Below are 72,089 nucleotides of genomic sequence, written 5' to 3' on the forward strand. Positions count from 1 at the left end.
ACTTTTTGCCCTTTTCAGAAGCATGCTCTCAATCATGAAGTGCAGAATAAAACCTAGACTGATATTTTTGTAAAATTATATATTGTAATTAAATCTGATCTGATTTCCAAGTCACTATTTTACCTTATGTATGCCAATAAAATTCTAGTAGCATCGAGAATTTTGTTATTGTATTCCCTAAAAGAGCATTTTATAAATGCACTAGAAAATGCTAAGTTAAAACTCTAAAATTACTGTTTTTCCATATTTGGAGCTTTGGAATTTTTGTTGGGTAAGACCAATTTAATCATATAATTAGATTTTATATTGTGAACAAAATAATAGCACTCATACTTTTATTTCTAAATGGGAAAATGGATAAAGGCAAATTGAAGTCTTTTAGAAACATTGAGATACAGGGAGAGGATTCATCCTGAGGATGAGAGTAAGACCATCAGTGATAACTCTCACATTTTAAAATGTTAAGCAAAGCATCAAAGTATAGTTCAGAGAGAGTAACTAAACTACCTTTGCATGCAATATTGTGAAGGATGTAGAAGTTCTGGAATAGTTAGTCTTAGAAAACAAAATTAAAATTAAGCCAAACATTGTTCTGATTTATCCAGCTAATCTTATTTCACAAAATTCTAGACAATTTCTTTAAATGTATTATTTTGAATGGTGTATCTCTCTTTAATTGCATTTTATTTTACATAATTACATAAATTCTCAGTGGGATGGGAGACTTTGAGGAATAGAAGTTGGCTAAAAAATGGCATTATTTTCACGACTTCCTTGTAAATTTTTATTGTACAATCTGGTACTTTCTTCTTTGATGGAGTTACTGAAGCTTAGGATACATTAAGAGAAATATGAATTTTAAGCCTTTTTCTAGAAAACTAAGATTTATTATAGCTCATATTTGATAATTTTCAGTGATGCAGTTTATTTTTTGTCACATAGATATATGTTTGTGTAAGCATATATGCATGCATATGAAAAAAATGAAGTGGTTACTTAAGATTTTAAAAATAAATTCAGTATGAAAATTGATCAGAATAGTAAAATTTGTGATTATAGAGTATTTTTTATTAATTATTTTTTAGATATATATGACAGCAGAGTGCATTTTGATTCATCGTACACAATTGCAGCACAACTTTTCATTTTTCTGGTTGTACACGATGTAGCGTCAAACAGTATGTGCAGTCATACACATACCTAGGGTAATGATGTCCATCTCATTAAACCATCTTTCCTTCCTCCATGCCCATTCCCGACTCCTCCTTCCCTTTAGCCCCATCAAAGTTCCTCCATTTTTTCCATGCCCCCCTGCTGAAAGAAAGCAAAATAGTATATATATATATATATATATATATATATATATATTTGTATTTGCTAAAACTTGCTTTGTGAATAATATATGGTCTATTCTGGAGAAGGACCCATTTGCTGCTGAGAAGAAAGTATGTTCGCTTGTTGATGGATGGAATATTCTTTATATATATGCCTGTTAAGTCCAAAATTTTGATTGCATTATTGAGTTGTATATTTTCTTTGTTTAGTTTTTATTTGGAAGTTGTATCCAGTGGTGAGAGAGGTATATTAAAGTCACCCAGTATTATTGTGTTGTGGTCTATTTGGTCCTTGTATTTAGAAGAGTTTGTTTGACATACATACATGCTCCATGGTTTGGGGCATAGATATTTATAATTGTTACGTCTTGTTGCTGAATGAATCCCTTAAGCAATATGAAATGTCCTTCTTCATCCCTGTTTACTAGCTTTGGTTTGAAGTCCACTTTATCTGATATGAGGATGGAAACCCCTTCTTGTTTGCATGGTCCATGTGACTGATATGGTTTTTCCCACTCTTTTACCTTCAGTTTGTGGATGTCTTTTCCTGTGAGATGAGTCTCTGAAAAGCAACATATTGTTGGGTCTTTTTTTTTAATCCAATCTGTCAGTCTATGTGTTTTAATTGATGAGTTTAGGTCATTCACATGCAGGTTTATTATTGAAATATGATTTGTATTCCTGGACATTTTGGTTGATTTTTGTTTTTTAACTTGACTTTGTTTCTCCTTTGATTGGCATTTCCTTAAGTGGAGTTCCTCTCTTTGCTGATTTTCATTGTTGTTCTTCATTTCCTCCTCCTGGAACATTTTGCTGAGAATGCTCTGTAGTACAGGCTTCCTTGCTGTAAATTCTTTTAACTTTTGTATATCATGAAAGGTTTTAATTTTGTTATCAAATCTGAAGGTTAATTTTGGTGGATTAAAATTCTTGGTTGGCATCCATTTTCTTTTAGAGCTTGCTATATGTTGTTCCAGGATTTTCTGAGGGTCTGGGTTGAAAAATCTGCTGAGGTATGAATTGGTTTCCCCCTCTATGTGATCTGATTCCTCTCTCTTGTAGCCTTTAAGATTCTATCCTTATTCTGTATGCTAGGCATTTTTATTATAATGTGCCTTGGTGTAGATCTGTTGTAATTTTGTACATTTGGTGTCCTGTAAGCCTCTTGTATTTGAGTTTCCTATTCATTCTTCATGTTTGGGAAATTTTCTGATATTATTTCATTGAAGAGATTGTGCATTCCTTTTGTTTGAATCTCTATGCCTTTCTCTATCCCAATAATTCTTAGATTTGATCTTTTGATGTTATCCTGTAATTCTTGGATGTTCTGCTCATGATGTCTTACCATCTTCACTGTGTGGTCAACTTTATTTTCAAGATTGTATACTTTGTTTTCATTATTTGACATTCTGTCCTCCACATGATCTAGTTTGTTGGTAATGCTTTCTATTAAGTTTTTATTTCATTTGTTGTTTCCTTCATTTCAAGGATTTCTGATTTTTTTCCCCAGACTCTCTCTTTCTTGAAGCAATCTTTTGATACCTGTATTTGCTCCCGTATCTCTTTGTTGGTGTAATCAATGTTTGCCTCTATTTTCTCTCTTATTTCATTGTTGGAGTGATCAATTTTTGCCTGTATTTTGCTCATTTAGGTCTTTTATTTACAAGTAATTTTAGTTATGTATTTTCTGAACTCTCTTCTCTGACATTTCATCAACTGTGCTGCCTGTGGATACTATTATTGTAGTATCCTGGTTTGTTTGAGGCACTTTCTTCCCTTGTTTTTTCATGTTGTCTGAATGCCTTCCTTTCTGGCAGTGCAGATTTGAGGTATTACAGTTTCTACCCTATAATCTTATAGTGTCCATGCAGATTATCTATACCTCACCTTGGTGTTGGACTTCCAGATTCTTTTGGTGTCTTGCAATGGATACTACTGCAACTGAAGTTGGTGGTGACAATAGCAGAGGTAACTTGAGAGAGCAATGGGGGTGTCCCAAGTTGGATGCAACCACTTTGAGTGATGGGGCAAAAAGGGTGAGCTTTACAATGGCTTTGGGCTGCCTGTTCTGAGATGCCGCTGCTTTTAGGCCCTGTCTATTGTTGCAAGGTGGAGGCTACTCTGTGTGAAGGCCTATGGTGATAGCTGCAGTGTTCCATGATGGAGGTGGCCTAGGCCTGGGCTCACATGTGGGCCTAGGGGGTGGTGGTGCAGGGCCTAACCTGGGCCTGGGCTCCCTCACAGGTGTTGGAGGTGGTCCCAGATCTGGCTCTGGGCTCCAGAGTGGGTCTGCTGGTCAGCAGAGGTGGTCCTGGGCCGGGCCTGAGCTCCAGTGTGATTATATAGTATTTATTGCTAAAAAACAGATAAATGTATTTAACCTTCCATTTAATTATAGAAAAAGGTTAATGTCACCAAAATTCCCATTAAAATATGAATCTAAAGCTAAGTTAGATAGTTGTATACCAAAGGAGAATGCAAAGTATGAAATAAATTTTCACTCATTTACTAAATCAACTATATTTTATCATCTATATACCACTATAGATTTCTAAATGTAGCTGACTTATGGGTCTACCAAAAATAATATTTCTTAAGCCATAAAACATCTAAGTTGCCTTTTTTTTTTTTTGACCACTTGCTAAAAAAAAAAGAAGGCATTTTTAAAAATTTTATTTCCATCCCTTCCCGAGGTGATGTTATTCAGTTTAATCTCTTAAACTACAGTGAATATGATGACAATTTTAAAATGGACGTCTCAACCTAGTACTTCTTCTATCTTCAGACTCACATTTCCAGCTAATTACTTGATATTTCCTTGTACCTACCAAGCAGGTATCTTCAACTCGATCTACCCAAGAGTGCACTGTATCTTTTCCCAAGACCGCTTCAGTCACAATCCTGTCTATGTTGGCTAATGGCAACTCTAATATTTTAATCAATTTGATTTTTTAGTTCAATGTATCATTAAGCACGTGTACAATAATCATCAAGACATGTCTCTTTCTCTTCATTTAATTGAGGGTTCACCCTTGAATGTATCACAGCTATGCAGAATATGCAAAACTTTCTCACATTCTTTCATATTCGACATCAAGTCCCATAATCAATCCTTTCACATCTACTTGCAGCACCTGTCTCCAAATCTTCATCCAACTGTTCCTTACTACCTCCATTTTAACGTTATTTTCCCAAACTACAGATGTCTAATAAAGCATTGCAAAGGCTTTTAATGGTCACCTCATTTCTGATCTTCCTATACCATACCCTTTTAGACTACTTTAAAAAAAATATATAAACACTGAAAGTTATAAACTTCCCTCTAAACATTATTCATATGACCTCCCATAAAATTTGATATGTTGAATTTTTATCATTAAAAATTTTAAATTATTTTTGTGACATTTTATCATCAATTACAGGTATATTGTTAATTTCATCTGTTTTCTAGGTATGTACTGTGACTGATTTATAATTTATTGATTGAGACCAGATAATGCTGTATACTTTTTAATTGAAAATTAGTTTTTTTTTGGTCCTGAGGATTGAACCCAACAGGTAGCTTAATCACTGAGCCATATGCCTAGCCCCACCTCCCCACTATTTTGTATTTTTTATTAGAGACAGGGTCTTTCTGAATTGCAAAGTGCCTCCCTAAGTTGCTGAGACTGGCTTTGAAGTTGCCATTCTCCTGCCTCAGCCTCCCAAGCCACTGGGATCACAGGTGTGTGCCACCACACCCAGCCAGATCACTTAAATTTATTAACACTTGTTTTATGGCACATAATATTATCTATCTTGATAAGTCATTTTCATTTGAGAAAAAGAACACATGGTTATTGGATTTATTTTTCCACAAAGAACAATCAAAATAAGAGGGTGGTACAGTTCAGAAAATCTGTGTCTTCACTGATTTTATATATATATATATATATATATATATATATATATATATATATATATATATATATATATATTACTTTTTGTTTCTAGAATATTTGCTTGGTTCCATTTCTCCACACCGATTTAATCTTTCTTATTTATAGAAACATACATTTTCATTAAGCATAGTTTAAATAGCTGTTTAAAAGTCTTACATATAAATTCCAACATCTGAGGTTTTTTTCTTGATTTCAGGACACACCTTCTTGGTTCTTTATATGTTGAATGATTTTGGATTGTATCTTAGACATTGTGAATTTTTATTATAGAATCCTTGGATTCTATTCAGTTCTTCAAATAGAGTTCATATTTTAACTTTAGTAAGAAGTTAATCTGAACAAATTTAAACTGCAAACACTTGTCAGTTTGAGTGGGCACTTTGCCATCTTCCCTACATTTGTATAGTTCCAAAGATTGGCATGAATTTGGGCATAGTTTATGTACAGAATTTAGGGTTGCCTGTTGCTGGATCTCTCCCTTTGGAAAGTATCTCATATTTTCATTGGTCATCTTTGCCCTGAACTCTATCCTAAGGTTATTTTGTCTAGGAATAATACACATGGATTTTTTTTCTTGTAGTTTTTAGCTGAAGGCCACAAAAAGAGGTAATCGCACTCTTCAGTACCATCTGCCAAGTTATTACACTTCTTCAAAATCAGCCTGTGGGCTGTTTTTTTTTTTTTTTTTTTCCCCTACATTCCCAAACTTTCAAGTTTTTGTGTTTGCTTCGCTTTATTTTGTCTCAAATATAGGCTTGTTAATTGCGTGAGGGTCGGGCTGTCCATGCTGTCACATCATAAATGGAATCTCTAAATCTAGTCTATATACATATAAAGTTAGCCTGCCAAAATAAAGTCAAATATATAACTTGTTTTGTCAAAATCTTTCAATGCTTCCCAACTCATCTAGAATAAAATCCACATTCTTCATAACTAGGGGGTTCTTAACTACCTAGGTACCTCCTTGACTGCATTTCTCATTACTCTTCCCAGACACAGAAGTTTGAACATGGTTCTCTTTCTGTTACTTGTATATGAAGAAATTAGGCCTAGTCATCTCTTACAACTTTGTTGCTTTGTTGTTCCTTCTTCTTGGAATACTCCTCCCACCAAATGCAGATAGCTTTTTTTTTTTTTAAGACTGTCAGGCCTTTATTTAGTGTCACTATTTTATAATAAAGTTTGTTTTCTTAAGGACAGTTTTAAAGTTGGAGAAAATTTGACTAGATACTCCCGAGAGTTCTCATGTACTGTGCAGTTTCCTGATTACTATCTTCTTAAATTAGTGTGGTGCATTTGTTATAATCAGTGAACCAGTACTGATACATTATTCCTAAAGCTCATTGGTCAGTTATGTTTCTTCAGTTCCCATCTAGTAGTATCCTTTTTCTGTCCCAGAACAGAAGTACATTTAATTAAAATGTTTCCTTAGGCTTTTCTTGACTGACAGTTCTTTAAATTTTCTTGGTTTTGATATGCTCCACATTTCTAAGTATTGATTAAATACTGTGTTGTATGCTCTTCAGTTATAATTTGTTTGATGTTTTTCTCAAGTTAGACTATGAGTATGTTTTCAGGAGGAAGAATGCAATGTTAAGTATGATTTTCTTGACATCATATCAGCATTATCACTGCTGATGTAGAACTTGATCACCTGGCAGAGATAGTATTTATCAGATTTTTCAACTATAAAGTTATTCTTATTTCCCCCTCTTCCATACTGTGGCCTTGAGCAAGGAAATTGCTATGTGTAGATCATAAGTTTTTTTTTTTTTTTTTCATTTTTCTCCTCTACTGGGGATTGAACACAGGGTCACTCTACCACTGAGCTGTATTCCCCAGCCTTTAATTATTTTTTTTTATATTGTGATAGGGTCTTGCTTAATTGCTGAGGCTGGCCTTGAACTTGTGATCCTCTTGCCCCTGCCTCCTGAGGTGCTGGGATTACAGGCATGCACTACCACACCCGGTAGATTATTTCATCTTTTTGATGGAAGAATATCTATGTAAATTATTTGGTATTCTTCTGCATGAGAGACTGGTGACTATTCCCCATTTATCATTTTGAGAGTTCTTTGCATATTTAAGGTAACCAGTTTTGAAATCTATGGCACTTAGGACTTATTCATTGTAATGACAGTATAATTTCAAATTTTAAGTAGTTGTAAACATGTCATGTGTACTCTTTCTTTCTATTGAAAAAGAATGATTATACATGACATGTATTATTCTTAATAGAAAGAAAGAATATATGTGTGTATTCGTATGTGTGTTTATCTAAGAATGTGCTCACATGCTTGTTCAAAATCAACTAACTCATTGACCTTTCTCTTTTGGATATTCAATAAAAATCAAAAAAGCTATATATCAACATTAAAATCCAATACAACAGATCCTGCATTGCATAAATATGGGATATAAACACTAACAATGAAACGGTGATTTCAACTGCCTCATAACCCAGTATGAAAACCTTTGTAGATTAGTGTTGAGATTCTGCTAGCACTGAAGTTTCTGTCTGGAAAGTATTATTGTGTGGGCATCAATTTCAATTATGGTAGAAGAAGAATTCTAATTACGTTAAGTGATAGTACTTTGAGAGTTTTCTAAGTAAGAAAAAAAAATGAGTCCGAGATGCTTTGTATTTCATCATTTTTCATTAATGTTTATTGAAAGAGCGCATTTGAGGTAGTTCTGATTGTGAATTCCACATCAACTAGCAAACTTTAGTTGCTAAATTATGAAGAATAGAAATAGAAAAGAATGCTTAACTAAGTACAGTACATACTGACTAATCATTGTTGAAAACCATTGCAGAGAGAAATGTATGTGGAATGATTTTGGTGGTCTGAGAAAGTGATTCTTAATAGGGTAATGCAGATATATATATATATATATATATATATATATATATATATATATACACATATATCCATATATATATATATATGGATATATATGTATTTACCATTGTATGACATTTCCAATAGTTTCTGCATAATAGTTTAATGATTACTGTTGCCTAGAATTGTGAGAAAAATAAGAAGCTACTGAACACAGAAAGCTGCCTTCTCAAAAGAGTGATTGGTTCCTCATAAAACACATATTTCACATTAAGAATTTAGACTGGTTTTCCTTTTGGAAGTAGAACAATAATGAGTAAATGGAAGGTTGAGTATTTTCCATAACTTATTTCTGTTTTCTAAAGCACATGTAGAACTCTGAGAATAAATTGGAAATGCAGATATTGCACGATGGAACATAAAAGACATGTTTGGATTTTGCAGAATTTCTTTAGACAAAAGGATGATTACCATAACTTTGGATTTCTAGAATGATTATTTTAATAATTATAATTCTGCATTTGATAAGCTAGAGACTTTGTAATTTTCTAAGCAAAGGATAATTATAGCTTTTATTATTATAAGCCCAAGAAACTCTTACGTAGATTGAATATTTTAGATCCTTAGATCAGAAGGGTTCATCTTCTGAATATTTAAATCATTTAACTAATATTTACAACCTCACATGAATGGAAACTGCAATATAGTAAGATAGCTCTCATTGTGAGGAAACAAAATAGTTAGAGCTGCATTGAGCAGAGAATAAATAAGATACTTAGAAAGGGGACTCTAACAACCCTCTTCTGATAGAATCTTCATTAATATTGGGAATTAATTAATTGAATTAATTCTGTTCTTACCAGGTTCTAAAACAATCAAATAATATAGCCCGATTTTTCTGTTTAGTTTATGGTTTGAGGTGTCTTGCCACTATGTTCTTCCCTAGAAAATGCTATTATTGGGGTTTTCTGAGACTTGTGATCAGAACCCTTTGTTGTCATTCAAGATGTGATCTTGAACTTAAAGTATGCTTTCTGAGTTTCAGTTTTTCTATATGTGAAAAAGTTTTCTTATGTAAAACTTTATTATTTGGAATTGTGTAAATTAGCTGAGATGATTTCAGATAAGACATTAATATGTTGATCAGAAAATAGGGAAAAAAAACCCTATATTAATTGTTACTAGTGCTAGTATGACCTAGAGATTATATGTGACATATACATTCAAATAAATGCACATTCCTCGTATTCTTCCCCCAAATCCAATTTACCAGCTTTCCGGCAAATAAGCAGTGAATCCCATTATTAAAGAACACAAGCATCTATTGGATGAGCATGAACCTTAACTTTTCAAGTCTGTCAAATAGTTGAGGAACTTCTGCTGAATAACTTACTCAAAAAACTTATTTTACTTAGAGCTACTAGGTAACCTACTCTTCTCCTTTAAAAAAAAAAATTTGCTTTATACATATAAATCATTTCTACATAGTAGGCTATAAAATAAATAAACTATTATGCTTCTATTCATTCCAAAGGAGTTCTGGGTTATCTATGGTAAAAGCTTATAGTTCATGTTATAAAATGCTCAAAGAAATGTACAGGACAAGGAAACTGTTGAATTTCTTATAAATTTACATAATTTAATAAATTGTAAGATATATCTACTAGAATATTTTGTGGAGTGGTAGCAAGATTTTATTACTTTTAAATCAGAAAAAGGCACCTGAATGTCTGCATGGGTTAAATATATATTATTATTATATAAATTATATTGTTACATATTAGATTTCATCTCCTTGCAAATTTCCTTCTTCTGGCAAATATTTCCTGACACATCTTCCTGTGAACTCATTAATATCCGATATCCATACACCAGACCCTTAACTTATGTGGCGTGTAATTGATATTAAAATTTGAAACCATAAAAAGTTGTTTTTTAGTGACCCATACATAGTACCTGTATATATGCTATGATTTAAAAAGTTAAAGAACAAGGTCAAAACATTTGCTGAGAAAGTGTACAGCATTGAATTTGGAACATAAATGAACCAAACAGAACATAAGTTGAAACATAAATGAACCAAACAGAAGTGATCAGTGGGTTGCTACAAAGGCTTGTCTGATTAGACTAATTGAATATTACACGTCCAGTATCTTTTCCCAAATCTATAAACATAATATACTTAATTTATTTTCATAGCACATTCAAAAATTACTTTTCAATGTCTGGTGAAATACTCAATACACACACACGCACACACACATATGAATAATCAAGAATTTAAAATAGGCATTTATGAAGTATCCCATAGTAAATAATATTTGACTACAAATATTTATGAGGAAATGATGAACCTCTTCAAAATATTATTTTTCATTCATTCAACAATTGGCACGTAATCCAAAATCAATTTTAATTCATTAAAAATAGTTTAATGAGAAAAAAAAATATCTATAGTTAGCCTTTAAGAATGATTGCATAGTTTTGGGGCCTGGCTCCCTTTTTGAGGACCTGCACATATATAGATCTATATATTGAATATGTATAAAAACTTTGAAATAATTGTATTGATTGATATTTTCAAAGAGTCACTAAGAGAAAACACAACTGAAAAGACTTTCCATATATAAAAAAGTCATTATCTTTAGAAATGATTTCCTCTAGTTATTTTGAGTGCTGAAAACAGTCAAGACAAACAAAGATGTTGTGGTCTGTATAAACGTAATCCTCCAATAAACTTATGTAATAGACAATGCAGAAATTTTACAAAAGTGTATTGATTAGCTTATGAGAGATGTAACCTAATCAGTGGCTTAGTCTATGGATGGATGAGTATAGTACTGGGTGGTAGTTGTAGATAGGTAAAGGATGGCTGGAGGGAGTAGGTCACTGAAGGAATACTTTTGAGCTTTATATTTTGTCTCACTCACTCTCCCTGCTTCCTGGCAGTCATGAGATAGCAGCTTTCATTTGCCATGCCTGTCTGCTAGGCCCTTCTGTCATGGTGTTCTGCTTCACCTCTGCCTGGAATGATGGAGATAGCAGAACATGGACTGAATCTCTGGAATGGTGAGCCCAAATAATTTTTTTTTCCCTCTAAGTTGTTCTTGTCAGATGTTTTGGTCATAGCAATGAAAAGCTAACACAGTAGGAATTTGGTCACATTTGGGCAATATCTACATGATCAATATCTGATACTAAATTTAGTTGGAGTTCCATTTAGCTTTCATGATCAGACCTCTCATATTAAGGACTTGAGGAAAACTAAGCAGCAGGCAAACTGAAATTAACAGATGAGTACCATAACAGTGCATTCGGAAGCTAGATGTAATAGTTTCCATACTTAAGATAAAATGTTCCCAAATTGATGTTGCTTTTTTATAAAAAATAAATATGATACTTTTTATGTGGTATACTTTGCCTCATCCTTACTCATCTATTTATAAAGTACTTTCCTCAAGGCCCTGCAGACAACTAATATCCTAATTCAGCACATTTCTTTAGTGAATGAAAGTACAACTTGTAGAACTAATTTGTGCTGTTCAATATACATTACACCTTAGTTTAGGCTGATGAAATCTTTTGAAATTTGGTTTGGCTTGTAAAAGGTTGGTCATAGGCCACCTGAGAAGAACTGGGAAAGCTATAGGGCCACACAGTCTCGGGTTGCTAATACAAGCCTTGTGTATATATACATGTGTTTATCATATGTGAGTTTGTGTGTGTGTGTGTGTGTGTGTTTAAATCTTAGAAAAGCCACCTATTCTAAGATTTAAAATTTGGAAGCATGTTCTTATCAAAATTCAATAACTGATTTTTAAAATTAATTTTCATAGTTCTAAATAATTTTCTGCTCTAGTATCTTCTCCCTAAGAAGTCAACAGTCCTGGTAAGCATTGTGATAATCCCAGAGAGTTTTGGAGTGCAAGTCATGGTAACAAATGAGTGTTTTGTTTCAAGGATGAATAGGTCATGCTATTAAAAAATATTCAGAATAACATCTTCAACGTACTAGTGAGTATAACGGATGACAAAATATATCAGTTTTTCAAAATATTTTAATAATATCAAAACTTCCCATGGTAACTATATTTAAACATTATTTATATTTATAGTTTTTTATGCCAACGTTTGGAGCTTTATACAGCAGAAATATTTTAACAAACCTCTGAGAATCAATTTAAAGCTCTTAGTGTATTTGTGTGGTTCCATTGTCTATTATGAAAATATTTTTAAAGTATCTTATTACTTTTCTTCCTATTTAATAGGAACTATTATAATTTTGAGAGTATAATTTAGAAACTATTACAGACATGTTAGTACTTTTCTGGTAGTTGGAAATAGTCATTGAAGCTATTAAATATCTAGTTATTATTTTGCAAAATATGAAACTATCAATATCATGGATTATATTTTTCTCATTAAAATACATAGAGCAAAATAACCACCCTATATTCTACTGTTAATAATGTCATATCAATTTATATTCTCTTTCTAATAAATGTTCAATATCCACTCAATGTAGACCAAATTAAGTGGTCTTAGAAAGATATGAACTTTTTTTGTAAGATGATCAAGTGTAGTACAAAAATATATATATACATACTGAATGTTAGTATGAATGTCTGTTGGTTAGAAATAGTCTGAAATAAGTATTTGATTGCCCAGAAGATAGTTGGTCTCAGTTTCTTCAGTGATAAAATGAAATTAAAAAATAAATAAATCACTTTGTATTCTCTACTGCCCCTTTAGTTGGATTGCAAAATGTAGATATACACTAAAAGATGGACAGAAAGGCATCATAGACTTTTGGGGCAGTGGAGCATTTTATATTTTAATCTTCTACATATTTAGGGAGGAATACAAGCAATAGAAGATATAGTGGCTGGAAAAGCAGAAGGAGCATTTTATATAACCAGTGTTAAAACACAACATACATGTAAATAAATGGATACCATGTTGAGATTATAACAATAAGGAAAAGCAATAACTGAAAATAAGCATCTTCCAAACCTGCATATTTCTGTTCAAGCAAAGAAATATTTCTGTTGTCCTACTGCCACCAGTACTATCATTGACCTGCAAGTTCCACTTGCTATTATTCCTCCCAAATATTATTTTTAACTTTGTGATATATATATATATTTCATAATCTCTAAAGAAACCTAAAACAGAATTGATGTAGTGAGAAACCCATCAATTCAATCTAACAATTTTTTTTTACTATCTACAGTGCATAAAAGGTCCTTGTAGGGTTATAATATGCTATATAAGGACCACTACACTAAAAAGAGTTGTAAACTCTGCTGCCCTAAATAATAATTTCCTCCAACAGACTTTTTTTTGTGAAAATAAAATTAGAGAATGAAGTTCTGAATAGAAACATTGCATCCACCTGTAGGTAGGGTATTTGTGTGGGTTTTCGGGGAGAGCACAGGCGCAAATTTAATCAGACTTGTCTGTGTGATGCAAGTTGTTTTGTGTAAAAATGTAAAGTAGTGTCTTTTGAAGTAGAGATTATAATACTATTTGGTTTCCTAGTTGACTGAAAGGCTATCAGGTGGGGCAAAATATGCCACATTAAATTTTTGAGAAAAGAGGAAGAAATGTTTACTAGCCTCTAGGAATTCTAGTCTTGATGTGCTTCAGGTTTTTTAAAAACTGTAAAATGGAAACTGAAATCCAAAAATTAAATATATACAATAATATTAAATCTCAATATCATAAACAAATAAAACAACCCAAACACACATATATACAACAATCAAAAATATATGGAAATACAAATACTAAATTGAATATCCTGGTTATTTTAGAAGGTGGAATTAGATGTATGTGGCAGGCAGGTTACTATAGATAACTGCACTATTGTCACTACTGCCATGAAAAGGTAATGTTTGCATGAAAGGAATAAAATTCTGGAAATAAAAGCTTTTAGTAGTAACATTCTTTTGCACTGTGTAACCACAGCTCACAATAATCTTTGTAACAACACAAACAAAATCACAAAGTGCTTGTGTGCTCCTCCCCCCGCCCCCAGGCTCCATGGTTCTGGATAATGGTTTAACTTTTTTCTAAACACAACAAGGACTAAGGGAAATGTAGACAGTGAAACAGAAAGACCCTTTGTGACAATTCTTGTTAGCTTAGATTTCCACTCTTTATTAAGAGCTCAGTAATCAAAAGCCATGATTATGTTCTGCTTAAATTGTTAATCACAAGGGCAGAGATAGGGCAGCCTAAAGAATGAGAGATGACACTTTAGGGCTAAAACTAAATCATGACAGATTCAATCACACATTAATTTCTTCCTGAATGCAAGAAATATGTACTTAACATCTAGTATACACTAAACAATCAATAGTGAACCAAAGGAAGTCTAAAAATATTAATATGGCAAAGCCTTTTCTTCAAGCAACTCAGTATTTGCAGAAGACACACCCATATACTACCTGTTGTAATGCTTTATGGTAGTCTATTGTGAATATGGCATAGAATTTCTGATGAAATAGCTAAAGGAAAATTTACTAATCAAGCAAAATTTAAGCTGGTCTTAACTGAGCAAAATTGAGCAAAAGTTTGCTAGGTGGATTGAAGTTTATAGTAAAGTATTTATTATAGTCAGAGGACATTGTATATGACAGAGAAATTTATAAAATGACAGTATTGGAAAACTAAAACATAACTTACTAAAATAGGCAGCAGTTGAAGATGAGTTGTGAGAATGAGGTCCTTTATTCCCTGCAAGAGTTCGAATGTTCTATGGATGATAAAGAAACATGGAAATACTTTAAGCAAGTGTATAATAAGCTGAAGATCAGCCATGTTCCCTTTTGGCATGGTTAATTTTCTCTCTTTATATTGAGACCTTTAGTTTTTGTAAAAAAAGAATTTTCTTCTTCAAAAAGCCATTTTATTAATTAAAATAGAAGCTAATTTTATTTGCCTAATTTGACATAAGAAGAAAGAGTGAAAGTTCAAAGAAAAGGCTAACCACATAAAGGACTATTGGGGCATGTGCATGAACTGCTATTAATTGAGGCAGTCATTGTTCCTATGTAGATGATGACTTCCACACATACCTTCAGGAGAAAGAAGAACAAATGTTTTTTTAATCAGTTGGAATAAAACGTGCAGCTATTTAAGCAGAGATCAGGGAACATTTTTCAAGTCATCTTTCTTAAAATAATATGTAGTGGTATTACTCCATAATTATTTCATGAATGGAGTATTGGATTAGGGGATTAGTTCATATTTTATAAATATCATGGCACACAAATGCCTCACTTAAAGTTTGTGTTTGAATTGAGTTGTGGGTGGTCCTACACAACCCAGATCATCATCAGCTAATCCTCCTGTCTCCCAGAGAACAGAATTTGCATTGTTGTGGTTCTTCACTGGAAACAGCTGGCCTACCTTTCCTGGGATAGTTGGCAGGATGGGCAGCTGCATTCCCCAAATCACACAAATCACCAGTGAAGCTTATTTTGATTACTAACTCCTGCTACATCAAGAAACTTTTTAAATGTTTTTCTATATGTTGCCACAGATTCTTTCCATGCATTGCTTTACCCGGCAAAATGTGTGGGCTTCAAGTCCCGTATTTCCAGTAGAAAGATTCTAGTCTCTTCCAACTCATGTGGGAAAACAAACAAACAAATAACAAATAAAAAACAAAATCAAACAAAAAAAACCTCTCTGACATTATTAGTACAGTTTTGAAAAGGAAAAATATTTTCTTTATTTTTCATCATATTCATAGTTACACGTAAGGCACTTTTGGCATTTTCAACATTATAGGAAATCTGTAGTGAGTTTCAGTTTGTGGAATAGAGAAATGTGTCCTGTCTCTTTCTTTTGTGGTGAAGGAAGATGCCCCATATCAATTTTCTTCTGTGAGATGAGAAAGCTGCATTCTTCAGTGTCAGCATGAGCAGAAAGGGATGGAGAAAGAACATGGTTATGATAAACAGTGATCCCAAATGCTAAGGTAGTATATACAGGGCATGACATTCTAAATCAGTGCACTGCTTGATTTAATTGGGAGATTTTACTTATTCACATATGAAAAGAGTCATATGTTACTACTAAATATTCATTTATAAAAAGATCTGAACTTGAATGCATATAATTAGAAAACACTTTTTTTTTTTGTCTTGGGCGTGTGCATGAGCTGCCATTAATTGAGGCAGTCATTGTTCCTATGTAGATAATGACTTCCACATACATTTCTTTCAATAGTTCCCCTTAGAAAAACTGCAGAATGTCTTTTTAATCCCGTGGTTCGTATAGGTTTATAGATACTTCCAGGTATTAGCAATCTTATTTTTAACTTATTAAAAGTTAGCATAACAACTGGGGTTGTGGCTTAGTGATAGAGCACTTACCTAGTACATGAGAGGTGCTGGGTTCAATCTTCAGCAACACATAAAAATACATATATAAATAAAGGTATTATGTCCAACTACAATAAAAAAAATTAAAAGTCTTATACAATTTAAATAAAAAATTTTTAACTTGCATCAAATTTAGAGCAACTGAGATTTGACCTCTTTGTCTTTCAGCTATAGGGACTATACACCTTGAATGTTCTTTTCCCATTTTTTAAAAAATCTCTTTAGTCATTCTGGTGCTTACTGTTTCCCAAAGATTGTGAGATAGACAGAAACATTAGTGGTAGAGATATCTTTACCTTCTTGAACTTGGATTTTGATTGTTGTTTTACTCTTTTTCCCTGGTGCAAGTGTTGTACTGTTTGTCTGATCTTTTGTAGTTGTCCTCATCTCCTGTCCTAGTGTCTTAAGTACATTTTGTTGGAGTCCTCACAATCCAAAAGGCACCCATTATTCTCAGATTGAGTTCATTCAAGATGGTTTCAGTCAGGCTACTGTCTGTTGTGTGCATTTGTCCCTTTGAAAGTTAATATATTTTCCCTATCCTCTACCTCCTAAGCTTGCCATGCTAATGACTTTTAGGTCCAGTAAAGAGTAAGGCTCAAGGGTACACATGTCAGTCTTTGACATTCTACTGCAGCTTCTTAGCAGCTCTTGGGCTTTTTGTTTCTGTAGTTCTGCAAACATTCATCTGGAGCAATTTTTCCTTCTGGCAACTTGCCTTTCCAACTTTCTTGACTGTTTTCCTCTATTTCCTTTATTTGGCCATGGGAAGGGGAATTACACAAAGAGATTCTCCTCCAAATAAACTCCAGAGAATGTTTGCAGTGCCTCCAAGCATCTCTCATGTAGGCCAGCAGTGCGACATGCTATAAGCATTGTAGTATGATTTTATTTTTTGTACAGAGTCTACTAAGGGTATTTGTCACCACTGACATTAGCATTTTCCTCTAACCAAGATTCTAGGAAATTTAACATCCTGTTGTATTAGTAAAAACTTAACATATGTTATCTATTTGTTTTATTGCAGAATACTGAAATAGCTACCCCAATGATATCATAATGTCCTAATTCATTGAACCTATGACTTTTATACTACATGGTAAAATTTTGGCAGATATGACTAATTTAAGGATATTAATATGAAGCGATTATCCTGGATTATCTTGTTGGGACCTAAATGCCATCACACAAGTCTTTGTGCAAGGTAAAGGGAGATTAGGGCACACAATGAGGAAAGGCTGTGTTAAAATGGAGGCAAATATTGGGGTTTTAAGGCTGTAAGTCAAAGATTTCTTATATCTAGGACCTGCTTCTGCATTGGAGAAGCAAGGAAGAGACTCTCTCCTACAGACTGAAATGGAGTGCAGCCTTGCTAACACTTTTAATTTCAGACTTTGGCCCTCTCAGTCTGTGAAAAATATATTTCCTTTGTGTCATGTCACCCAGTTTGTGCAATTTGTTATGGAAACCATAGGAAACTAATGTACCTCTTATTATGTGTAACAACTTCTTATAATATGAATATTTGTTCATACTCCCCATCAAATTTATATTTTAGAACCTAATAATGACTATGATAATCTTAAGAAGTAAACACTTAGGGGGTGATTAATGATCTTGTTAAAAAGAAGCCTGAGGAATTTTTCTGGCTCCTTCCACTGTCTATGAGGATTGGGCCTGCACTGGACACCAAATGTGCAGGCACCTTGACCTTAGATTTTGCAAGTCTGTTAAATTAAAAAAAAAAAATTCTGTAGTTTGTAAATCACACATTTAAGGAAAATTATTATAGCTGCCTGAATAGAAATCCAATTGTAAGTCTTAATCCTTATTTCATTTGACCTGTCAGAAACATTTAGTATTATTGTATTTTAGTATTATTGAGCTCTCCCTTATTTTAGTATTATTGAGCTCTCCCTTATTCTTTATTTTCTAGCTAAAATAGGAAGGCCGTAAGACTCAGCCTTTGTCCTTGTCTCTAGCTCTGGCTTTCTTTTAATAATCTTCTTTAATCTCAGTACCATGATGATTTCTAAATTTGTAGGTATATTCCAAGCCTCTCTATTGAATTCCAAATCTCTTCTCTAGTTGAATATGCAATATTTCCATTAGATGTTTAATTGATATCTCTATATGTCATGTGAAACCATATTTCTAACATCTCTCTCCCTTTTGACTGTCCATTAATGGCTGAATTGATTAAAAACATATACATAGCTTTAAAAATGTAGTATATATAAGCTTTTATAAAAAGCTTATATATAGCAATATGGATGAAACTGAAGGATATTGTGTTTAATGAGATTTGATAGTCACAGAAAGACAAATACTTTTTTGCTTATATACAGAAGCTAAAAAAATGTTGATAACATAAAACGAGCAGATAATAGCAGTTACTGCATGCTAGAAGAAAGAAGAGGGAGAATATCCGGAGGATAGATAAAGGATACCAAAATAGATGTGGGGGTAGTTCTAATGTTACTTGGCACAATAAAGCAGTTTACAACAATTAATTATGTGCTTCATAATAACCTGAGAAGAATATGAAAGACATAACAGATAGGAATGATAACACTTAATGATAAGGAAATAATAATCCCTGATTTGGTCATTGCACAGTATATGCGTGTAGTGAATCACAACATTGTACCTACAAATAATTACAAATATCATATCTAATTAAAAAATAATTTGATTACCAAAGAATTTAGATCCTTATCAGCTTGGACTTGGCATCAGAGGAAACTACAAAACAAATTTTATTGGGTAGACTTTATCTACTGTTCTTTATATATTTTCCTTCCCGTAATTTGTTACTCCTGCAGACTCAAGGTCCTTTCCTTTGTTTTGTGACTCCTCCAAAAATTTACTGTTCTTTGTTGAAGAGTTATACAATATGGAGTTCTTAGCTACCTCTTTGAAAATCACCCATGTCTTGATTATCTCCCATTTTATATGAAATATGTGAATAACCTTAGTTTTATTTTTAAGTCATTAACCAACTGTACACTAGCTGTAAGAAATTAAAATACAAATGTATATGTAGTATGGAATGAAAGAAAAAAATGATATGCAATCATTAATCAGATAAATGCAAGAGTAGTTATATTAATATCAGATAAAGTAGATGTTAGAACAAAGAAAATTACCAGGGACAGAAAGGAACATTTCATACTGTTAAAATAATCTATCCACATACATAAAATTACAAAACTTGGATAAAATGAACCAATTTCTCAAAACTATAAATATAAACAACTATAGCCTACCTTACAAAATGTGTGGTTTGAATAGCCTTATAATTATTAAGAATATTGAATTTATAATTTGAAATTATCAAAAATAGGCCCAAGTAAATTCATTAGAGAATACTTTTAAAGAGTTAAAGGACAGGGCTGGGGATGTGGCTCAAGCGGTAGCGCGCTCGCCTGGCACACGTGCGGCCCAGGTTTGATCCTCAGCACCACATACAAACAAAGATATTGTGTCTGCCGAAAACTAAAAAAAAAAAAAAAATTAAAAATTCTCTCTCTCCCTCCCCCTCCCCCTCTCCCTCCCCCTCTCTCTGTCTCTCTCTCTCTGTCTCTCTCTCTCTCTCTCTCTCTTTCTCTTTAAAAGAAAAAAAAAGAGTTAAAGGACATGCCACTCACTTAAAAGACTTCTTGATGTCTCATTTCATTCAGAATGAAAGCTAAGTCCTTTCTATGACCCAAATATCTGTTTACTCAGGTCCCCTACCACATCTTTGAGCATATTCCCAACTACTTTCTTTTTTACCCTCTTCACTCTCATAAGAAGGGCCTCCTTGTTTTAAAAGCAGGAGCACCCTACCATCAGAACACTTTTTTTTTTTTTTTTTTGGTACCAGGGGCACTCAATCACTGAGCCACATTCCCAGCCCTATTTTGTATTTTATTTAGAGACAAGATCTCACTGAGTTGCTTAGTGCCTTGCTTTTTGCTGAGGCTGGTTTTTACATGAGATTCTCCTACCTCAGCCTCCTGAGTTGCTGGGATTACAGGTGTGCACCACCGTGCCCAGCCTGTGCTAGACACTCTTGATACTTTTCTTAGCTTGATTATAACATACCATAGACTGGGTAGCTTGATACATGTAATTTTCACCATTCTGAACCCTGGAAGTCCAAAATCAAGGTACAGCTGACTTTGCTTCCCAGATAGGGCTCTCTTCCAGGGCTGTGTGTGGAAAGAGGCCCTTCTTGCTGTGACCTCACATAGTAGAAAGTAAGCTCCCTGTGGACTCCCAACCTCATGACTTCATCTAACCCTAATTGCCTCTCACCGCCCTGTTTCCAAATACCATTATATTGGAAGTTCAGGAATGTTGAGAGAACACAAACATTTAGCCTATAACAATATCCCTATGATTTATCCCATTGCTATTTTTAGGTCTCTACTGAAATAGCTCTTTTTTGATAAGGACTTACTAGGCCATGTGATATAATTTTTCAGTACTCATTCCTGTCTAGACATATTTTCTCCAATGTGTGCCTTTTTTTCTTATTATGTTTGTCATATATAATAGAATTTACGTATTTTTCATTTGGTTATATCTGACTCCCTCACTATAATGTAATTTGTATGTGTGTTTTCTATTTTGACTCTGTATCCTCAATTTCTAGAAGGGCCCCTGGCACAGAGGCACCCAATAAATCCATGTTGAGTGAGTGAACATCATTAATAATAATATTCTCACATTATCACTTAAGTTTTCAAAGAACAGCATGAAATTGGAAGTCATCACATTTAGATTTTGAAAGTTCTAAAGGGTGAAATTTTTCCGAATGGAAATTTAAAATGTTTAAGAGTCCATGTTCTGGGGCTGGAGATGTGGCTCAAGCGGTAACACGCTCGCCTGGCATGCACGGGGCGCTGGGTTCGATCCTCAGCACCACATAAAAATAAAATAAAGATGTTGTGTTTGCCGAAAATTGAAAAATAAATATTAAAAAAATTATCTCTCTCTCTCAAAAAAATTAATTAAATTAAATTTAAAAAAAAAAGAGTCCATGTTCTTCCACGTTCTGCTATGCTGCTTTCACTGGCCTGCATGTTCACCCTTTCTCTTATTCTCTCTTCAAATTCCTTACTATAGAGTTTCATTTCAGTCTGTGATGCATTTGACTTTTATTTTTGTATTTAGTTACTATTTTTTACTGGTTTTAGTGTCCTAATAAATGGTCTAATCATTTTAATTAAAATTTTAAAACTTTAATAAGAAAAATAAACTGGAAATTCATTTTCAATTAAAATTTCAGTAATATAATTTATGAACTTATATTCTCATTAAATTAAAAGTAAGTGAATTCTGTTTCAAGTTATTTAAATTATGGAATATATCAACATACTTTTTAAGTGATTAATTTTAAAATATTCAGAATATATTGAATTTGTATAATAAAATTCCACCTACCTATAATTTCTCAATATTAGCATTTATAAGAAATGATAATTTTTGTATCCCTACTGCAAATGTGACTTTAAATTAAGTTGACCACTGGGAAACTTTGCCCAGGCCTTTTATGTACAAAAATATTCCCCATATAAGGTAAAACTAAGCATACGTAAAAACAGCAACTGTAATTTTTTCTAGACCTATGTGAATGAAGCCTCAAGTAAATCAACTAAAGTTATCATATAAAACATGATCTAATTATGTTTTGGGTTTTGGAAACAATTATATTTATCAATTTATTGGATATTTATATTTTGATTATTCATTTACATTCTCTTTAAATCATATTTAAATCATATTTGTGGAATTTATAATTGGCTGTCAGAATTATCCATAATTTTCATGTTTTAATGCATATAGAAATTTGAAATCTGTCAATTTTATACATTATTTAACAGCATGTATGTCAAACTTTGATTTTTTTTTTCCTTGATTAACTCTAATATGGCAGTTCAGTTACAGCAATCAATCAGTTATCATTTAGGTTCTATTTTAAACTTCATGTATTATCAACTATAATTAGTATTTGGCAAAAATCAGAAAATGCTTCAAAAGAACATCTTTACCTTTATATGCATAATCTAAATAAATTGAGAGCCAAGAAAAGCTAATTGATATTATTTGACTTCCTTTCATATTATTAAATATTTGGCACTAAATCTTTGGTGTTATAGGAGTTTATAATTATATTATAATATTATGTTTTCCTCTTCAGAATTATATATCTCTATAGGAAAAATTATGTAACACACAGATAAATGCTCCCTGGTACATACAAAAGAGAATATAAAGAATTAGATGATTTCTATCCTCTACAGTCCTATCTTGTGGAACCAGAATGCTGAATTTTGATCACTAGTATTTAAGGGGAGGTTATTTTTGGTCCCAGCTTTTAAATAAGCCTTATGATTTAGGTCTCAATCAAGCAGCATAATTTCATATTTTTGACCACAATTATTGACTCTGGATGGCCATGGGATTTAAATAAAAGCACTTACTTTCTTAGATTTTTTTTTTTGGGGGGGGGGGGTTGCTAGAGATTGAACCTAGGGCTTTTTCTTTTTTCTTTCTTTCTTTTTCTTTTCTTTTCTTTCTTTTTTTTTCTGTTATTTTTAACCAGCAAGCCACAACCCCAGCCTTTTTAATTTATTTTTATTTTCTTAAATTTTGAGACAGGGTCTAAGTTTCTCATGGCCTTGCTAAGTTGCTGAGGCTGGCTTTGAAATTGCAGTTCTCCTGCCTCAACCTCCCAACCTTCTGGGATTATAGGTGTGTGCCACTATACCTGGCTCATTCTTAGATGATATTATTATTATTAGTGGGGGGAGTATCCTCTTTGTATTGAGTAGGAGTGAGGAGGTATGTGACCTGATTATAGGAGTCGTTTGCAGTCATTTTGTAATCCTGAGAGGGAGAGCTAGAGAAAGAACAATATGTGCACAGAGGGAAGAGATCAGAGAGGCACTGTTTGGGCACAGCATTTGAATTTTTGGTCAAGTTGAACCTGAAACCACCTCTGGACTGTCTAGATATATACAGTATTTAATCTCTTTTCTTCTCTAATATGGACACTTTGGTTGTTGACCTTGCTTATTGCCACCAAAATATTTATCAGGTTAGACACAATGAATTTCAATTTAAGTCATTGCTTCTCAATCCAGGCAGTTTACTGGTACCATCTAGGAGATATCTAAAGAATAATAATGCTCAAGTCCCGCCCCATACAATTAAACCAGAATTTTCTCAGTTGTGTCTAAATTATTAGTGTTTTATAAAATCTCCTCAGGAAATTCTTATATATTAATAGGATTTCAGTATGGCTGATATAGGTAGATTTTTTGGGTCACCTAAAATCTAGAGAAAAAGATGAATTGGAAATAATACTTATATGTGAAAGATGATCAGAAGACAATATGCATCTTCATTTATTTTATAATATCAAATATACTAAAATATTTCATCTCTTACATTGAGTTTAAATTTTGGGAACTATTTTATATTTATAATGTCTGTGTCTTTGAAACCAATAGTATGGAAGAGAGATCTTCAAAACTACAGTGAAATTCAAATATGGGTTGAAACAATATCCTCCAAAACCATTTGATAGATTGCATTATTGACCAAATTCTTCATTTTTGTCTGTATATGTGCCCTTAGTTATATAACTTTCTATATACCTAAGTACAGAGTATACTTATCTATCTCTTGACTATGGCTTAGCCAAGTGTCTGCCAATAGACTTGGAGCAGTCATGATCCTAGTAGAATCTCTAAAACCACCCTGTGGCAGGTCATGTCTTCTCTTGCAACTTCTATTATTACCTTGAAGAAAGCATTCTCTGGCTAATCAGCTGGAATGAGGAAGAGAAGGAGACAGATGTGGAACAGTGTCAACTCACAGCTATGCAGTATGAAAAGAGCTGCCTTATTATTGAAGCCTGAAGTAGACTCTGTGAAGAATCAGGCAGTGTCCAGCCTATTGATGTTCAGACCTGTGAGAGCAAAGACTTGATAGGTTATTGAGGTTATTATATGCAGGATACTAAGGGACATTATCTATCAATATAGGCTGCAGAGCAAATTTTACCCATATCTTCTTTTTAACTCTGGTGTGAAAATGCAATTGTCATTATACAATTAAGGTAAAATGTAACATAAAAATACTTTGGGGAAATGATTAAATAGTCTTTATAGGATTCCTTTAGAGAAAATATTAACTTCAGAGGAGATACATTGAAGTCAGTGTTTCTAATAAAGTGTGTCTCTACTGGCTCCTCTGTGCACAAGGAAACAAAGAATGATTAAATAAAAACAAGGTCTGATTGTATAATTTGACACAGATGAAACACTTCAACTGTTTTAATAGACATTTATCTTAGGGACTTTCATTTATGATTAGTTGCTAGATAATTTTTGTTTGTCTTTTATCTAATTAATTTTTACTTGTTTCTAACCAAAGCTATAACATTTTCTACATCAATAAGATACTCAATAATTTAAATTATCTCATTGTATACTTTTTAGATTAAATGATCACTATTGACCTTGGGAGATTTAAAGAACAAGATATAATAGTTACCGAGTCTACTTCAGGCTGCAATAATAAGACAGCTCTTAATAATAACTATTGGCTAATAAGTTTTATGAAATTCTAATTTATAGTTTGTAAGAGAAGGCCAAAATTCCAAATGTATTTTATAAAATGTTGCAATGTACTACTAAGAATGTGTCATTTTTTACTTTACAGGGAAATTATTTCAAGCTTTTACATACTGCAAAATCATACAATTATGGACTTTCAGTTGAAAAAATAAAAAAGATATGAATTTTGAAAATTAACATAAAAAGTAGTTTATTGCATAAGTGTATACATTTCAAAAATAAATGAAAGTTTTAAGTAGATAGTGAAGTAGATCATTTTATTTAAAACATATTATTTCAATTTTCAAATAGAAATTATTTAACTGAAAAATAAGGAAAAATTGATAGGAGCTGACTCAAGTCAAGTCAGAGAAATTCAAGACTAAAAATGTCCTGTTAATTTTTATATCTGTTCTATCAACACACAGAAGATTTTTTGATACATGAAAGAATTATCTTTATACCATAGTTTGTGTTTCTAGTAGTACAATTAAAAGCATAATCTTTAGTAAAAACCTTTAAAATTCAAGAAGTAAGCCTTACTTAATTTAGTCCATGAAAGAGAAAAAATTCTTAATGTAAATTGCATTAATGTTTCTTAATATTTTTTTCCTAAGAAACATTTCTAAGTCCTATTTCTAGTTGTTGAAATTAGATTCTATGAAATGTTTTCTGGTAGAAGAGAAAAATAGTCTGCTAACATGCTTATAACTAGGTCCTGGCTGCTCAGCATATTTAAAAAAATAAATTTTAAAGATAAAGTCAGTATCAACCTTTGTGTCTGGTAGAGTTCTTATAACATGTTTCATTATCAATTGCCATCTTCATTTATCACTGTCTTTTTTATATCTCTGTTCAAACAAATTATAAGTACATGTGAATATTTCTGGAAGCCTGCCATTTTAGTTAAGTCTGAGATGAGAATGTTGAGCAGAACAAATACATTCTGTTTTAAATAAAGCAAAACTTGAGAGTTTACTATTTAGAAATATTAGTTCAAGAAAAATCATCCTTATTACATTCTGAATGTTCATTGGTAGTCATGTGCTTTGTGGAATGATATATAAACATTAGGATTATGATTTCAACTTGTTTTTCTCCACAATGAAATATTTCAGTGAGGGTTCCAATTTCACAATACAAATTTTTATATTTTTCAGTATGGTAAGATACATATAGAATCAGAGTCGCTTCTGTTCTACTGACAGCTAAATAGATTTTAATCATCCACCCTCCTTGTATGGAGAATAAGCAGTGAAAAAGAGCTTATATTAAGGATTGTATATAAAATGTAAACTGATGAACTGCATCAGATCTAGTTGTCACTGTCAGCTGTCTTTTTCCCCTTTTTTGGGTATTATTAGGGATTAAACCAATGGCCTTATACATGTCAGATGTTAGACAAATGCTCTAACCCTGCCCCAGCCCCTCTTTTATTTTGATAGGATCTAAGTTGCTCAGATTGGCCTCAAATTTGTGTTCCTCCTGCTTCAGTCTTCCAGGTAGCTGGGGGTTTTAGGATTACGTTAACAACCCTACTACAACTGTCATTTTTTTCAGGTTAAGAGGATTTTTGCTTTTAAACAGAGGTTTTTTTTAAATACATAATTAATTTATATGTCACCATCAACTGGAAAAAATTTCTCATTTTCGTATGAAGTAATTTATGTATCATTTATTAAATATATTTTAGGATTTTAAGTATTAACACATAATGATTTTACAAATTGATTGAATTCACTGTGACATTTCAATAAATGAATATAACATGCTTTGATTAAGTCTTCACTCCTTACAATCCCCTCTTTCCTTACCTTGTCTCCAACCAGCCCCTTGTTCCTTCCATCCCTCATCTATTTCCAGGTCTTCAAAAATCCCTTTTTTGGCAAATTGCATACAATCTAACTTTATTTTTTTATTATTATTAGTTGTTCAAAACATTACAAAGCTCTTGACATATCATATTTCATACATTTGATTCAAGCGGATTATGAACTCCCATTTTTACCCTGTATACACATTGCAGAATCACATCGTATGTGTTGTTGTTGTTGTTGTTTGCCTTTTTATTAAACATAATTAACATAATGTAAAAAAAATTAAAAAATAAATAAAAATCCTTTTTTTTCAAGTATGAGTGAAAATGTGGCAGTTTTCTTTGTGTCTTATTTCTCTTAACATGACATCCTCTAGTTCTATCCATTTTTCTTCAAATAATATAATTTCATTCTTTATAGCTGAGTAATATACTATTGCATGCATACAGCATATTTTTTAAAATCCATTCATCTGTTGAGCAGAACTTAGGCTATCCCATTTCTTGGATATTGTGTTTAGTACCACAATAAACATAGGTATGCAGGTATCTATTTTATGTGGTGATCTCATTTTTATTAGATAAACACCAAAAAGTGGTACGCTGCATCATTTGATAGTTCCATCTTTTAGTTTTTTGAGGAATATTTATATTGTTCTTCATAATGGCTATAATAATTTACATTCTTACCAACAGTGTATAAACTTTCTTCTTTTTTTTCCCTATAGCGTCACCAGTGTTTGCTAGTTTATTTACTTATTTGTTTGATAAGAGCCATTCCAAGATGGAATTTCAGTGTGGTTTTGATTTGCTTTTCCTGATGGCTAAAGATATGGAGCATTTTTTTTCTATTTTGTAAATGGAAAAATTTTGTTTGCCATTTCTAATTCTTTTGAAAAGTATCTGTTCAGATTATTTGCTCATTTTTAACCAGAGTTTTGAGATGATGCTCAATTCACTATTCCTGCTGCTATGTGAGGTCTGCACAAGCTGTGCCCCTCTACAGCATAGAAGTGTTGCAGCTCTTAATGGTGAGCCATGCCCTCCAGGGTTGTAGCAGACCATGACCGCTCATCTTCAATTTCTTCTTTCTGTATTTTTTTCTGTGAATTTGTAGAATGAAATCCACAGACCAGGATATGTAAGAGTAATGGTAGGAACATAACTCTTACAGTGTAAAAAGGGGCGTGATAGCATGTTTTCTCCCACCTAGTGTGCTGGTCTATGGGTTTATATAGCACTGGGTTCAATGCTGTTGGTCCAAATTTATGCTAATTAGGTTCAGAAATCTACTAACACTATTGGTTGATTCTTGAGTCCCAACTTTCATTCAGGTCTGTCCCACTTCCATTTTCTTCTGGCAGATCAATAAGTGAGAGTTTGAAGTCTTGGGATAGGGCTGCAGTGAAGTGTGAAGTGTGCTTTGTCACAGCGGCCACCCCCATTTCAGGCCACACTGTGAAGGGTGATGAGTCATGCCTTGGCTGGCCTTGATGCTGGCTTGCAGCACATCAGGCCCCAAGGACCTGCGTGGCAGAATCCACGGAACTGCACAGCCAATTCAGGCCGCCAATCAGTGGCTCCACTGCTCCACCACTCCACCATCACTTCTTGGCAGGGACCTGTAGACTCATTGCTGCAGAGCTTGGCAGCCAGAAAGCCCTGTCTACTTGTTTTTTTTTTATGTTATTTATTTATTTATTTATTTAGTTTCTTATGTATTCTGGATACTAATCCTCTGTCAGATAAATAGCTGGCAAAGATTTTTTTTTTTTCCATTCTGTACTTTATCTCTTCTGTTTTGTTTCCTTTGCTATGCAGAAGCCTTTTAATTCCACATGATCTACAAACTCTTGCTTCTGTTTCTTGGGTTATTGGAATCCAAGCCAGGAAATCACTGATTGAGCCAGTATCTTGAAGTGTTTCCCCTAGGTTTTCTTCTAGTAGTTTCAAAATTCCAGATTTTACATTGAGGTCTTTGATCCATTTTAAGTTGGTTTTCATACAGTGTCTGAGATACAATTTTCTACTTGTGTATATCCAGTTTTCATAGCACCATTTGTTGGCAAGTCTGTCCTTTCTCCAATATGTTTTTGGCACCTTTGTTAAGAATCAGTTGGTTATAGATGCATAAGTTTATCTTTGAAACCATTCCTTTGGTCTACATGTCTGTTTTTATGCCAATACTATGCTGTTTTTGTTACTATGTCCTGGTGGTCCAATTTGAAATCAGGAACTGTGTTGCCTCTAGATTTGCTCTTTTTGCTTATGATTGATTTGTCTATTTAGGTTTTCTTGTGCTTCCATAGGAAATTTGCTATTGTTTTTTCTTGTTCGGTGAAGAATTTCATTGGTATGTTCATGGGTATTACATTAAATCTGTAGTTTGCTTTTAGTAGTATGACTATTTTAACAGTGTCGAATCTTCCAATCCATGGACATGGGAGGTCTTTAAATTTTCTAGGGTGTTTTTCAGTTTCTTTCTTTGATGTTTTATAATTTTCATTGTAGAGGTCTTTTACCTCCTTTTGGTATAAGGTTTTGGAGCCAGGTAAATAGCTGGGGACTTTTATTTCCCCTGATTTTCCCCTATTCTTTCCATTGAAGCATCCTTCAGGTTTGAGCAGGACTAGGTGATGACTAGCAAAGCATGGAATTTCTCTGAGCTGGCTTGAAAGTGCAACTCAGCTGCAGAGCCCCCATCCAACATGTTCAAAATACTGGCCTTCATCCCCAGTGGGGCAGATAAAGAAGAAAAATAACAACAAAAAAGAAAAGAAATAATGTGAAAGTCAAATAAAAATAAAAACAACCATAACACCAACAATAAGAGGGTCGAGAGAAAAATAATACAGAATAAGCTAAACTTTTTCTAAAGAATAAGAAAAAATTAGGTTAAAAATTGTATCCATATCCATAATGCTAGCTACCTGGGAGGCTGAGCAGGCTTGCAAATTAGAGATCAGCCTAGGCAAGTTAGTATGACCCTGTGAAGGAAGGAAGGAAGGAAGGAAGGAAGGAAGGAAGAGAAAAGAGAGAAGTGCAGGTATGTAGCTCAGTGTTAAAGTGCTGGCTTAGTATGTTCAATTCCCTGAGTTTGATACACAGTACCCAAAAATAAATAAATAAAGTAAGTAAAATAAAAAGGAAAAAGAAAAAAAAACAGTGAAAAACAAGAAGCAAGAAGAAAATTAATAAGAATAAAGAAAAAGGGGATAGCCCAAGAGATGCAAAAAAGTAAAAAGAAAGATGAGAAAGAAAAACATTAAATATTTAAAGAAGCAGAGAAAACAAACAAAATACATACATATGAAAATAGCAATAACAAAAAAGTATTAATAATAAGTTAGAATTTCTACCAGGCTCTGGATTATGTTATGGTGAGATTGCAATAAATCTCCAAGTTGATCATAAAGCAAGAGAGGGAACCTTTATTCACTAACTGGTCATCTGGTTCCACCACCTGGTGGGCCCAGGGACAGGCTGCAAGTCTATACTCTTCGACCCCCTCCTGGCGTTTGAGTATAAACTTTTTAGTTCAAAACCATATTAATTGTGAATGGTTCTTGCTATGATTCAAAACCATAAACAAATGTCATGAGATCTAAAATCATAAGGAGAAAAGGAAGTGGGTCAATATGATCCTTGTTGATTACAAGTTAAAGAATGGTTACTAATGTCTAGACAATTATTCTTTGACAGGGTACATTGTCCAAGAAAAATGGGAACAAAAAAGAGACGATTTTACATTGTATAAGAACTGACATTTTGTGTTGCCAAACATGCTATGCTAAGCAACAATTGATGGGTACGGAGACAGGGTGTTATTGTGAGAGAAGCATTTTTTATGTGACATGGAGTTTCAGGGTAAAATGGAGTCTGTTTGGTCACTGCCCACAGAGCCTGGCCCATAACAATTATATGGGCAAGATTAGATGATCTTTAACCTTTGCTGATCTCTCGTCTTGTTATGCTTGGTACACCTTGAAGAGAGCAAATGCTTAGTGTTATGATTTGATTATGAGGTATCCCCCCAAAACTCATGGCTGAAATAATGAAGATATATTCAAAAGTGATATTGATATGACTGATTACTGGTGACAAATTGAAAACTTGTCAAGGCAAGCATGTAAAGCAGGATTTATTTAAAAAGAGGTAACAGACTTCTCCCAGAAGGGAGAATGGGGCCATAGCTGGTATCCCAAGAAGTGAGGGCGTTTGGCTTTTCATATGTCCTAGGCTTCCTTTGCTCTCCTGCTCTCTTTCCCTTATCTCTCTCCGTCCTGCATCTGTGACTAGGCCTAGGAGATGTTCAGTGGGATGGCCAAAAGCAGATGGACTGGAGTAGGGCCAGATGGAACAGCCCAGGATGCATTAATTAACAACTTCTACAACTTCTTGTAGAGAGGGGCAATTCCTGGGACAGGTTACCTTCTAGTTTGGAGCAGGGACAGGTTATCTTTATCAGGTGGAGGAAGGGCTCTGATGGCATTTCAGTCCCTCAGAGAGCAGTCTCCAACTTCCTGGACTCACTCAAATTGCCCTCCTTGATCCTAACCTATCTATACCTACTGCCTATCTAATTCTGGCTTCAATATGATTAGATTATGAGAGCTGTAACCTAATCAGAAGGTTATCCATTTGATGGATTACTAATAAAGGACTACTGTATTGGGTGGTGTCTGTAAGCAAGTAAAATATAGCTAGAGGAAGAAGACCATTGGAGCCATGACTTTGGGGTTCATAGCTCATTCCTGGCAAGTACGCACACTACCAACCCCTCTTCCTGCTTCTCAGCTGTCATGTCTTGAGTTGCTTTCCTCTGTCATGCTCTTTTGCCATGATGTTCTGCCTCCCCTCAAGCCCAGAGCTATGAATTTGGCTGACCATGGGCTGAACCTCTGAAACTGTGAGCCAAAATAAACTTTTCCCCCTCCACATTGTTCTTGTCAGGTCTTTTGGTCTCAACAAAGCAAAGCTGACTAGTGGTCATTTGCCCCATTCTTCTTCCTGTTTTTTTTTTTTTTTTTTTTTTTTGCTTGCTAGGTGACCATTGGTTGTGGTTTGTGGCCAGAGTCATTCATAATACCACTCAGCTGCCCTGCATGCTTAAATGAAGTAGGGCAAAACTCAGAGCTCTCCAGGGTTATTTGAGCTATGCACTTGAAGAGTGGAGCAGGTGATAATGTTGCAGAATATCAGGACCTTTGGTGTTTTTGTGCTGTGCATTCTGAGTGTTAGGGAGAGGCCACAGAGTTACAGCTCTCTGTTCTGGGTTGTGGAGTTACAGGGGGCCCTGTCCAATCTACTTCCATAACTCTGGTGTTGTGTCTGAGACTTAGTACCCCCACTGGAACTCACTCACAATCCCTGTATTCCTAAAACTGGTTTCCCAAACTGCTGGTTTAAAAGGTGAAGCATCCTCCATTCCTTCACCTAATGCACTACAGTTTCCGATTGGGTAGTATTCTCTGGGGTTATGTCAGAGACTCTCCCTAGGGCCAAACTGACTCTCAAGGCAGCAACCTATTGAGCTGGAATTGTATGTGGACACAGACAGAAAAATGCAGGGGCTTTTGATTTCCTGGGCAGTAAGCTCAGACAAGACCTCCAGATGGCTCCCAGTTACAGCACCATAACAATATGCTGGGAAGTGCAGAGCCCTTCCGCAGAGCCAGTTTGCTAAGCAGATCCCAAATCTATTGTCTGTTCAGACTGTATGTCTGCAATATGCAGATTCCTGCTGTGCTAGTGGTTCTCACTATGAGTCTCCTATTTGACCTCTACCCCTCTGTTTGCCCTGTGAGCAGTAGTGGTACATTCCATTTAACCCTTTATTTCCCTATCCACAATCTGTGGGTTTCTCCAAGTCTCTATCTGTCCACTACTGAATTTTAGCATTCTCCTGTGGTCACCTACCTTGGAACTCAGCTGTTCTCCAGTTATTTTGAGTTTATCTCATGGAGAAGCAGGCAAGTGCTGGGTGCTTCTAATCCTTCATCTTGCTATTTTAATTTTAAAACACATTTTGCAAGAAATCTCAGAGTCATTCTATATTTTATTGTTGGAGGAATAAGTCCACTAGAATACTTTTATCTAAATATACTTATTAGATTAAATTTTATTTCAGCAGATTGAAATAGAAATATATAATACAGTGCCTTTATTGTGGTTCTTTTATAAATGAACTTTAATGACAGCTTTGTAATATGTAAATATCTGTGCTCTTTTCTATTACAAATTATACTTACTGAATTTCTGCCACCATTCTTAGAAAAACAAACAGATAAAAAAATCTCCACACAATAACATTTCTTATTAACCAATATATTAATCCTGACATTTCTAAACATTAATATCTCTTCCATTTATCATTTTTTATGCCAGTCAAATTTTTTTTTCAATAGGAGTAACATTTACTATTCTCCTTCTGCTATAAGTATCTTTCTTATGTAAAATTTTTAGGAAATTTTAAATTCTGCTGTGTCCCTAAACCTTGAGATGGGAAAATGTTTAATATTCTCTTCATAGACCCTAACTAATAAAATAGCAGGTGTTTTTTTTTTCAAATAATTAACAAATGACAGCACAAGTAAATGCAAATACAGTCACTTATTCACAAAACAAGGGTAATTGTTGAAGTTCTATGAGCACACTGTTAGTAAATCCTGAAAATTGACTCAGTATTTCCTTAGTGATGGTGTTACATAATGTGCATTTGGAAATGATGGGTAAAGAAACAATACATTTTAAAATTTAAAGTATGTTTAATTTTCCACTTTGGTATCTTGTGTAATTCTCTGAAGAACATAAGCTGATGTTTTGCATAGCAAGAGTTAGAGAATAGATAGATTCTCAGTGTTGAAATGTACAACTGTAGTTTTTCCCCCTTCATGACTACCATTCCCTGTGCCTAAACGCTGATCTAGTTAGTACCCCCATAAAAGACCTACTCTTAATTACAGAACATTTGGGGGGAGGGTCACAGAAGTCATTCTATTTAAAATCCACAACAGCTTTTCTTCTGGAGTCTCAGTGGAACATTAATTCAATGAGTTCCAAACACCAAACAGTGATTACTGATCATGTTTTAACCAGCAAGGTGAATTTTTCTAATTAAACATCCTAAAGAATAGAGCTAAAATGCTTAGAAAAATTGTCAAAGGCAGGAAAACAGCAATCTGTGTGTATTTTAGTATAAATTTTACATTTATATATATATAATATATATATATTATATATATATGTATAAACTATTTCATCATATAATTTATTATAATAAACATACCATATTACATGACTGAGGTATGTGTGTACAGTGTAAACTGTCTCTTAAAATTAGAGAAGTATACCTTTGGCTTTTTTTTTCCTTTTTCCACCTTCGATATGGTCAGTCCTTCAAACTTTTGTATAGCATTCCTAATATACCAGGATGATGTGATTTAGTTCTTATTAATTTTTTTCATTATGGTTCCTGACTGTGCTTTCTCAGCAGCTTCCTTCCGCTTCATTTCCCAAACAACTCTACAAAAATCAGTGTGCAAGCAATAAAATCAATTGGTCTTGAAATGATTCTTCTAGTGAGGTTTTTTTTTTTTTTGTCCTGGAGATGGAAGACTGCTAATGACTGCTAAAGCTTCTAGGCAAGAGTAAAGATAATGTTTTAGGGGAGGAAAAAAAAATCCCATTTCAAACCCTGATTCTTAAAATGTATGAATAGATGTAACATATAGTCAAATGATTGTTTTCTCAGAAATCTTCCAAAGAACAATAACAAAAACCAACTATTAAAAGTACAAAAGGTAGCCATGCAATTTCTACCTGGCCCAGCCAGAAGATTATAAATGAAATGCTATTAACTATGTTTATATTTTATCAATACAGTGTTTATATCAAATAATGAAAACATATTTTATAGAAATATATTTTGAGAATATAAAATACATTTCCATAGCAAAAATAGGAGTAACTATGATTGTTTTTAAAAAATAAAACTATGCATATGTTTTTTTTTTTTTATTTTTTTTATTTTTTATTTTTTTTAATTTTTTATTGTGGGTTGTTCAAAACATTACAAATTTCTTGACATATCATATTCCACACTTTGATTCTAGTGGGTTATGAACTCCCACCTTCACCCCATACACAGATTGCAGATTCACATCAGTTACACATCCATTGATTTACAAATTGCCATACTAGTGTCTGTTGTGCTCCGCTGCCTTTCCCATCATCCACCCTCCCCCCTCCCCACCTCTCCCCTCCCCTCCCCTCCTCTCTCTCTACCCCCTCCACTGTATAACCCTGAGGGTCTCCTTCCATTACCGTGCAATTTACCTTCTCTCTCCCTTTCCCTCCCACCTCTCATCCCTGTTAAATGTTAATCTTCTTCTCCTGTTCTTCGTCCCTACTCTGTTCTTAGTTACTTTCCTTATATCAAAGAAGACATTTGGCATTTGTTTTTTAGGGATTGGCTAGCTTCACTTAGCATAATCTGCTCTAATGCCATCCATTTCCCTGTAAATTCTATGATTTTGTCATTTTTTAATGCAGAGTAATACTCCATTGTGTATAAATGCCACATTTTTTTTATCCATTCGTCTATTGAAGGGCATCTAGGTTGGTTCCACAGTCTTGCTATTGTGAACTGTGCTGCTATGAACATCGATGTAGCAGTGTCCCTGTAGCATGCTCTTTTTAGGTCTTTAGGGAATAGACCAAGAAGGGGAATAGCTGGGTCAAATGGTGGCTCCATTCCCAGCTTTCCAAGAAATCTCCATACTGCTTTCCAAATTGGCTGCACCAATCTGCAGTCCCACCAGCAATGTACAAGTGTACCCTTTTCCCCACATCCTCGCCAGCACTTGTTGTTGTTTGACTTCCTAATGGCTGCCAATCTTACTGGAGTGAGATGGTATCTTAGGGTGGTTTTGATTTGCATTTCTCTGACAGCTAGAGATGTTGAGCATTTTTTCATGTACTTGTTGATTGACTGTATGTCCTCCTCTGTGAAGTGTCTGTTCAGGTCCTTGGCCCATTTGTTGATTGGGTTGTTTGTTCTCTTATTGTCTAATTTTTTGAGTTCTTTGTATACTCTGGATATTAGGGCTCTATCTGAAGTGTGAGGAGTAAAGATTTGTTCCCAGGATGTAGGCTCCCTATTTACCTCTCTTATTGTTTCTTTTGCTGAGAAAAAACTTCTTAGTTTGAGTAAGTCCCATTTGTTGATTCTAGTTATTAACTTTTGTGCTATGGGTGTCCTATTGAGGAATTTGGAGCCCGACCCCACCGACTGTAGATCGTAGCCAACTTTTTCTTCTATCAGACGGCGCGTCTCTGATTTGATATCAAGTTCCTTGATCCATTTTGAATTCACTTTTGTGCATGGCGAGAGAAAGGGATTCAGTTTCATTTTGTTGCATATGGATTTCCAGTTTTCCCAGCACCATTTGTTGAAGATGCTATCCTTCCTCCATTGCATGCTTTTAGCCCCTTTATCAAATATAAGATAGTTGTAGTTTTGTGGATTGGTTTCTGTGTCCTCTATTCTGTACCATTGGTCCACACGCCTGTTTTGGTACCAGTACCATGCTGTTTTTGTTACTATTGCTCTGTAGTATAGTTTGAAGTCTGGTATCGCTATACCGCCTGATTCACACTTCTTGCTTAGCATTGTTTTTGCTATTCTGGGTCTTTTATTTTTCCATATGAATTTCATGATTGCTTTCTCTATTTCTACAAGAAATGCCATTGGGATTTTGATTGGCATTGCATTAAACCTATAGAGAACTTTTGGTAATATCGCCATTTTGATGATGTTAGTTCTGCCTATCCATGAACAGGGTATATTTTTCCATCTTCTAAGATCTTCTTCTATTTCTCTCTTTAGGGTTCTGTAGTTTTCATTGTATAAGTCTTTCACCTCTTTTGTTAGGTTGATTCCCAAGTATTTTATTTTTTTTGAAGATATTTTGAATGGAGTGGTTGTCCTCATTTCCATTTCAGAGGATTTGTCGCTGATATACAGGAATGCCTTTGATTTATGCGTGTTGATTTTAAATCCTGCCACTTTGCTGAATTCATTTATTAGCTCTAATAGTTTCTTTGTAGAGTCTTTTGGGTCTGCTAGATATAGAATCATATCATCTGCAAATAGTGATAATTTAATTTCTTCTTTTCCTATTTTTATGCCTTTAATTTCTTTCGTCTGTCTAATTGCTCTGGCCAGTGTTTCGAGAACTATGTTGAAGAGAAGTGGAGAGAGAGGGCATCCCTGTCTTGTTCCAGATTTTAGAGGGAATGCCTTCAGTTTTTCTCCATTCAGAATAATGCTAGCCTGAGGCTTAGCATAGATTGCTTTTACAATATTGAGGTATGTTCCTGTTATCCCTAGTTTTTCTAGAGTTTTGAACATAAAGGGATGCTGTACTTTGTCAAATGCTTTTTCCGCATCTATCGAGATGATCATATGGTTCTTATTTTTAAGTCTATTGATGTGGTGAATAACATTTATTGATTTCCGTATATTGAACCAGCCTTGCATCCCAGGGATGAATCCTACTTGATCATGGTGTACAATTTTTTTGATATGTTTTTGTATCCGATTCGCCAGAATTTTATTGAGGATTTTTGCATCTAGGTTCATTAGAGATATTGGTCTGTAGTTTTCTTTCTTTGAAGTGTCTTTGTCTGGTTTAGGTATCAGGGTGATGTTGGCCTCATAGAATGAATTTGGAAGTTCTCCCTCCTTTTCTATTTCCTGAAGTAGCTTGAAAAGTATTGGTATTAGTTCTTCTTTAAAGGTTTTGTAAAATTCTGCTGTATACCCATCGGGACCTGGGCTTTTCTTAGTTGGTAGTCTTTTGATGGTTTCTTCTATCTCCTCAATTGATATTGGTCTGTTTAGGTTTTCTATATCCTCCTGACTCAATCTGGGCAGATCATATGACTTAAGAAATTTATCTATGCCTTCACTATCTTCTAATTTATTGGAGTATAAGGATTCAAAATAGTTTTTGATTATCTTCTGTATTTCTGAAGTGTCTGTTGTGATATTGCCTTTTTCATCCCGTATGCTAGTAATTTGAGTTCTCTCTCTTCTTCTCTTCACTAGCATCGCTAAGGGTCTGTCGATTTTGTTTATTTGTTCAAAGAACCAACTTTTAGTTTTGTCAATTTTTTCAATTGTTTCTTTTGTTTCGATTTCATTAATTTCAGCTCTGATTTTAATTATTTCTTGCCTTCTACTTCTTTTGCTGTTGTTTTGCTCTTCTTTTTCAAGGATTTTGAGATGAAGTATGAGATCATTTATTTGTTGGTTTTTTCTTTTTTTAAGGAATGAACTCCAAGCAATGAATTTTCCTCTTAGAACTGCTTTCAATGTGTCCCATAGATTCCGATATGTTGTGTCTGTGTTTTCATTTATCTCTAAGAATTTTTTAATTTCCTCCTTGATGTCTTCTATAACCCATTGATCATTCAGTAACCTATTGTTCATTCTCCAATTGATGTATGCTTTTTCCTTCCTTCTTTTATCGTTGATTTTCAGTTTCATTCCATTATGATCAGATAAGATGCATGGTAATATCTCTACTCCTTTATATTGTCTAAGAGTTGCCCTGTGACATAATATATGATCTATTTTTGAGAAGGATCCATGTGCTGCTGAGAAAAAAGTGTAACTGCTTGATGTTGGGTGGTATACTCTATATATGTCAATTAGGTCTAGGTTATTAATAGTGTTATTGAGTTCTATAGTTTCCTTATTCAACTTTTGTTTGGAAGATCTGTCCAGTGGCGAGAGAGGTGTGTTGAAGTCTCCCATGATTATGGTGTGGTGGTCTATTAGACTCTTGAACTTGAGAAGAGTTTGTTTGACGAACATAGCTGCACCATTGTTTGGGGCATAAATATTTATGATTGTTATGTCTTGTTGGTGTATGGTTCCCTTAAGCAGTATGTAGTGTCCCTCTTTATCTCTTTTGATTAACTTTGGCTTGAAATCTATTTTATTTGCTATGAGTATGGACACGCCTGCTTGTTTCCGAAGTCCATATGAGTGATATGATTTTTCCCAACCTTTCACCTTCAGCCTATGTATGTCTTTTCCTATCAAATGCGTCTCCTGTAGGCAGCATATTGTTGGGTCTTGTTTTGTGATCCATTCTACTAGCCTGTGTCTCTTAATTGGTGAGTTTAAGCCATTAACATTTAGGGTTATTATTGAGATATGGGTTGTTCTTCCAGCCATATTTGTTTATTTCTGTTACTAAACATTGTTTGTTTTCCTCTTTGATTGTTTCCCCCCCCCCTTTACTGTCCTACCTCCCACTGTTGGTTTTCATTGTTATTTTCCATTTCCTCTTCCTGTAATACTTTGGCTAGGATGTTTTGAAGAGATGGTTTTCTAGCTGCGAATTCTTTAAACTTTTGTTTATCGTGGAAGGTTTTAATTTCATTCTCCATCCTGAAGCTTAATTTCGCTGGATACACAATTCTTGGTTGGAACCCATTATCTTTCAGTGTTTGAAATATGTTATTCCAGGATCTTCTAGCTTTCAGAGTCTGTGTTGAAAGATCAGCTGTTATCCTGATTGGCTTGCCCCTAAATGTAATCTGCTTCCTTTCTCTTGTAGCTTTTAAAATTCTCTCCTTATTCTGTATATTGGGCATCTTCATTATAATGTGTCTAGGTGTGGATCTCTTATGATTTTGCACATTCGGCGTCCTGTAGGCTTCTAGGATTTGGGATTCTGTCTCATTCTTCAAGTCTGGGAAGTTTTCTTGTATTATTTCATTGAATAGACTGCTCATTCCTTTGGTTTGGAGCTCTGTACCTTCCTGTATCCCAATGACTCTTAAGTTTGGTCTCTTAATGTTATCCCATATTTCTTGGATGTTCTGCTCATGGTTTCTTAACAGTCTTGCTGAGCTGTCTATGTTCTTTTCCAGTTGAAATACTTTGTCTTCATTGTCTGATGTTCTATCTTCTAAGTGTTCTACTCTGTTGGTAGTATTCTCCATTGAGTTTTTAAGTTGGTTTATTGCTTCCTGCATTTCTAGGATTTCTGATTGCTTGTTTTTTATAACCTCTATCTCCCTGTATAGTTGATCCTTTGCTTCCTGGATTTGTTTGCGTAATTCGTTGTCGAAGTGATCTTTCATTGTCTGATTTTGCTGTTTAATGTCTTCCTTGATACTCCAGATCATCTGAAGCATGTATATCCTGAATTCTTTATCTGACATTCCATCTGCTGCAGCTGTTACCTCTTCTAAAGTTGCGTTGACCTGCATTGCTTGTGGTCCTTTCTTTCCTTGTCTTTTCATACTGCTTGCGTATCTTTCCTGCAGGTGCGGGCGGCGGCTCTGCTCTCTCCTTATTCCAATTGGGGTGTCGTGGCTACCACGCCGGCAGGTCACTGGGCCTGTTCTGGGAGCTGGTGGCGGCTCTGTTCTGCCCCTACTCCAATTGGGGTGACGTGTCTGTCGTACCAGCAGGCCACTGGGCCTGTCCTGCTGGTCGGTCGCAGATCTGCCCACCTTTCGGGCACGAGTGGAGGCTCTGCTTTGCCCCTACTCCAATTGGGGTGTCGTGACTACCCCGCCTGCAGGATGCTGGGTCTGTTCCTGGCAAGGGAGGCGACTCTGCTCTGTCACTACTCCAATTAGGATGGTGTTTGTTCCCCGCCGGCAGGCTCCTGGGCCTGATCCGCAGGTCTGTTGTAGGTCTGCCTACCTTGAAGGCGCGGGCGGCGGATCTGCCCTGCCCCTCCTACCACGCCTGCGGACCCCTGGGCCTGATCTGCAGGTTGATCACTGGTCTGCTCACCCTGCGGGCACGGGTGGCGGTTCCGCTCCACCCCCACTCCAATTGGGGTCACGTGACCACCACACCGGCAGGGCCTGATCCGGGCGTGGGATAAGGATCTGCTCTGCCCCTACTCGAGTTGGGGTGACGTGTGTACCACACTGGCAGGCCACTGGGCCTGACCCGCCAGGCTGTCACAGGTCTGTTTACCTTGCAAGCGCGAAGGGCGGCTCTGCCCTGCCCCTCCTACCACGCCCATGTACTACTGGGTCGTGGGTCTGCCCACCTGGCGGGTTTGGGTGGCGGCTCCGCTCCGCCCCCTCTCCAATTGGGGTCACGCGGTCACCACGCTGGCGAGCCGCTGGGCCTGCTCCGGGGGTTGGCGGCGGCCCGGCTCCTTCCCTCTGGCTCGAGGACAAATTGAGGAGACTCGGGTGACTGAGCCTCACCCCCCTTACCAGGAGACCAACTGCTTATGTCACCGCTGGTATTGATGAAGATCTCTCCTCCACCGCTTTCTGCTGACATCAGATCTCTGCCATGTTGGTATCCTATGCGAATGGCAGCATTTCGTTCCCCTTGCCAGGCAACCCAAGCAATGGGTGAGTCCTGACCTGCCCTCAGCAGGACCCGGACCGAGACACAGTTTCCGCGGGCTCCCAGCCCCGGTCCAGGGAAGTTCCGGGAGCCGGAACTCGGCCGCTCCGTGCTCGGTGTAAGCTCCTATAAGTGTAGGCTCCAAGAAGCAGCCCCCGCGGGCTCAGTTCCGGGAGCCGGAATTCGGCCGCCTAGTGTTTGGTGTATGCTCTGATAGTAGCAGGGTCCAAGAAGCAGCCTCCGCGGGCTCCGCAGCCCTGAGCCAGGGCGGTTCCGGGACGGTTCCGGGAGCCGGAACTCGGCCGCTCTGTGCTCGGTGTAAGCTCCTATAAGTGTATGCATATGTTTTTGAATATAGATTTATGAAAAAACAGTTGCAGCCTATCTTACTGAATATTGTCTGTATTCACTTTTCTAGAACGTTTGAATTCCTTTCCTCTTTCTGTGGGTGACACTTCATTACTAGAACTCTGTGCCTTTTTATTCCTTGCCTCATAATTCATATTCTTGGCACATGATATTGAATTTTATGGCTAAAACTGAAGTAAATTATGCTCAACTGCCTCTATTTTAAGTGTTCTTTATGTTTGTCTGGTAGTGTTACTCTTGTGTAACTCTATTACTGAATCACTTTGTGTTCATAATTATGCATTAATTATGCTAATTTGTGGTCATTTTATAGTCCTTCATCACTGTCATGAGTGTCTTTAAGTATAGTTGAACAATTTTTGACAGTATTACTCAAATCTTGGTTGAAAATCTACAGTGGTTTTGATGATAATATGCTCATCATTATACAAAGTACATGTATGAAGACTTGAATTGGGTGTCAACATACTTTATATACAAACAGAGATACAATAATTGTGGTATATATGTGCATTAAGAATTGTAATGCTCTAAATGTATTTTCAATCAGGGGTCAACAAACAAGTCCTATGAGCCAAATCTAGCTCACAGCCTGTTTTGGTAGTTTCCAAGCCAGGAAATGTTTTTATGAATGTAAGCAGTTGTTTAAAAAAAAAGAAAGTAAAATTTTGATAGACTACAAAACCTAAATCATAAGAAAGAAAAATAATTGTCAACATAGTACAACATAGTACTTAAGCATTTTTTGGTATGTTCTCAAACTTGAATGAACAATTATATAAAACATATTTTAAAAGACTTGTGAGTAAATTATTTGATGACAAAAATTGAATTCTGGTATAACTATTACTATTTTCAATATATAAGAAATGTACTGAATGGCAAAAATAAGCAATAAATATATATTTGGAAAAAAATTTACAGAGTGAAATCTATAAAATATATTTTCTAGAATTTATTGATTTCAACAACTAATTAATACATTAAAACCTTTTTATTAATAAATATCAAAAGTATATTGAAAACTTAGTTTTACAGAATTTCTTAAAAACTCTTCAAAAAAAATTTCTCGTTCTTTCTCTGATTCTCCTTCCTACTCTGAGTCTAGTGTTTCTTGGTCAAAATTTTCCTCACTTTAATTGTCATATTCACTTCATTCTATTAAAAAGCAGAAATAGAAGTTTTTGTCTGTTATTATGAGTAAACAAATAAAACATCATAGATGCAAAAGTAAGAAATACTCTAGTCATAGATTTCAGATAAGCCTATTGAAAAATAAGTTATTTTTACCCATGTATTTCACACACCAATTTGAGAAGAGGAAATATAATGAAGAAGCTTATATTATCTCCTGGTGTTGTTTCATTGTTTTGGTTTCTATCTGGAATGTCCCCTCAAAAGGTCACTTGTTAAAGCAAGTCCTCAATACACCAAAATTCAGAGGTGAATGTTAGGCAATCATTGGATCATAAGGGCTCTGACCTCATCAGTGGATTAATCAATTGATGGCTGAATACACTACTGGGAAGTGAGACTTAGTTGGAGGAAGTAGGTCACTGGGGGCATGCCCTACAAGGGTTTATCTTTTCCCAGCCACCCCCTACCTCACCTCCTACTCCCACTTCCCAGCTGCTGTAAACTAAGCAGCTTTCCTCTGCCATGTCCTTCCACCATAATGTTTCTGTGTTGGAGCCAAGTGACCATGGACTGATCCACACAAACCATAAGCCAAAATTAATTTTGCCTTGTCTAAGTTGATCTTGTTAGGAATTTGGTCACAATGATGCAAATCTGACTGATACATTCAGGTTTAGTTTACACAATAGTCCTAGGAAGAAGGTACTTTTGTTAGTGAAAGGCGAGTGACTCACCCGAGATGGAGATTCAACCAAGAGATCTTATTGGGGGGCTGCTCGGAAGGAAAGAAAAGGAAAAACAGAGAGAGGAGAGGAGGAAGAGCAGAGAGTAGAGAGAGGAAAGAAAGAAGGGGAAGAGGGCATGAGCTTGCAAGCTTGGGCTTAAGAAGGGTTGCATAGGTGACATAGTGGGTGCTGATTGTCAGGGTGACTCAGGAACTACTAGTGGACACTGTGTCCTGCGGGGATTGGTCCAGAAAACTTTTGAATTTGTCAATCTTTGGCTTGGCGCCCTTTGGAGAGGAGGAGGAGGAGGGTTAAGGGATTCCTTGATGTTCTCTGAGATGGAAACTTAACTTCAGCGGTTAGTCTCCCACACACCCAACAGTTAGCCATTTTTTGTTGATTAAAAGTTGGAGGATCTGGGCTGGGGTTGTGACTCAGTGGTAGAGCACTTGCCTAGCATAGGTGAAGCCCTGAGTTCAATCCTCAGCACAACATAAAGATAAATAAATAAAGATATTGTGTCCATCTACAACTAAAAAATATTTTTAAAAAAGTTGGAGGATCTGATTCAAGGTCATACAGGTAATAAGGTGAACCCAAAGTTCAAACCCTAATTCCTATTATGCAAGGCATTTCACTTTTGTCATTTTGGCTTATGAAACACTGTCTAAAAAAAAAAAAAAGTTAAAACTAATGCAATCATTGTAGGAGAAAAGAGTGGAGAAAAAGAGAGAAAGAGAGTGGCTAATGGAGACATCATAATTTTATCCTGAATATATATTTTTAAAAATAAAACAAAACACTCAAGTATTGATTACTAAGTTATTAATATAAAACTATATACATTTGATAAAAAGTATAGTGGACAATTTGGACAATTTAAAGTTAACATACTTACAATCTTATGTCCTTGAGATCTATAATATGCAGACTGATGTTTGCCCTTATAGAAAATGGATTGTTCTCACCAGTTATTTTCAAGCTTGGCTACACCCTGGGATCACCTGGGGTGTTTGAGAATCACTAATGCTTGAATTGCACAGATTCCAATTTAATTAATCTGGGAAAGGGCCTGAGAAACAGGATTTTTAAAACCTATTTAGGTGATTCTAACATATTTTGAATCTTGAGAACAACTTATTTTAAGTACTTGCTGACAGACATACCCTCACCTGTTCATATTCTCACTAAACTGAGATTTGATGTGCCATAGATGAGGTTATGGGGAAAGGCCACGGTCTGACATCTTTGAGGTTCTCAAGAGTGTTTCTCAGTGGTGGTCCCTGAACGATCAGCAGAATCACCTGGGAATGAGAGAGAGATGAAGGTTTAACCCAATCTATTCTACTAAATAAGAAATTCAGGAGATGGAGTTCAGCAATCTGAGGTTTAACAAGTCCCTCCAAATGATTCTACCATCCATTCAAATTTCAGAACCACTGAAACTTTGTTAAGTCCCAAGAAACCAATTAAGAATTTCTGTTCTTCTACTTTTCAGTTGTGGAAATTTTAAAGCAAAACAAAAACTACACTGATCATTTTTTTAGAATTCATATTTTAAACATATATATAATTTATATTTCACATTACATGCCAGTTTCTCCAGATTTTCCCCATTATTTTTTAACTAATCATGTCATTAAAGAACATATATGTGTATATGTGAGTTTGTTTTTATGGAATATAGCAACTATTTAAATTTATTTATATTATAAATTATATAACTTCCTTCAAGTATGTTTTGGCTTCACAGGTATAAATATTGAGGAATCAAAGTTGCTTGAATTTATATGGGATAAATAAGCATCTGGTATAATCTGAGTGTCTAAAAATCTATAGTGTATCCACAGTTTCAAATATATCTATATGATTGGTCTATAATATATGTTGCATATATGTGGATAGATAATATAATATACATTATATATATTGGTTTATATGAAATATAAAGACAGAAATTTGAAGTTTTGTCTCTAAATATTAAGAGTATGAAACATCTGATAAGAATTGAAATATTGATATTAGTTGAAATTAAAGTAGCTTGTTTTATGACCATATTTTTATAACACAAATATTATCTGAATGATTTCATAATTTAAATAATATTCAAAGATCGTGACAATGTAGTGTAGATCTCTAATCTGTGCTGACTACCTCATTATTCTCTAAAGTACTCATTTTAATATTCGTATTGAATGTATTGCACAGTTACAAAATATGAAATATTTGAAATTAAATTCCATGTTTCATATGCCATGTACTTCAGACAATAATATAATGCCTGTCATAAAGCTGTTAATATCTTAAGAATGAGTGTAAAATTTAGTTTTTTTCATGAATTGTTGATCCATCATTGTTGATCCATCATGTCCATGAACGAGTATTACACACATTGCTTTTGTTTGAGAAGTTAGTAATTCCCAGTCCAGATATTTGCTTCCTGTGAAAGACCCCATCAGGATAACCCTCTAGACCTCTCTCTGCCTCCATTTTTGTATTCTCAGGAGCCAAGTAATGACTTGAGCCACAAATTACTCTGGAAGTAGGAACTGGCCTTGCTTTGTCAACCCCTTTCTCGCCTCCTTTTAAGATTAAGGTTTCAGTGAAGAGCTAGACGCTCAGGTCTGATCAGGGTGATATCCATAGTTCTACAGTTCAGTCTGTAACTTTGTGTATGAGTCTGCCAAATTCTTATGTGAATATGAAGACATCAACTCCTAAAGTTTAGCATACTGAATGCTGATATTTTTATTTTCCTTTCTTCCTATTTATTCCTGTGTGCTTAGTTGTTTCAGAAGCTGGACAGAAAAAAAATGAGATGTTATATAGTGACTCTCTAAAAAGATAACAGATAAATGTAATAAATATGCATACTTATATGTGTATTTATGTATACATATATGCATTCATATACTTATATTGGAAGTTCCACTGACACAAAAGCCTGGATGGGGGTGGAGAACATGATAATAATTAGTATTTTCTTCCAGAAGCTCATTTCAGCATACGTAGGAATGCATATACTTTCCTACTGGACAGAAGAGTGTTTCTCATTTTGGAAGTCTTAAAACAAGGACTGTTGGAATGCCATGGGTCCAGTAAATATTAAAGACATAGTATTCATATTATGAATGAGAATCCCAGGGTATTCCTAATTTTCCATGAGCATTCACCAAATTCTTCGTGTGTGTGTGTGTGTATACATATATATTCATAGTCTTGTAGTCACTGTCATAGCTTTTCCCTCCCAAGTACGTTCTTCCCATGTAATTGTGGACTATTTTTCTTCCTTTTCCAAACCAGTATATATTTCCTAGCCACAAATCTTCTTCAATTAACTCAGATATTGGCAGATATATATTTTCTTACTTTTGCAACTACCATTTGTGCATTACCCTTGCCAATTAGAAATTGAAATCAAAAAGTCATTCCACATAGATAATTTTTCTGTATGTGTCACTATTGTTCAGAAGTTCAACTTCTTGCCTCTCACAGTTATTGTTTTTATATCATTCTATATTTCTATGCTTAGCAATCTTCTCTTAAATCTTTAGAAAATATGAAATAGGGAAGCACATACAATATCATTCTTTCCTGGCTCATACCCTGGCCAAGAGGTGGATTTGTTATTCCAAGCAAGTGAAGCTTGCTTGCTATAATATCTGGCATGGGATTTATTGTCGCAACCCCTTGCCCGCAAGGAAGACGCAACTCAGGAATCTTCTTTCAGCAGTTTATTCAGGCCCTTGATATTTCTTCTTCTCCTCCTCGGATGCCCCTCCCAGCCTTAATAAAGCATCTCAAGCCCCAATGCGAAGCTGCCACGTGGAGCTTTCTCATAGGGTGGTGAAAAACCATGCGCCAACTCTCCCAAATAAGGAGTTGTTTGTCACAGACCACAGCGGAGCCAGCGCCATCTTGTAATGGCGACCATAGTCTGCAGAAACGGCAGAAGCGGCTCACCACAATTTATCATCATGAATTGAAAGTGACTATGTATGCTTATGTACACAAATGCGAACATATTTATGATGGTCTTACTTATGATCCTTTAATTATAACTCAAATCTAGCAGGTTTTCCCTGCTATTCTTCTGCCCCATCCTATACTTCCTGTTTCTCTTGCTTTGATCACTCTTTTTTGCTTCTGGCTCCCTTTACTACAAAATCTTCTTGTGCTACTTAATGTTTAACCTCTCTCAGAATGCTGCTTGTTACCTAGTAGATACTCAGCAACATTGTTGAATTAAATAATAAAAAAGTAAGTTAAGCGATTAAAAGCAAAGGAGTTAAACAGAAAACATGACTCTCCCAGTTTTAATCTCTTTAAACATCAGCTTCCTCTTCTTTAATTTGGGAATAATAAAATATCCTTTTCAGAGTTGTTAGAGGATGAGGGCAAAATAAGATAAGTGCCTGATATGCATAGGTACTCAATAGAGATAGTTCCTATTAGTAAAACTTCTTTATACATTGGTGAAATTTAAGCATTATTAATTACTATAAATATTTATAATCAAAGTATAAAGATAATATTATAGAAAAAAGATACAACACTAATGAGTCATATGATATAAAGGATTAAGGAGTAATAGATGGAGATAGCTACAACAATCCATAGCTTTTTTCTAGACTCTTCTTATTTTAATCTTACTACATTTTTATGAAAAGGAATGTCCAATGCATGGGGGCAGGAAATATGGTGGAATGAGATGGACACCATTACCCTAGGTACATGTATGACTGCACATATGGTGTGACACTACATCATGCACAATTATAGAAATATAAAGTTGTGCTGCAGTTGTCTACAAGGAATCTAAATGTATTCTGATGTCATTTCTAATTAAAATAAATAAATTAATTTAAAAAATTAGTTAAAACATACTATGATGACACATATACAGAGTATTGATTTGTAGAATTAGAAACTCATTTTTAGCTCCAAACATGATGCCAGAAATACATCTTTCACTACAGAATGCCTATTTGTATTTGCAGATGCATACATAAAAAAATCTCATGTTATGCACAAAAATGCTATTTGTTGTATACTAAATGATAATTTCTCATAAAACTTAAAGAAATAGTTGATTGTTAATGATTAAAAAAAAATTGTTATTCTTAAAAAAAAGGAATGCCCAGAAAACAGGTTTACATGAGAACTGGGCCTGAAATATTTATCCCTCCACCTCATGACAGATATTTCTAACATAAGCCACATTCTGACCCTGAACACCAGTTTTAGGGCATGGTATAATAGATGCAACTTTCTACTGTTTCCTGAAATAAAGGTAAAGAAAGCTTCAGAGGCACTATGAGATATTTTAGTGGCAAAGGATAAGGTTAGGGTTAGATGTACATTTTAGGAATACCTGGGGCACAGGAGGTTTTTGTGCTCTTACTCTGAAACCTAACCTACACAACACCATGAATAATATGACGTCTGTGCGAAATTCCTCCTGAATTTTGAACAAATAATTTGCAAAGAAATTTTAGAAACACACCCCTTTACCAATGCTGGTGATCTACATATCAAAAGTTTCAAACGTCTCAACATACAAATTATATAGACTTTGGAGTTTTCTGTTCATCTTCATTTCTTGGAAAATAATGATCATTCTAAGGGCATCTTTGTTTTGGAGATTGCAAGGCACACTGTTACTTATTTTTTTTCTCCTGCATATTTTTCCCACACATCCTTTCCCTGAATGTGTACCTCAATATCCTTATCACAGTTCTCATATCAGTGTTTAAAAGCCCACTTTTGAAAATACAGTGTCTTTGTTCAAGACTGATTTGTCTCTGGCTTTATAGGAAAATAAACTTGATAGAATTACTGAAACATGAACACCAGCCCACGACAGGCACTGTATTTGAGTGAATGTAATTTTGCACCACTTCTGAAAGGTTTGCATTACTGAATTCTCTAGCCATTGCTTCAGACCCTGCGTGATACTCTGAAACAGAGCAAGCCTATTTCCACCTCTTCAGTTTTCTTTGTGATAGATAATATTACTATACCTTTCATAAAACATTTTGAATTTCTGAGATGAAAGACAATAACAGTAAAAAAGAAAAGTATTGTTTGTGATTCAAAACAAAACATACAAATTTTTACTGAGTAATTAATGACTTGATCCCTGGCAAGGCTGTAATAAAAATTTGTTCTTGAATGTCATGGGATTGAATCTGATATAATAAACTCAAAATCTAAATAGAGATCAAAGACTGTCTTAATTTCAAACCCATTGAAGTTCTTTCTCAGCAAATCTATGATAAGAAATTATAGCCACTTAGACCTGTTTGAAGTTTATGGCATATGACCTAGTTATGAGGCTGTATATAAACAATTTATGTACCCCATAGCAAGGCTGAAGGGTAATTAATTTAAGCTACATTTTGAGAAATAGCTACTTTTAATAAAATAATGTGTTTTCATGAATAAGGTTTTAAATTGTAAAATGAAGATAATGAAATGAGGTTTATTATGGAAGTTAAATATTTCTGTTACTTTAATAATTTTATCTTTGATGGTAAAATCGTTCAAAACATATTGAATAGAGAGTATTATTGATAGCCATCTTCTATTAAGCAACTGGATTGAACGTGAGTTAATGTTTTTCATATTTGCTTCAGAAATTTTCCTCAAAATATGTTTTAAAAAATCTAAAGATGAAGAGAAGTTGAAAAATAGTATGTACTTATCCTTATACTATCACCCAAACTCGCTAATTTTAAGATTTTGCCATGCTTGCTTTTGTTAGGAGGAGGGTGTTATACAGCTTATTTATTTGAATTTCAGTTATTGTTACAAGAATTTATGGTTTATTTATCATCATGAAAAGCATTTATCTTCAGGCAACAGAAGCAGTAAGAAAGGCATAGCATTTCCTTTTCTTTTTCTTTTTTTATATTTGTTATATATGACAGCAGAGTGCATTTCAATTCATGTTATACATGTAGAGCACGATTTTTCATGTCTCTAGTTGTACACAAAGTAGTGTCATATCATTTGTGTCTTCATATATGTACTTAGGGTAATGATATCCATCTCATTTCACAGTCTTTCCAAACCCCATGCCCATTAATTTCCCTTCCCTCCCCTTTGCCCTATCTAGAGTTTGTCTATTCCTCCCATGCTCCCCCTGCCAACCCCATTATGAATCAACATCCTTATATAAGAGAAAACATTCAGCATTTGGTTTCTTGGGATTGGCTTACTTAGCATTATATTTTCCAACTCCTTCCATTTACATGCAAAAGACATTATTTTCTTTTCTTTTAATGCTGAATAATATTCCATTGTGTACATATACCACATTTTCTTTATTCATCTACTAAAGGGCATCTAGGTTGGATTCACAGTTTAGCTATTGTGAATTGTGCTACTATAAACTTTATGTGGTGTGTCCCTGTAGTATGCTGTGTTTAAGTCCTTTGTGTATAGAACGAAGAGAGGGATAGCTGGGTCAAATGGTGGTTCCATTCCCAGTTTTCCAAGGAATCTCCATAATGCTTTCCATATTGACTGCACCAATTTGCAGTCTCACCAATGTATAAGTGTGCTTTCCCCACCACATCCTTGCCATCACATATTGTTGTTTGTATTTTTTCCAGATGAATTATATATATTTATAAAATCATTAATATATGGCAATCATTCACCCAACTATTCATCCAATCATCCATCTCTCTCTCTCTCTCAAATCAAAAATAAATTCATTATTTTTGCATGCAGCTCTGCTTTGAAGTCTGTTCTTACTAGCTCTAAACAAAAATTTGCTCTCTACTACTTCCAGTGGAATAAGTGAAGTGAAAAGCCTTTGGATTGGTCTTTAAGATGAGCTTTTTCATGCTCTCTTTATTTCTCTTTTCCATCATTTCTACATCATTTCTTTCTCTTTTCCATCATTTCTACATCATTTCTATGATGCACATAATGGCAAAAGCCAAAGAATTATAGGGCTGCTCCTCTAGCTGCCATTCTGACTGGAGTAAGATAGAGTAGTTTTGATTTGCATTTCTCTAATTGCTAGAAATGTTGAACATTTTTTCATATATTTTTTGACTGACTGTATTTATATCATCTTCTGAGAAGTGCCTTTTCAGTTCCTTGGACCATTTATTGATGGGGTTATTTTTATTTTTTATTTTTTGGTGTTAAGATTTTTTAATTTTTTTTATATATTCTAAAGATTAGCACTCTCTGATGTGTGTGTGGTAAAGATTTGCTCCCCAAATGTAGGTTCCCTATTCACTTCACTGATTGTTTCTTTTGCTGAGAAGAAGCTTTTTAGTTTGAGTGCATCTCGTTTATTGATTCTTGATTTTAACTCTTGTGATATAGGAGTCTCATTAAGGAAGTCGCAGCCTTATCCAACATGATGGAGATCTGAATCTACTTTTTCTTCTATTAGGCACAATGTCTCTGATTTAATTCCTAGGTCATTGATCCACTTTGAGTTCAGTTTTGTGCATGGTGAGTCAGAGGGGTTATTTTCATTTTGTTGCATATGGATTTCTAGTTTTCCCAGAACCATTTGTTGAAGAGTCTATCTTTTCTCCAATGCATGTTTTTGGCACCGTTGTCTAATATAAGATAACTGTAATTATGTGGGTTTGTCTCTGTGTCCTCTATTCTGTATCATTGGTCTAGAAGTTTCTTTTGGTGCCAATACCATGCTGTTTTTGTTACTATTGCTATGTAGTATAGTTTAAGGTCTAGAATAGTGATGCCACCTGCTTCACTCTTCTTGCTAAGGATTGTTTTAGCTATTCTGGATGTCTTATCTTTCCAGATGAATTTCATGACTGCTTTTTCTATTTCTATGAGGAATGTCATTAGGATATTGATTGGAGTTGCATTAAATCTATATAGTGCTTTTGGTAGTATGGTCATTTTGACAATATTAATTCTGCCTATCCAAGAACAAGGCGGATATTTCTATCTTCTAAGGTCTTCTTTAATTTCTTTCTTTAGCATTCTTTAGTTTTTCACCTCTTTTTTTTAAGTTGATTCCCAAATATTTTATTTATTTGTTTGTTTATTTATTTATTTATTTTGAGGCTATTGTAAATGGGGTAGTTTTCCTTGTTTCTCTTTCAGAGAATTTGTCACTGATATTTAGAAATGCCTTTGATTTGTGGGTGTTGATTTTTTATCCTGCTACTTTGCTGAATTCATTTATTAGTTCTAGAAGTTTTCTGGTGGATATTTTTGGGTCTTCTAGGTGTAGAATCATATCAACAACAAATAGTGCTAATTTGAGTTCTTCTTTTCTTATTCATATACCTTTAACTTCTTTTGTCTAATTGCTCTGGCTAGTGTTTCAAGAACTATGTTAAATAGAAGTGAAAGAGGACATCCCTGTCTTGTTCCAGTTTTTAGAGGCAATGGTTTCAATTTTTCTTCATTTCAAATGATGTTGGGCTGGGGTTTAGCATAGATAGCTTTTACAATGTTGAGATATGTTCCTGTTATCCCTAGTTTTTCTAGTGTTTTAAACATGAAGCTGTTCTTTATTTTGTCGAATGTTTTTTCTGCATCTATTGAGATGATCACATCTTTCGTATCTTTAAGTCTATTCATGTGATGAATTATATTTATTGATTTCTTTATGTTGAACAAACCTTGCATCCCTGGGATGAACCTCACTTGATTATGATATATTTTTGATATGTTTTTGTATTTTATTTCATATTGAGTATTTTTGCATCTATGTTCATTAGCAATATTGGTCAAAAGTTTTCTTTCTTTGATATGTCTTTGCCTGGTTTTGAATTCAGGATTATATTGCCCCTATAGAATGAGTTTGGAAGTGCTCCATCTTTTTCTATTTCAAGAAATAATAAAAAGTATTGTTATTACTTCTTTTTTATAGGTCTTGTAGAACTTAGCTGTATATCCATCTGGTCCTGGGCTTTTCTTGGTTGGTAAGCTTCTGATAGTGTCTTCTATTTCATTGTTTGAAATTTATCTGTTTAAATTGTGTATATCATCCTGATTCAGTTTCGGCAAATCATATAACTCTAGAAATTTGTCAATGCCTTTAATATTTTCTATTTTGCTGGAGTACAAATTTTCAAAATGATTTCTAATTATCTTCTGTATTTCTATAGTGTCTGTTGTGATTTTTCTTCATCTTTGATGTTAATAATTTGTGTTTTCTCTGTCCTTCTCTTCCTTAGCATGGCTAAGGGTTTATCAATCTTATTTATTTTTTTAAAGAACCAACTTTTCATTTTTTCAATTGTTTCTTTTGCTTCAATTTCATTGATTTTTTTGCTCCAATTTTAATTATTTCTTTTCTTCTACTGTTTTTGGTGTTTATTTGTTCTTCTTTTTCTAGGCCTTTGAGATGTAGTGTTAGGCCATTTATTTGTTGATTTCTTTACATCTTTTAAGGAATGAACTCCATGCAATGAACTTTCCTCTTAGTATTGTCTTTATACTGTCCCAGAGATTTTGACATGTTGTATCAGTGTTCTCATGTTTCTCTAAGAATTTTTTAATCTCCTCCTTGATGTCTTTTGTAACCCATTGTTCATTCAGTAGCATATTATTTAGTCGTCAGGTGTTGGAGTAGCTTTATTTTATATTTTATCATTGATTTCTAATTTCATTTCATTATGATCTGATAGAATGCAGGATAGTATCTCTACTTTTTTGTATTTGCTTAAAATTTCTTTGTGGTATATAATATATGGTTTATTTTAGAGAAGGATCCATGTGTTGCTGAGAAAAAAGTGTATTTGCTATTTGAAGGATGAAATATTCTATATGTCAGTTAAGTCTAAGTTATTGATTGTATTATTGAGTTCTGTAGTTCCTTTGTTCAGCTTTTGTTTGGAAGATCTATTCAGTGGTGAAAGAGGTGTGTTAAAGTCACCCAAAATTATTGTGTTGTGGTCTATTTGATTTTTGAACTTGAGAAGAGTTTGTTTGATGAACACAGATGCTCCATTGTTTCGGACTTATATTTATAATTGTTATGTCTTGTTGATGTATGGTTCCCTTGAGCAGTATGAAATGACTTTCTTTATTCCTTTTGATTAACTTTGGTTTAAAGTTTATTTGATATGAGAATGGAAACCATTGCTTGCTTCTACTTCCATGTTGAGTAGTATGATATTTCCTAACCTTTCAACTTCAGTCTGTGGATGTCTTTTACTATGAGATGAGTCTCTTGGAGGCAGCATATTATTTTGTCTTTTTTAAAATCTAATCTGCTAGTTTATGACTTTTTTTTTAATTTTTTATTGTTGGCTGTTCAAAACATTACATAGTTCTTGATATATCATATTTCACAATTTGATTCAAGTGGGTTATGAGCTCCCATTTTTACCCCATCTCATACTTCATCTCAAAATCCTAGAAAAAGAAGAGCAAAACAACAGCAAAAGAAGTAGAAGGCAAGAAATAATTAAAATCAGAGCTGAAATTAATGAAATCGAAACAAAAGAAACAATTGAAAAAATTGACAAAACTAAAAGTTGGTTCTTTGAAAAAATAAATAAAATCGACAGACCCTTAGCCATGCTAGCGAAGAGAAGAAGAGAGAGAACTCAAATTACTAACATACGGGATGAAAGAGGCAATATCACAACAGACACTTCAGAAATACAGAAGATAATCAAAAATTATTTTGAATCCTTATACTCCAATAAATTAGAAGATAGTGAAGGCATAGATAAATTTCTTAAGTCATATGATCTGCCCAGATTGAGTCAGGAGGATATAGACAACCTAAACAGACCAATATCAATTGAGGAAATAGAAGAAACCATCAAAAGACTACCAACTAAGAAAAGCCCAGGACCGGATGGGTATACAGCAGAGTTTTACAAAACCTTTAAAGAGGAACTAATACCAATACTTTTCAAGCTACTTCGGGAAATAGAAAAAGAGGGAGAACTTCCAAATTCATTCTAGGAGGCCAACATCACCCTGATACCTAAACCAGACAAAGACACTTCAAAGAAAGACAACTACAGACCAATATCTCTAATGAACCTAGATGCAAAAATCCTCAGTTTATGACTTTTGTTTGGTGAATTTAGGCCAATTTCATGCATGGTTATTATTGAGACATGATTTATATTCCCAGACGTTTTTGTTTATTTTTGGTATTTAACTTGACTTGATTTCTCCTTTAATTATTGTTTCCTATAGTGTAATCCTTCCCTCTGCTGATTTGCATCATTGTTTTTCATTGCCTCTTCATGGAATATTTTGGCTGGGATGTTCTGAAGTGCAAACTTTCTAGTTGTAAATTCTTTTAATTTTTGTTTATCATGGATAGTTTTTATTTCATCATCAAATCTAAAGCTTATTTTTCTGGATATAAGATTCTTGGTTGGCATCCATTTTATTTCAGAGCTTGATATGTGTTGTTCCAGGATCTTCTAGCTTTCAGGGTCTGGGTTGAAAAATCTGCAGATAATCTAATTGGTTTTCCCCTCTATGTAATCTGATTCCTTTCTCTCATGGCTCTCCTTATTTTCTGTATGCTAAGCATTTTCATTATAATGTGCCTTGGTGTGAATCTGTTGTGATTTTGTATATTTGGTGTCCTATAAACTTCTTGTATTTGGTTTTCCAATATATTTTTCATGTTTGGAAAATTTTCTGCTATTATTTCATTTAATAGATTGTTCATCCCTTTAGTTTGGAACTCTGTGCCTTCTTCTATCCCAATAACTCTTAAATTTGGTCTTTTTTTACCATTCCATATTTCTTGAATGTTCTTATGGTTTCTTACCATCTTCACTGTGTGATCTACATTCTTCTCAAGATTATATATTTTGTCTTAGGTCCTGTCTTCTTAGTGATCTAATCTCTTGGTGATACTCTGAGGTCCTGTCTTCTTAGTGGTCTAATCTCTTGGTGATACTTTAATTGAACTTTTAATTTGGTTCATTGTTTCTTTCACTTCGAGGATTTTTTTTTTAGAACCTCTATCTTTCTATTGAAGTGATCTTTTCCTGTCTGTATTTGCTCCCTTATATCATCCTTTAATTCACAGAACATTTTAATTATGTACATCCTGAACTCCTTCTTTGTTATTTCTTTGGCTGTGTTGGCCATGGATTATAATAATGTAATATCTTGATTTCTTTGGGTCATTTTCTTCCCTTGTCTTTTCATGTTGTTCATGTATCTCCTCTTCTAACACTGTTTACCCTATAGGCTTATAGTGCCCCTGCAGGGTTCTAATACCTCTCCTTTGAGGTGAAGGACAATGTTAACAGATGCCAATACAAACTATGTACAACCTTAAATCAAATAGTTGCTATTAAGACATTTACAGTTTGCTCACAATATAAAGAAATGGTGAGTTCAATTATTATCTACAATTTAAACAGTAGGTTTGCAAAAGGGTTTACAGTTTCTGATGGTGGAGAAAGAACCAGGGGTGAGGTGTAGGATTAGATGTTGAGAGGGTAGCAGATGAAGATATAGAGTTATTATATCTTCAGAAATGTGAAAGAGGAATCCATAGAAGAAGGTTAGTATTAGGACAAGAGAAAGGAAATAATTTTGGGTAGACAAGTGGGAAAACAGTAGTATACATAAAACAAACACACATAAATATTAAGAAAAATAAAAAATGTAAAAATAGAAGAAAAAATATAATATACAAAGTATACAAAAATATAATATACAACACAAGTGTAATATACTATTCAGACATCCCAGTCCTCAGTATCCTAATTCATGCAAAGTACTTGGTTTCACATATGTTGGGGATGTGAGGGCTAGAGAATAAAGAAGAAGAAACAAGGATTGTTTTGGCTGGAGATCAGTATCTTTCCTTTCTCATCTGAGAGGTGTGGTTGTCTGTTGTTAGCTGATATCTCCACCCTCAGTATGGTGAAGGTAACCAGGATGGGAGGGTTGGTCTTGGGTGCAGGGTATCTGGAAGTGGGGTATGGCACTTACCTATCCCTGATTGGATACTGCACCCTAAGGATCTCTTTTGGGTCCCACTTGTGTGATGTGAGTGCCTGGTCTTATCTTCATATCTCTCCTGTAGACCTCACAGTTCCAGGTCTCTAAATTAGTCTCTAAACTATATCTCACTTACTCTCTCCATTTCTACTTCCTTTCTCTCCAGAGATCTTGTGGGTTGTGCTTTGGGGACTTTGCACTTGTTTTGGAGAGCTGTTTTGTATTAGGCAGTCACTGTGCCAGGTCAGCAACTGCTGGGAAGAGGGGGAAGTTGTGAACTATGGTACCTGCCAAGCAGGTGTTTCAAACTGGGAGTTGCCTCAACTAAAGATAGTGAAATATGTGATCCAAGATGGAGACGGCTGCTTTCAAAGACAGGATGTCAGGTTGAGTAGGTTGTTGTGCAGTGTGTTTATAGATGAGGTCTGTGGCATGCAGTGTTGTGGCTGTGGGCTGTCTGTACTATGTCCCCAGGTGCAAACAGGCTACCACGCGTAGGAGAATATGGGAGTGGCTGCAGAATCCCAAGATGGAAGCGACCAGCGGAGCCCCACGTTGGTAGATGGGGGTCCACATAGGAGTGGCAGCTGGAGTTCCTAGGAGAATATGGCAGTGGCTGCAGAATCCCAAGATGGAGGCGACCAGCGGAGCCCCACATTGGTAGATGGGGGTCCACATAGGAGTGGCAACTGGGTGTCCTGTATGGGAGCAGCGTCAGGGATTTCTGTTTGGGTGGGTGGCCAGGAGTCCTGCATGGGTGCTGACGCTGTTGGTCTTGCTCGAGCAACCAGGAGACCTCCATGGTCAAGTTTTCATAGTCCTTCTCTGACTCTGATACCAGAGCCCTTCCCAGGAATAGCAGCTGTGATTGTGCATGGGAGCATTGTGGTGAAGGGGTCCTCTATCTCTTGCAGAGAAGCAGTATTCCTACTACTTGAGTCCCAGGTCATGGAGCAACGCAGAATGCTGTCTCCCTCTGGCTCACCATCCTGGATCTCCCAATGCTTGCTTTATCTTACCTCTCTCTCTCTCTCTCTCTCTCACACACACACACACACACACATTGTTTAAGTCCATGCTTGACTTCAAATTAATTTTTGTGGTAGTTTCAGGAAATACCAATTTTTATGGATATTGGGTTGTTTCAGTACTGCTTAAAAACTATTATTGTCCTAATTGAATTACCTTGCACCTTTATCAGAAACAAACTGACCACATATATGTAAGGGGTTTGTGGACCTTCTGTTTTAGTCAGCTTTTTTGCTGCTGTGATTAAGAAACCTGAAAGTAGATGAGGCAACATTTATTTGGGGGCTCACAGTTTCAGAGGTCTCAGTCCATATACAGCTGGTTCCATTCTTTGGGGCTCAAGGTCAGGCAGAGCATCATGGTGGAGGAGTATAGCAGAGAGACTTGGATTATATGATGATCAGGAAGGAGGGAGGGTGTGGGGGAGGAGAGAGAGAGCTCTCTCCACTTGTCAGATACAAATATAAGACCCAAAGGCATTCCCCCAATGCTTCACCTCCTCCAGCCACAGGCTACTTGCCTTCAGTTACCACCCAGTTAATCCCATTGGGTGATTGATTCACTGATTGGATTGAGACTCTTGTAGCCCGATTATTTCTCCTTTAAACATGCTTACATCGTCTCACACATGAGCTTTTGGCGGACACCTCACATCCAAACCATAACATTTTCTTTCTTTACATATGTTGAATTATATTGACTGAGTTTCAAATGTTAAAACAATATTGTGTTGTTGTAATAAAGTCATTTTTCATGATATATTACCCTTTCTATAGATTGCTGAATTCAATTTGTAAATATTTTTTTACATAGCTTTATATCTATATCATGAAAAATTATTCTGCAGTTTCCTCTTTCTTATTTTTCTTTTTATAGTATTTTGAGTCAATAACTATATTTATTTTCATTCTCTTATTTGTATTGAAACCCAAAAAATTCATAGTCTTAAATAATTATCTATACTTTATTTGCATTCCATAAATTCTGATAGGCAATACTTTGTATTTTCATTATTTTTTTAGGAATTTTGCAATTTTCTTGTGTATTACTCTTTTACCCAAGTGGTGTATAATAAAGTTTTAATATTCTCAGGTGGATAGGTGCTGCTTTTTTTCCCCTCTTATTTCTTTCTATACTTTTTTTTTCTTTTAATTTTACTATTTTTTATGTTGTGATCAGAGGATCTGGTTTGTATTCATTTTACTTCATGGAATTTTTTGAGTTTTCTAATTTATTATTAATTTTTGTGAATGTCTTGAGAATAAAGTGTTTAATAAGTAAGGTATAAAATTTATGTTTTCCCATTGATAATGCCATTTGGGACATCTTTGAATTTACTCAACTTTGAGCCACTTGATCTAAGTTGGATTGAAACTGCTATGTTTGAATCTATTTTTAAAGTTCTCCTATTTCTAGATGTATTTTCTATAGTTTTTACTCTACAAAAGTGGCGACATTTTGATCCATAGATCTTCTGTCTCAATATGAATCCTTAACCTTAGGCATTTGAAATTTTTGTAGTTATACTTAATACATTGTAGTTTGAATTCTGCTTTTATTAATGAGATTTTTTTCTTGATTTTATTTCCTTATATTTTCAATCAAATGGGTTGTTTATTTGTATTTACTAATTCAATTATTTTATTATTTTATTTTATTATTTTGGCTGTTGTAAAAAAATTTATAGTATTTTTTCTGTGTTTCTCCCCTTTGTGTTTTGTTGTTTTTAGGTTGGTCAAAACCACAAGGAGTGTATCAGGGATATAGCTAAGTGGTATATGCCTAGCCTGTATAAAACCCTCGGTTTGATCCATAGCACTGAAAACAAACCAACAAACAAAACCCCACAGCATTAATGAGGATATAAAGTAAAGGAAACCCTTTATAAATAGGTACATATATTGTGGAAAACAATGTGGGGTTTCCTATAATATTTAAAAATATACTATCATACGATCCAAAAATCACACTTAGGGTATATATCAGAAGGAAAGAAAACAGTATCTCAAATGGAAATCTCCACGCCCATGTGATTGTAGCATTATTCCCAGTAGTTAGCATGTAGAAACAACCTAAGTGTTGATCAGCAATGAATGGATGGAAAAACTGTGTTATATATCTATAGACATAGATATGTACATGTGTGCATACATATAGTGCACATATATATGTGCTATATACATTCACACAGCGGAATATTGTTACTTTTCATCCATAATCATTATGTAAATATTGCCATTTTTGTTAACATAAATGAACCTAGAGGGCATTATGCTTAGAGAAAGAAGACATACTATGTGACTTCAATTACATATGGTATCTAAAGGGACCAAATTCATAGAAACAGAGTGGAATGGTGTAGTTGTCAATGTCTGGGAAATTGAGGGATAAGGGGAGATATTGATTGAAGGGCATAAACTTTCAATTATAAGAAAAGGAAGTTCTAAAAATCTAATGTACAGCATAGTTATTATATTTAAAAATACTGTATTTAATACTTGAAATTTTCTAAATTAGTAGAGCATAAATTTCTCACAAAGAAAAGTTAACTATAGTAGGTGATGAATATGTTAACTCACTATGCAATCTTTCCACAATATTTATGTATATCAAATAATCACAATGTACTTTGTAGCTTTATTTGTCAATTATACCTCAGTAAGCTATAAAAAAAAAAGCTGGATGCTGAAAAAAAGCATGGATAGGTACAACAGAATCCCATCCATTACCCTAGAAGAGATTCCCGTTTGACAAAGAAGACAACTGGTAAACAAATAGTAGTTAAAATATAGCTGACATAAATATATTTTGTGTGTACAATACTATGGGCATACACAAGGGGCCAAATCAGTTTATCTCACAGTACTAAAATCTGTATTTTACCTTCAAGCATTTATTCTTAAAAACAGGAATAAACAGTGTCACAGGGCAACTCTTAGACAATATAAAGGAGTAGAGATAATACCATGCATCTTATCTGATCATAATGGAATGAAACTGAAAATCAATGATAAAAGAAGGAAGGAAAAATCATGCATCACTTGGAGAATGAACAATAGGTTACTGAATGATCAATGGGTTATAGAAGACATCAAAGAGGAAATTAAAAAATTCTTAGAGATAAATGAATACACAGACACAACATATCGGAATCTATGGGACACATTGAAAGCAGTTCTAAGAGGAAAATTCATTGCTTGGAGTTCATTCCTTAAAAAAAGAAAAAAACAACAAATAAATGATCTCATACTTCATCTCAAAATCCTAGAAAAAGAAGAGCAAAACAACAGCAAAAGAAGTAGAAGGCAAGAAATAATTAAAATCAGAGCTGAAATTAATGAAATCGAAACAAAAGAAACAATTGAAAAAATTGACAAAACTAAAAGTTGGTTCTTTGAAAAAATAAATAAAATCGACAGACCCTTAGCCATGCTAACGAAGAGGAGAGAGAACTCAAATTACTAGCATACAGGATGAAAAAGGCAATATCACAACAGACACTTCAGAAATACAGAAGATAATCAGAAATTATTTTGAATCCTTATACTCCAATAAAATAGAAGATAGTGAAGGCATCAATAAATTTCTTAAGTCATATGATCTGCCCAGATTGAGTCAGGAGGATATAGACAACCTAAACAGACCAATATCAATTGAGGAAATAGAAGAAACCATCAAAAGACTACCAACTAAGAAAAGCCCAGGACCGGATGGGTATACAGCAGAGTTTTACAAAACCTTTAAAGAGGAACTAATACCAATACTTTTCAAGCTATTTCAGGAAATAGAAAGAGGGAGAACTTCCAAATTCATTCTAGGAGGCCAACATCACCCTGATTCCTAAACCAGACAAAGACACTTCAAAGAAAGACAACTACAGACCAATATCTCTAATGAACCTAGATGCAAAAATCCTCAATAAAATTCTGGTGAATCGGATACAAAGACATATCAAAAAAATTGTGCACCATGATCAACTAGGATTCATTCCTGGGATGCAAGGTTGGTTCAATATACGGAAATCAATAAATGTTATTCACCACATCAATAGACTTAAAAATAAGAACCATATGATCATCTCGATAGATGCGGAAAAAGCATTCGACAAAGTACAGCATCCCTTTATGTTCAAAACTCTAGAAAAACTAGGGATAACAGGAACATACCTCAATATTGTAAAAGCAATCTATGTTAAGCCTCAGGCTAGCATCATTCTGAATGGAGAAAAATTGAAGGCATTCCCTCTAAAATCTGGAACAAGACAGGGATGCCCTCTCTCTCCACTTCTGTTCAACATAGTTCTGGAAACACTGGCCAGAGCAATTAGACAGACGAAAGAAATTAAAGGCATAAAAATAGGAAAAGAAGAACTTAAATTATCACTATTTGCAGGTGACATGATTCTATACCTAGCAGACCCAAAAGGGTCTACAAAGAAACTATTAGAGCTAAAAAATGAATTCAGCAAAGTGGCAGGATATAAAATCAACACGCGTAAATCAAAGGCATTCCTGTATATCAGCGACAAATCCTCTGAAATGGAAATGAGGACAACCACTCCATTCACAATATCCTCAAAAAAAAAAATACTTGGGAATCAACCTAACAAAAGAGGTGAAAGACTTATACAATGAAAACTACAGAACCCTAAAGAGAGAAATAGAAGAAGATCTTAGAAGATGGAGAAATATACCCTGTTCATGGATAGGCAGAACTAACATCATCAAAATGGCGATATTACCAAAAGTTCTCTATAGGTTTAATGCAATGCCAATCAAAATCCCAACTGCATTTCCTGTAGAAATAGAGAAAGCAATCATGAAATTCATATGGAAAAATAAAAGACCCAGAATAGCAAAAACAATGCTAAGCAGGAAGTGTGAATCAGGCGGTATAGCGATACCAGACTTCAAACTATACTACAGAGCAATAGTAAAAAAAACAGCATGGTACTGGTACCAAAACAGGCGGGTGGACCAATGGTACAGAATAGAGGACACAGAAACCAATACACAAAACTACAGCTATCTTATATTTGATAAAGGAGCTAAAAGCATGCAATGGAGGAAGGATGGCATCTTCAACAAATGGTGATGGGAAAACTGGAAATCCATATGCAATAAAATGAAACTGAATCCCTTTCTCTCGCCATGCACAAAAGTGAATTCAAAATGGATCAAGGAGCTTGATATCAAATCAGAGACACGCCGTCTGATAGAAGAAAAAGTTGGCTACGATCTACATACTGTGGGGTCGGGCTCCAAATTCCTCAATAGGACACCCATAGCACAAGAGTTAATAACTAGAATCAACAAATGGGACTTACTCAAACTAAAAAGTTTTTTCTCAGCAAAAGAAACAATAAGAGAGGTAAATAGGGAGCCTACATCCTGGGAACAAATCTTTACTCCTCACACTTCAGATAGAGCCCTAATATCCAGAGTATACAAAGAACTCCAAAAATTAGACAGTAAGAGAACAAACAACCTAATCAACAAATGGGCCAAGGACCTGAACAGACACTTCTCAGAGGAGGACATACAATCAATCAACAAGTACATGAAAAAATGCTCACCATCTCTAGCAGTCAGAGAAATGCAAATCAAAACCACCCTAAGATACCATCTCACTCCAGTAAGATTGGCAGCCATTAGGAAGTCAAACAACAACAAGTGCTGGCGAGGATGTGGGGAAAAGGGTACACTTGTACATTGCTGGTGGGACTGCAAATTGGTTCAGCCAATTTGGAAACAGTATGGAGATTTCTTGGAAAGCTGGGAATGGAACCACCATTTGACCCAGCTATTCCCCTTCTCGGTCTATTCCCTAAAGACCTAAAAAGAGCATGCTACAGGGACACTGCTACATCGATGTTCATAGCAGCACAATTCACAATAGCAAGACTGTGGAACCAACCTAGACCCTTCAATAGATGAATGGATAAAAAAATGTGGCATTTATACACAATGGAGTATTACTCTGCATTAAAAAATGACAAAATCATAGAATTTACAGGGAAATGGATGTCATTAGAGCAGATTATGCTAAGTGAAGCTAGCCAATCCCTAAAAATCAAATGCCAAATGTCTTCTTTGATATAAGGAGAGTAACTAAGAACAGAGTAGGGACGAAGAGCATGAGAAGAAGATTAACATTAAACAGGATGAGAGGTGGGAGGGAAAGGGAGAGAGAAGGGAAATTGCATGGAAATGGAAGGAGACCCTCAGGGTTATACAAAATTACATACAAGAGGAAGTGAGGGGAAAGGGGAAAAAATACAAGGGGGAGAAATGAATGACAGTAGAGGGGGTAGAGAGAGAAGAGGGGAGGGGAGGGGAGGGGGATAGTAGAGGATAGGAAAGGCAGCAGAATACAACAGACACTAGTATGGCAATATGTAAATCAATGGATGTGTAACTAATGTGATTCTGCAATCTGTATACGGGGTAAAAATGGGAGTTCATAACCCACTTGAATCAAAGTGTGAAATATGATATATCAAGAACTATGTAATGTTTTGAACAACCAACAATAAAAATTAAAAAAAAAAAAAACAAGGGACCTGGGAGAAATAAAAAAAACCAAACTGATTGTATTAACAATTATATTAGGTGTTAAATAGACTAGTAGTCCTCTTAGAGAAGTTCAAAGAAAAATTAATGTAATTAAGTGCAAGAATGAAGGAAGTCTTGAAGAATGTTGGCCTTGACCTTGACCTTAATGAATAGATAGATTTGCTTCTTCAGAAAAGGAATACATCCCATCTGAGAAAGAAAAATGTTTACACATTCTTTTAGATGAGAAAGAATAGGAAGTGTTTCTGATACAATAGGAATTCTCAAGGTTAATAGAACAAAATGTAATTGAAAAATCACCCATTTTGGTAGTTTCCTTGTTTAGTGGGAAACTGGGTTTACATAAATAAGGGCAATAAAAAGTAGTAATTTATTTTGTAATAAATAAATTAGTATATTATATTGTGTTCATAGTATTGTAAATAGTTTTATGTCCTGCAGTCTAAAGTTTCACATTTTATTCTTTAATTTTTTACTTATCCTTTCTAGTGATGAACACAAATCACCCCCATACTTCCTATTGACACCAAAAGTGACTCAACAGCCACATTTTGTACCACTTATGTCATTTGAATCTGGAACAGTTTTCTGGAATATGCCCTCAGATTAAGACCCTAGAGCCCCAGGTCATATCCCATACTTAAATTCTCATGGAGCTGTTGGTGTTAAATGGATTTGCACATTGTCTCTACTGTTTAGACTGCCCCTGGAGTATAATAGTCTTCAAATTCTGACAGTATTGTCCATCTTCATGAATTTTTGCCTTTCTTATAGGTATAAATTTTCTTTTTTTTGTGACATTACTTTTTTTTTAATTTTTTTATTTTTTTTTTAATTTTTATTGTTGGTTGTTCAAAGCATTACATAGTTCTTGACATATCATATTTCACACATTTGATTCAAGTGTGTTATGAACTCCCATTTTTACCCCGGATACAGATTGCAGAATCACATCCGTTACACATCCACTGTTTTACATATTGCCATACTAGTGTCTGTTGTAAATTTTTATATTCTTGTTATTTGATAATATATTTGAAGAGATAGGACTTTTTTTTTAAACTATGGGATAATTTTATCACAGGTTTTTTGTTTGTTTGTTTGTTTTGTCTACTAGCTTGGCAGCATACTTGGGTTAGTTTTCCTTAATCATTGGTAGTTTGAATAAAACAATTAATGTAAATGTTTTAGCTATGAAGGCACCAGGGTGAAACTGAAAGTGTCTCATATTAGGAGAGACAAGCCACTGTAACAGAGGTAAGAAAAAGAGGCATTTTGATGTATTGCTTTTTCTATAAACAGTGACATCTAGAGTTGCTATTAGATTTCCCTAATATGTGAATAAGTTAAAGGTTATCATTGACTGCAGATTTAATGGATTGCAATAGAATTACAGCAAATGACCCTTGCAGGTTCTTTAAACTTGATGGATCACAACATAATTGTCAAGGCAGAATAGCAATTAATTTTAATTTAGCTGGGAGGGCATTAAAACATTTATTAGGGAAAACGGCTATTAAGTTGTGATGCAAGAGATTTAACAGTTTTCTATAATTAAAAACCTTTGTTCAATCCCCTAATTTCATCTGAGCAAGGGAGCTATTGTATACTATCAGCCTCTCTCCTTGTAAAAGTGAATAATGGTATATAAGTAAAAGTAGTTGTGTGGGGGAAGGTTTGGAAGTGGGTGGGTCTGAGTGCGTGATGAATAGCAAAAATATAGCTATGCAAAAAATATTTTAGGGTTCGAAGCAAAACTGATCTGATAGATATTTGCTAGATTGGTTTCACTGGCAGGTTAACATACTTGTATATATTTTATCTTTTTAAACTCTGAAAAATATATTAGCATGTTGGGGGCCGCGAATCAAGTCAAAATGGCGCCTGGCAGTTTTCCAGGAGGAGTGGTTTGTGAGGCAATGCCACAGAGCCATTAAGATGGTGAGAATTCCTTATTGGCTGATTGCTGTATCTGGATGATGCTAATTGAATCAAGCTGTGTGTAATCAGTTAGGTATATATACCACTGTTGTTCCATAATAAAGCAGTTCCCGCTTCAACCTTCAAGTTGCTTGTCACCTCCCGGTTATTTTGCCCAGCCCGACTGCGGCATTAGCATGTCTCTGTGGTTACTAATATATTAGTGTATAATATATCAGTATGCTCTATTCTTCTAAGAATAGAAGAATTAAAAATACCTACATTTTGAAAGTTGGCATAAGCATTCAGGAATTCATATTGTCATTATCACATCTATTTAACTTGAAATGTATATATTATTCAACTCTCTGATCTTCACTAACTTTTCTATATTATATACTCACAATAGTAAGTATACTGTACTCACAATAGTAAGCATGAAATATAGAAAAGTTAGTGAAGATCATTTAAGTATAGTGTTCTCACAATTGTAAGTATAGAGAATAGAAAATTTAGTTCAGCTGATTTTTTTTTCTTTTCTTTTTTTTTTTTTTTTGGTGCTGAGAATTGAACCCATGGCCTTGTCAAGTGAGGCAGGCACTTTACCAGCTGAGCTATGTCTCCAGCCCATAAGATAAAATTTGAAAGACTTCAACCAGGAGATAACTCTGTAGCAAGTTTGGGTCAGCATCTGGACTGCAAGGCAGATGATTTTAGGGATGTGTTTTCTGGAGGCAACATGTTTTTGTGTTGATGAATAAAAATCCCATACTCTGTATGTGTTTTATACTGCAGTGTAATCGGCCTTTTATCACTAAATCATGCACCATGAATTTGTGTCAATTAATGTACTTACATAATTTTTATTGGTAAGATAAATATCTACCATATGAATATATAATACTTTGTTCACTTAATTTATTGTTGACAAATTAGGTCAACTCATAGGCTTCAAGATTACCATATAATCATACATTCTCTCCTGAAAGTTAGGTATTTCTAAAGAATTATTTATAATAAGTTCATCCTATTAAAATGAATACATACAATAAGTCCACATCATTTTCTTTATAACTCTAACGATTATCTGGATTATCTGTCTTAAGTGTACTTGTTAAGTAGCACTTGAATTTGTTAGTATAAGACAACCAAACGACTCTTGTGGTTCTTAAACATGTTAAAATGCAAAGAGGATATTTTATTAAATTCATTACAAAACTTAAGTGTTCCTTGGTTCCTCATTATATCCTGTTCAAGGAAACTATCTGTACATTGCCTCTTTGTACTTTTTTGCTATTTATAGGGGCAACCTCTTTTACATTTTATTAATGAAGATGAAATTGATTTGAATATTGGGGGCAAGAGTGAAGTTGATGCTCTCGCCTTTTTCTTCTGTCAACATTATGCCCACCTTACTTATTATGCTTTTATGAATATAAAACATCATCATTATACCCACTTTAAAAATTATTGGAGCCCAGCACAGCGCATGCCTATAATCCCAGTGGTTTGGGAGGCCGAGGCAGGAGGATCACCACAGCAAAAAGTGAGGCACGAAGCAACTCACTGAGATTCTGTCTCTAAATAAAATACAAGATAAGGCAGGGGATATGGCTAAGTGGTTGAGTGCCTCATAGTTCAATCCCCAGTAACTCCCTCTCCCAAAGAAAAGATGATTGGATATAAGCATAATATTAGATAACTAATGTTGTTAAAAATTTTCATGAGTCAAGAGTTTCTGAAAGTTTGTTTCAATGTGTTTTCATTCACTACACACTGATTGATTTTATGAATTTCTAGAAAGCATTGGAATTATAATTTTGGGACATTTAACTATGTTAGTTTACTTAGCATATTTACCTGGAACATTTCTTGCATCCAGATTGAAAAATAATTTTGTAAAATAGTATGTCATGTGAGTTCAATGAATTTTAAAGTATACTGAAATGATTTAACCACAGTTTACTATAAGAGTAATTTATAACAATTAAAATCAAAGTTGTGAGTATGTATTTTAGGAATGGACTTATTTTTTGCTCTTTATGACTAAAAATTGATATGTTTTGCCATAACACAAGTAGACTTTATTTAAGATATAGGAAATTTTATATGAAGGCTTAATTTCCTAGTCTAGGCTTATAATGAATCCATAAGAGAGCGTATATGTTTATAATTATTCAATAAAATTCAGCATTTTGTCACACATTTAGCAAATTAATTTAATGTTAAATAGTTTATCAAAAATTTTTTTATTATTTAAAATGTCTTAAGGGAGATTACATATACTACCTATTTATTCACACACCTCTGCCCAATTCCCTGGCTATAAGTGCATTGAAGGTAGATAGCTAGCTTTGATTATTGACTTTGTATTACTGGTGCCCTAAATAGTATCTGGTTCCTGCTAGTCATCCAGTAATTACTAGTTGAAATAAATCTTAGGAATGCTTTTAAAGCATATACAAAACTTTGTTTTTATGGTTAGTTTCTATATTGACTTTTAGTAAAACCTGAGAACATAACAGTAAAATGTGTATTGTAGAAGGTGTTTTATGTTTTAAGGGGAACTGATGAATTCCAGATACATAGATTTCTAGTCTTATAACTTTCTTGAGAAATAGAATTTAGAAAACCTATACAGATAATAAAATGTTCATGGATGATCTTCTTTTAGATATTAATTCTCAAAATTATAGTTTTAAGAGTCCTAGCAGCAAGCTTTGCAACAAGGTTAAATTTGGTGATGAAAACCATGAAGTACATATTATTGGCCATGATACTTGAGGATAATATATATGCTTTGAATATGAGCAAGTGAAAACAAATCAAAGTGTTTATAAAGAAAGTAAAAGAGGCAATGAAAGTGATTACAAGATTTTTTTGGGTGGTGGAATGGAATCAAAATCATATTTATGAAAGAACTTCAGATTTACTTTTAGCACTGAAAGAATTTTGTCTAAGGGTAGTGAGTGCAGGAAAAGGAGCACTGTAGAAATTATTTCTGTCATAGCTCCAAGCAGAATGGAGCCTAAAGAACTTGTTCATCAGTCATTGGGCCAAATTAAATATGCAGAAATCCAAGAATGGCTTTTGCTTTGGAGTAATTTCTATTTTCAGAAAAATGTATTGGCCAAAGTCAAGCAGGGTGCTAAGGATTCAAATTTTGGTGGGATATCAGAGGAGAATCCAATGTCTATAGGAAAAGACAGCTAATGTATTAGGGAGCACTGGGGGAAAAAAGGAAGCTGAAACTTCATGCTAGGGATTGGACAAATATATAATACATTCAAGGTACGTTTAAGGACTGTGTAGTCATCCGAAGTTCCCTGAATCTCACAGAGAATAGGGATGGAGACAATATAGAAATTCTGGCAGGAGCAGGTTGATGCCAAATTAGAGCAAATTGTCATATATTTTGCTTCTGTCATAAACTAGAAGAAACTATAGTTGGGACACCAAAGGATATAGGTCCTAGCAGCCAGAGTAAAAGTTGCTCAATAAACAGAAAAACACATTGTCATTTTTATTCTAAAAAAATGTAAGAAAAATTTCCCTGTTGTTCTTTTTGACTATAAAAGTACATCTGTTTCTGGTAGGGTCATAGTTGAACTATCTTCCTCCTCAAGGGGCTATCAGGATGAGGTCCCTGAGATGTGCCCTGTTAAATAGGCAAACTGATGTAATGAACAGTGTAAATTAGTTTTGCTCATTTGAACTGTGATTTTCTTTTTGGAACTGCTAGCAATGTCACTAGAATATAACTCACTGATTGATAATAGCAAAATTTTAAAAATGTAATTGAAAAATAATGCAATGGTTTGGGGTAAAATCCTTTAAAATATATATGCAGTGGATAAGAAGATAGAAACTTATCTGTCTTCCTTGTGACTCCAAGAATTGAAAGAAATAGAATGGGAAAGAAAAATTATTTTTATTAGAAAAAGTAAATTAATAAATTTATCTAAGGTATAAAACAGACATAATGCTAAGGAAGAAACAGAGTGGAAGGGTACAAAAACCTGATGCTTAATGACTTCAAGCAGACATTTTTTTTATGTTCAAATAACAGGATAGATGCAAGAAATGAAGAGGAATAAGAAATAAATGAGCAGAAACAGGAAAAATATAGGCATTTATTACAAGTTGCTACTTGTATTCATTTTGACATTCAGGAGAATCTAGAAGAAACTTAAAAAGAGCCCCTTTCTTTTTGAAAGAGTAAAAGAAGACACAGTCCTCTTTTACTTGTCTTGGAATTGAATTAGGAATGATCTTGGGATGATTCTTGCTCTTATGTTTCATGTTCTTAAAAATGCTTTGATTTTGGAGAAGAAAAATTTTAAATGAGCAATCTCAGTGAATTGGCTCAATTATGAACAACTTGATCAATTTACCTATCATTAAAAATAAGTCATTTCTGGTTTCAGCTCCAAAATATAAAAAGCTTTCTTTGCAATAAGAAAAAAACTGAATGAACCTAAAATCAATGTTTTTTTCTTGGGTTTTTTAGAGAACTAAGTTTTCAGAGTAAATCAACCACTCCAAAATCTGAAGAGATGAGTGAATACAGTCATATCCAGGGTCTGCTTATGTGGGTGGAATAGAAGCCTCTGGAGCCACCAACTGTTAGGAACATTTAAATTGCAATTTTGATAATTTCCCAGAAGCTGATAGTGGATTAGATTGAGAGTGTGAAATTCCTGGGCCTGTGGTCTGAGAGCTCTGAGGGCAGGATTCCTCCAGTAACCACACTAGTTTCTCATAGTAAAAAGCCAATAAAGATCCCCTTTCGTCTCTACCTGGAGAATGGGAAGAACAGCCCAGGTGAAATGTGTGTTCTCTATAAGCCATACTCAGTCTTCAGAAGACTTTTCAAGAGCTTTATCCCATCCAGGGACATGACATTTCTCTGACCAAATTTCAACTGGCTTTCCTGTCTCATCTAAGCAGGTAGGGAGGAGCTAGGAAACACTCTAGTATGTTACTACAGGACTATTTAATCATAAAGTTGTAGAGCATTTCCTTGTCATCA

The sequence above is a fragment of the Marmota monax genome, unplaced genomic scaffold (genome assembly GCF_021218885.2).
Source record: "Marmota monax isolate L192 unplaced genomic scaffold, Marmota_monax_Labrador192_F-V1.1 WCK01_AAM20220418_F8-fsc00065, whole genome shotgun sequence".
Lineage (NCBI taxonomy): Eukaryota > Metazoa > Chordata > Mammalia > Rodentia > Sciuridae > Marmota > Marmota monax.